The sequence below is a fragment of the Sceloporus undulatus genome, chromosome 1, assembly GCF_019175285.1.
Source record: "Sceloporus undulatus isolate JIND9_A2432 ecotype Alabama chromosome 1, SceUnd_v1.1, whole genome shotgun sequence".
Taxonomy (NCBI): domain Eukaryota; kingdom Metazoa; phylum Chordata; class Lepidosauria; order Squamata; family Phrynosomatidae; genus Sceloporus; species Sceloporus undulatus.
This window is the reverse complement of record NC_056522.1, coordinates 340367652-340433732: the sequence shown is the minus strand read 5'-3', so window position 1 is coordinate 340433732 and position 66081 is coordinate 340367652. Positions and strand designations below refer to the sequence as shown.

The 66081-nt window shown below is 40.1% G+C and overlaps 1 protein-coding gene across 1 annotated transcript; it reads right to left on the bottom strand.

Moving 5' to 3' along the window:
- Positions 1–5439: 5439 nt before the first annotated feature.
- Positions 5440–50337, bottom strand: GPATCH2L (G-patch domain containing 2 like). The gene is given in 10 exon segments (XM_042467001.1): positions 5440–11863; positions 17122–17219; positions 24721–24806; positions 28268–28307; positions 29023–29090; positions 33262–33292; positions 33294–33339; positions 36957–37133; positions 39889–39953; positions 49506–50337. Coding segments are annotated over 10 exon segments (1344 nt in total). The 5' UTR covers positions 50165–50337; the 3' UTR covers positions 5440–11789.
- Positions 50338–66081: the final 15744 nt, after the last annotated feature.

Here is a 66081-nt window from a genome sequence, read left to right as displayed (position 1 = left end):
GATTTTTATTTAGCTTAGTCGGTTTTAATATGTAGTTTTTAATCTTACATTGTTTAATCTTGTTTTAAGGGGGGCATTATGTATATATGGCTGTATTTTAACCTGTTGTAAGCCGCTTTGATTGCCTGGGGTTACGAAAAAACTCCGGTGCTATTTTAAATGGAGCCGCGGCTTTTTCCCCATTAGCGCCTATGGGTTTTCGGCTTACGAAGGCTTTTCGGGTTACGAAAGCGGCCGCGGAACGAATTATTTTCGTAACCCGAGGCACCACTGTAGTTGAAGTTCTTGGACTAGGTACAAGGGTAGCCCCACAGAGAGCACATTACAGAAGTCAAGTTGTGACGTCACCAGCGCACGTACCACAGTTTCCAGGTCCTCCAGTTCCAGGAAAGGCTGCAGCAGGTGTATCAACTGAAGCTGATAGCAAGCACTCCTGACCATCACATTTATCTGATTTGACATCTGAAACAACGAGTCCAGGAGCACTCCAAGCTGTGAACACAGTCCTTTAGGGGGAATGTGACCCTGTCCAGGGCCGGTTGACCTATCTCAACTGGATTAGGGGTCCCAAAAGCGAGTACCTACATCTTATCTGGATTCAGTTTCAGTTTTGCAATGCATCATTTTTCTTTGCTTGTCCCTTACATCTTGTTACTTTTCCCTAAATTTTACTACAGACTTATTCATGGGTCACATCAAAATCCATAATTTTGGCCCCCAAACCTGCCCTTGATGTATACATGAGGTTAACGTATAGCCAAGAATACATGTTAAATCTGTTGCTGTTCCCTTGATCCATGGGAGGTGGCTAAGAAATACCATTATTGTTGTTGTTGTTATGTATTGCTGAACTAAAAAAAAACAAAAAACCTCCATTGGAAAATTCAGAGAAGCACCAATGTCAAAACACTGTGTTTTGTATCATGTTTATTTCTGAAGTTTGAAATGAGACACATTTGTATGACAACTTCTAGAGGACCACATATTCCCACACTGCTGCTACGTGTTCAGAAGCATTCTGTGTAGTATGAAGAAAACAACCATCACTTTATTCTCAGCTGACCAACATCTTTTGGAGGCAGACTGACCAATCTCTCTTTAAAAAGTGCAATAATTTCATGAATAGTTTATCAATTTCCCCTTTCCTCAGATTATGTATCCCCTCCTCAGCAGGGACAGTTGCTGTTAAAACTTTAGCAAGCTTCTTTCTCTTAGTGTTGTGGATATTCACAGTACTGTTAAGACCTTAGTAAATTTTAGCACTGCATGGACTTGTAGGTCTTCAGCTCAGACTTGCAGCTGCATCTCTCCAGATCCAGTTTGAGCATGGCTCTCAAAGTGACAAATGACGACTCCGGGATATTTTGCAAAATGAACAAATAGTGGTATTGCTCTTGTTTAAAAGCATTGTACTGGGTACTTTGTAAAGTTCAATATCTGTAAGCCTCTTCTTTTCTCTCTTGACAAGGAAATGTTCACTACAACAAATGTTCCTGAAACGCTGTCTTAGGGTCCCCACATTCTCAGCAGCACTAATTTGCTCTCAGCGGCTTGATCCCCAAGTCCCAGAACTTTCAATGAAAGCTAAAAATTTGCTTCAATATAGCTTTTGGCCAATCAGTCTGTAAACATGTTTTGTAAGTTGGAGCATCCATTTGTAGGGGAACAGCTCTGTCCCCCTGACAGTAAGTCCCCATCTGTTCCACTAAATGAAGAAACATGACAAGCTTTTTACTCAAAGGCTCTACAGGAAGTTGCATTGATTATTCCAAGTTAATGCTTCTCCCATCTATAACAGGGAAAGGGAAGAGCAAGTAGGCAGACTAGGTGGTATCCGGCACCAAAGGAGAAAATCCATGTGCTTATGTCTATGTTTGCACCTCCAGGCAGGACTAGCCCTCTGCAAAGCTTCAAGAAAAATTGTAATCAATCAATTTGTGTTAGTCTTCAGCTTCAAGGCTTTGTATGCAGACATTTAACTACTATTTCCTTTTTAAAGCATTTCATCTCATAATGCCTCTAATGGTATGTTGGAAGAACAGTAGGATAATACACGCACACATACATACACACATACATACACACATACATACTACAGGATAGCTATAATCTCAGATTATTTAGCCAACAGGATGGTTGAAGCTTGGGGGAGGGTATATCCTACCAGAGTCACCTGATGGTGGTGGCAAAAGTGGTGTAATCTGTACCAGAAGGATAGGAGCCACTCAACATTTTTTAATTTCCCACAATGTGTCACAAGGATGACATATCATGGACCAGCACAGGGAGGTGGGTTTCGTGATGTTAGCCCAAGAATGATTCTCCAAGAATGTTGATGCCTACCTCTTCTGCTACATTAACAATCCTGATGGCAGGAGATGATCAGAAAATTTATTCTAATGTTGTCTGTTCACATGTCTCCATTTATTTGTATGGGCATGGGAGTGAAGTTGTAACCATCCCATGCAGCAATTTAATGCCTATTTACCCAGGATGGGTCATTGAAATTTAGCTAACTCCAGTATTCATCTGCTTGCTTGCACATTTTCTATATAGTATCTAAGATGCATGGTTGGTGTTAAATGGTTCAAGGACAAAGAGACAAAGCATGACTGTTTTAAGCCATCTTCGGAATGGAAAAATGTGAGATGGATGTGTGGATAAAATGGGGCCTGGAAGTGTATCTTGAGCATAATTCACCAGTGCTTCTTAGTTGCAATGGTCTTTAATCTCTCTATGAAGTCACTGGTAACAGCCATCAAGTGATTTGAAACCAAGTGTATTATCAGTTTGCAGACGACAGCCAGCTTTATTTGCTGTATCATATCTTAATCAGATGTGGCTCTACACATTCTGGACCAGTGCCTGGATGCAATGAGGGATTGAATCCTGAGACAGAAGCCTGATTTTTTTTTTAAAAGGGGGGTTTCTGTGTTAGCAAAATGGGTAATTAGCTCTACTGAATAGGATTGCACTCCCTCCAGAATAACAAGTTCACATCTTAGGAGTTCTCTTGGCTCCGCCATTTTAACTGAAGACACTGGTGACTTCAGAGGCAGTGTGTTTTATCAGTTTCAAGTGGGGTGTGTGTTTGTGTGTATGGGTGGGTAGATGTGCCTTCAAGTCACCTTTTGACTTACGGCAACCCCATGAATTTCATATAGCACATGGTATCCATTGGCAGTCTCCCATTCAAGAACTAATCAGAGCTAACTCTGCATAGCTTCCAAGAACAGACACGATCTGGTGCCTTCAGAGTATTTAGGTTCAGTACACGCAAAAGGCACAATATCCCATCTGATCTTGGAAGCGAAGCGGGGTCAGCTCTGGTTAGTTCTTGAATAGGAGACTGCCAGTGAATACCATGTGTGACAGGCTATATTTCAGAGGAAGGAACTGGCAAAACCACCTCAGAGTATTTCTTGCCTAAGAAAACCCTATTAAATTCATGGAATTACCAAAGGTAGACAGACATCTTGAAGACACATATATACACACAAACAACTTTCTTGGAGATAGCTTGGCTAAAGTGGCCCATACTCTGGTAATCTCAAGACTGAACTACTGCAACACATACCATGGGGGGCTGCTCTTAAGGTTACTCTAGAAGATGTAGCTGGTACAGTATATTTTGGTGAGGCTTGAGTGGGGCAACTACCATCAGCACATAATACCATTGTTGAAGGAATTGCCTATGTTTAAAGCTTTAGGGCCTGGTTAGCTGGGAATTTGCACCTTCTACCTTATAGTTCCATGTAATCCTCAAAAGCTTCTAGAGGATGTTCTAGAAATACCCCATGATTCCCATGTCCATTCTTAAATTGTTCAGAGCAAGGCCGAAGCATGATGGCACCAGCTATGTGCAATATCCTTCTTTAAGAATTCAATATGCTCTAACAAATTGTGGTTTTGGACATATGGTGAAAACATGCCTATTTTTGCAAGCTTTCCCTACTATTTCAAATAGTCCAACTATTTTCAGCACATTTTAGTGTAAACATTGTATGTTGTGTTTACAGTATTTTAAAACAAAACTATTGTAAACTGCTTGAAATCTCCAGATCTAAGCAGTTTACAAATATTTGTAATATTTGATAGTACCCAAATAGCCTGAGTTTGTGGAATCCTGTTGGTGTCCTATGCATGCACAAGTTCCCTCATGGAAGTGGCTAGATGTTTGTCTGATGCAGAATGTTCACTTTCAATTCAAAGTTGCAGAAGTGAAGGATAAGTTGCAAAAGGGGTGACAGCAATGGTACTCCCAACACATCTGGAGGGCATCAGGTTGGCAAAGGCTAAGCCTTTCAAGCTCCAAGATAAAAAAAAAATAATCTCAGGAGGGATACCTTGAGCCAATCTTCAATTACAGTACCTATGGTAGATTAATGCCAAAAGGCAGGACCTAAATAAACCCTGTCTTTTCTAATGTCTAGGCCAGATAACATCAAACATTCAGCTGCTTAACAGATACCATTCTGGAGGAAATACCAGTGTCCTTCATTTTTAGAGTACATGATGCAAAGAAATTTTCAACCACATGAAGTCCCAGTTCAGATGTAAGTCATGTACAAGCACACTCCTTTCTGCCTCACATCTTAATCCAAGCACAATGTGCTTTATCAGACTAGTTCCCCCTGATTTCAGAAGTGACCAACTGTGGTTTGACCTGGTTTAATATCCTAGCGTACAAGAATCATTCTCAAGACAGTTTCCGAATCTCACGGGAAAGCTACCAACTCCACGAAACACGAAAATACCAGTCTAGGCATAAGAGGAAAGAAGAGCAATACAAATTTTCTCAGAATCATTACTATCTAAACAAGGACAATGTCTAAATCACACCTGCTCTAGATTTTATCATGTGTTCCATTCTATAGAACCCCAATTTGATTCAGAGCATATATAGGGAAAGTTGGGATACAAATCAAATAGTTATACTTTTTTTTTAAAAAAAAAAACCTCACCCTTTCCTCTTTCCATAATATCCTTGTTTCAAGTCATGTAGGATGGACTGCCCAATCTCCCAGGGTTGTTGAAGAATCAAAAGTACTATGAGCAATAACTTGCATACACTTTATGAACATCTGAATACTGAAAGCTAGCATAAACAGTTGGGGGAAAACCAAGAGCCAGTATTGTCAGCCATTTAGTTCTCATTGACAAGCATATAATGAGTTTTCGCCTCAAGCATATTGTAAAAGTGCTTCATATCCAGATAGAGGATTTTGTGTTGAACCAGGCATGCTAAGAAATGGTGTGCTCAGGATCTACTAACAGACTATACAAGTTTCTACTCCAATTGCTGCTAATCCATACGAGCTTCTGTAGTGCCAAATAGCTGTATTAGAGATGTCCCTTTTGATAATATATATGTTAACATGTTCAGATTTAGCACTATCATTACAAAGACAAAATACCATCAAATAATACAAATCCATGTCATGGTTAACAGAAAAGCTTTATTTAAAAATACTCAACAAGCTGCTATCTAAAAAGTATATTCTAAAATAAAATTCCAGAAGCACAACACAGCATGTATCACTAGACCCAAAGGGAACTTGCAAAGGCCTTGAGAATCAAAGACTTGCTGAGTGTCAAATTCACCTGCAAATGACTTCTGTGAAGAGACAAGAAGCCTTGCACTGTTTCCCATGAGTAAAACTCCAGTGGAAGTGCTTGTTGCATTACAGAACTGGCCAGGGGATATTTCAACATTCAAACATAGGAAATGCCCCAGCTCCAAACAGTTGTCGTTTACTAAGCTTCCACGCAATTTAGTCTTGAGAGCAATAATTAAAAGTGAAGACATTTAGAATAAACTTTCACACAGACAACCATTTCTGAGTGTGGTTGTGTATCACAGGCCAAGACGTACATGCGTGTGTGTGTGTGTGTGTGTGAGAGAGAGAGAGAGAGAGAGAGAGAGAGAGAGAGAGAGCATGTGTGCATGCTATCTCTCCACACAGAAAATTAATGTATCGGTCAGAAATATTCTAGCTTGGCCTCTCCAACATTCACAAATGCTTATTTTCTACGTGGAAGAAAACTGTACCACATCTGTGAGAAACAGACTTCAGTGCAAGCACTTCTGTTAAGCTCATTATTAAGAAACCAGAATAGCCCCAAAGCTGTGGCAATCTCCAACTGTGATGTGACTACTGAGAAATTACATATAAAGTAAATATTGGACAAAATACCATAACAAAACACATCAGAATCACAAAGCTAAATGTGGTACCTGCAAATTGATATGCCACTTTGGGCATTTTGGCACTATGTCTCAATTTATCTGAGAAAAGATAATGTAAGAATTCTATGTAAAAGACAGAAGAGAAAAACTTAATTAGTCATCATGTTTCAAAAACAAGTGCTCAAGCAAAGGCTACCCCTCCCCCAGTTTTCCACTTAAGAAAATTCATTTTCAAGTGTGAGTTTTTCTTCTTACAGGATTTCAGCAATCAATTGTTATTAACCAGTTGTCCTTCCTCAGCAGGATGATTTTCCTTACAAAATGATACTATGCATGTGAAAAGATGGGATGAGGCAGGAAGTAGATTCTATGTGAGAACATCAATATGGAACCTGTTAGGGTGTGCTGCACAAACACTATGTATATTTTATCATCGTACAGTAGACAAAATCATCAGCACAGACTGGTCCTTCCCCATTTCCACTATATAGAAGCAACTGGAGCACCAGCAAGGAATAATGTGTGTGGCAAGAGTCCTGATTTTATTACAGAGTAGAGTGTCTACTTACTCCATTTCCTTCACTTCAGGTTCAGATCTAAAGTGCTATAAATCAAACACATGTGAACAAACTCACATGAAGAACCAGTACCCATTAAATTGCTTGCTGCACACAAAAGGAGAAGGTAGCTATTAGAACTATATAGTGAATACTGTGTACAGTAAAATATTTAATGGGTACTGGTTCTCCATGTGGATTCATTGACATGTCCTTGGCAAATATGAGTGGTGGCAGCAAAAGACAACTATGCTATGAAGGCCAGTGTACGAACCAGTGAGTGTTAAGTTGCACATGAAGTTTTGAGCAGCCTGTCCACATCAGATGCAAAAAGCTACTAAGAGTCAGCCTGATGTTCAGAATTTTCTTCCAATCTCTTTTGGCACTTACAAGGAAAGGTCTACTACAGAAAAGGGTGGACCTACTTGACAGGAGATGAGCCATTCTGAGACTAAATCAGAAAAGTAACAAAAAGCAAGAAATTAAAAACCTAAGGAAGAGCCAGTGTGATGGAGTGGTTTGAGCACTGAGGTATGGAGAGCAGGCTTGAATTGCTGCTTGGCCATGAAAACCCACTGGGTGACCTTCGGCAAGTCACAGTCTCTCAACCTCAGAGGGAAGCAATGGCAAACCCCTTCCAAAGAAACTTGGCAAGAAAATCCTGGGACAGGTTTGCCTTAGGATTCTCCTGAGTCAGAAATGACTTGAAGGCAAACAACACACACACAGCACTGCCAGATCAAACTAGACAATCCTGGTACTCACAGTGGCCAAGATGATGCTTTTGGGGAGCATATGAACAAGACATGAAGCCAGCAGCCCTCTTTCAGCAACTGAGATTCAATTATTTTTTTTCCTCTGAACCTAAGGTTGGAAATAACCATTGTGACTAGTAAACATTGACTGTTGAGTCTCACACTGCTTCACAAATTTGTCTTTAAATTCTAAATATGTAGTCATAAACAAGTCTCCTTGCAGACAATTCCATCAATTACGCACTCTATGACAAAGTACTTCCTTTTCTTGGTCCTTTCTCTATCTCACTGGATAACAAAAAATTCAAAACTACATGAGTAGAACACTTCTCCCTGTCCAATTTCTCCACTTTACACATAATTTTATCATAGAACTGAAATACATTAAAAGCCCTCATCAAGTCAGATGTATCTGAGCATAGTTTCTACCTTTCAACTGTGCAGTCCTCACCAATGCACATCAAAATGTGTATCAAATATTTACAATATAATATTTATCCATGTCCCACCAAAGGGGCTAGAACGATGCATATTTTGATGTGATAGAACCATGCATTGACAGGTGGTAGTTAACCATTCACAGTTAGAACTACACAGTGGCCTCAAAGCTCCCTAGCCCTACTAACTGGGCCAGTAAATTGTCATATAAATCTTTTTGACACAAGATAAGCAAGCAGCCTGAGTTCAATTTCTTTTTCATCAGGATACTTGGTTTAAAAAGAAAGAGAAAAGCTTAGATCAATCTTCAAAGTTATGATTTGGAGGACTGAAGAACATTATATCTGAATTGTAGCACAGCGTGAGACAAAAAACTAAAGTCCACACCAGTTTGTCACATTTCTGTTTATATACAGGGACCTATGAATTCCACAACAGTGCGATCACAAGTATTTTTTGAAGAATTTGGCAACTGTCTGAGCACTGGTCACATCGCTACTTCAGTTCCTTCTACTTTGCTGCTTACCACCTCCATTGCCTTTTTGTCCAAACTACGGTAGTCATAATAAAATAAATCTGAAGAGTTTTCACTACTTCTATTATGTATTCCAGTCACAGAATGGTGGCTATTCTGCTAAAAGAATGTGTGTCTTTAAATCAGTCTGAAATTTATTGTGTGGCATTCACAGGGCCCTGTTTACATGGGTCACATGCTAAACAATTCCTCCAATCTGAGTATCTGACCTGTTAAGTATACTAGTTAGTGGCTGTGCATATCCAAAAGTATTTTACAGTCAGCCTTCCTTTTTCGGGGGGGATCCATTCTGGCCCCCCGCACAAAAATGGAGTTTCGCATATATTCAAGCCCCATTGGGGTGTGCAGGTGCGTGCCACAGACACACGCCCAATTCATTCTCCCTCCATTTGTCCCTCGCGCATAACTGAGGGATGCAAGTCCAAAGACCATGAGAATGGGGGGAGGACTGTACATTACATTAAAAATACAAATTAACAAATTTGGGCCTATTTCTGGATTCCTTCAAGCAATCAATTATTTTACAACTACTTTATGAGGAAGTATATTAAGAATTTGAGAACATACTGAACAAAACATGGAGCAAGAGAAACTGCAACTCACTACCATTTACCAAGCTCAGTTATTAAGAGTATTAAATATAAAACGCATCATGAAATATGCTCCTACAATTATCAGTTCTGTATCCTGGAAATAAACATTGTAAAAAAAAACCCAGGAAGAGCTTCACAAGATCTGCAGGACACAGGCTAATACCCATAATGCAGCATGAGTTGATTTGGGTGGTAAAATGGGTGGCACTCACTGATTATCATTATATTTATTTAATTGTTAAAAGCAATGCAGTTATGATGGTGGCTTTCTTCAAAGACCTTCAATTCCTCACCAATTATTCAAAGAAATAGCAATAGCGAATACATTTATATTCTGCTTATCAGTGCACTTAAGCACTCTCTAAGCGGTTTTACAAAGTGTAAGCGAATTGCCTCCAAAAAGCTGGATACTCATTTTAGCGACTTCGGAAGGATGCCAGGCTGAGTCAACCCTGGAGCCTGAGTGGGTTGTTGCAGTACAGGCAGCAACCACTACACCACCAGTACTCCTCACAAATCCTTGCAATGTTCATCCTTTGTATAGATCAACAACAACTTTTCCCACCTAGGCAATTTTAAGGTGTGTAAGGAGAACAGTCTGCTTATGAAGATCCGAGTCTGTTCCTGGAATACATAATTATCGCTAATAGTTATGAAAAAGGAAAGGGGTCACTAACAAAACTGTAGTAGTAAGGCATGTATGAGTTGCTCTAATAAACCCATATCATCACATGGGTAATCATGTCCAGGGTCACCTTCTGAATATTTTTGCATACAGTTAATAAATTTTCCTATGCCATCATGCTATACACAATTTCATGAGATAAGGCAAAAAGATCAAAGCATTATACAAGCAGATGAAACACATTAATCATCTTTCTATATCTAAAGAGCAGCACTTTGCTTCCAATAGCTGAATTCCATATGCAAAGGAGCAAGGCGTGATTCCATTCACACTGGCCATGTACCATAAAGTGCCACACAGACAGTGGGATGCAATCAAAGATACAATTCTAGATATACATCTGGGTGCATCTTGTAAAAATGAAATGTCAAGGGAGACTTCAAATAGGTAATTTCTAAAAAGCACTAAAAGCTGTACTATAAAAAGTGCTAAAATACACAGTGAGTTAGCAGTTGTCCAAACTCCAAAAATATGATCCTGGTACCTATGAATTTGGACTATTTTGTAACCGTGTTTACATATACTGAAGAATGGGGAGGGAGGGACATGTTGTAGAGACAAAGCTCCACTCCAAACATACACTATATATGTGTATGTATGTATGTGTATACTCTCTCTCTCTCTCTCTCTCTACACACACACACTCTTCCTCTCTCTCTCTCTACACACACACACACACACACACACACACACACACGTGCATATACAGAGGGAAGGAGATGAACACTGAAGAACCTTTCCCTGTACACTTGTTAAGAAAGGAAATGTTTGGATTTCTTTAATAATTTGAATGCAACATTAAGCTTGAGCAGTCACAGGCATTACGATGCCAATGGACTGGAATGGACAGATGTGTGTGGGGGGGGGGGGATAGAGCTGGAAAAAATCCTTTTGAGTTTGTGCATGTTCAAGTCTCTCATTCTCTCCAATACATATATAACATGGACCTATGACACATGTTTTTAAAAATGCAGATGTATCTACAAATGCAAGGTCTAAGGCTCCTAGAGTAAGTGGATGCACCTGCAAAAAGACTATTATGAAATGACATTATATTTAAAAAGCTGTGAGAATATCAACATAGGACCTAGCTTAATGTCTTGGATGGATTTCTACTCCAGCTTTCAAAACAGTAGTAAGGCTAGTACCCTTTTTCATCGCCATTTGCATTCAGGTTTATACAGTGCAAAAGCTTCCTAACAGAACACATCTAATCTGTGCATTTATGGCTCCATTGGCTTGTGTAGTAAGACATAGGAAAACTAGGTAACAGAGAAGCTGCCTTAGTTTAGGATCAATACTAGAGTACATTCATAGTACAAGATGAAAAAACATGGAAAAAGAATGCTACATTAAAAAACAGCCTAGAAAGGAATATATCTGCCCAAAATGTTGACAAACAAATAGCTTTGGAATTGTTCCTAATGTAAAAATCAAGACACCTAGTTCATATAAAGCTTACACTCTGCTACCTTCCACTATAATCAGGAATACATACTAGCCTGTTTTCAGCAGTTATTCTCACCAAGGAGAGAGGCTCTGCCTCTCGAATACATTGCAATTAGAACTCCTCCTGTTGAACACAGGGCTCTACAACAACGGGTATTTTTGAAAAACAAAGAGTTTTACAACATAGACAGGCATTTGCAATAGCCAATAATATTTGCACATGTACAGCCAGCAGCTCCAGGGTCTGAAAATAAGAGTGCATAACAAATACTTGGACAGCAACAGCAGAAACATTATTAAGTATGGAAACCCCAACACAGATTATACATTTTTACATGGAGTTACAGACACAATTAAGTGTGGAATAAAACAGATCACATGCTATCACTGGAGAGTTAATGCCAGACAAGGTGCCTGATGAACATCCTGACAGTCTGCAGTCCAACGTAACAGCCCAATTAGCTGTGAAGAGGAAAAGCTGCCTTCTTTTGGTGCAGTCAAGGACCATATGTGGTGGCATTTTTTTAAAGCTGCCTCAGGTAGTAGTGATGGGGCTTCTTCTTGACAAATGGATTCTAAACATCCAGTCAGTTGTGGTGCCTCTGAGTGTGTGTCGCTGGTGGGCTAGTTTCTGATGTATCTCTGTGGATGGATAAAGCAGCTAGAACACCACGGCAGTAGGGGAAGAAATAAACAACAAAGTCATGTCAAAAGGGGATACATAATTATGATTTTGCATATCAAAATGTGTGCCTAGTCAATCCTTCCGAACATTATAGCATGTTTCATTCATTTCCTCCCAGTTTATGGGGCTCCTAAAGGGCAGGGATAGCAAGAAACTTCCAAAGCCCTCTTTCTTTCATCAGCTTAATTTTTTAAGTGATATCCAGAAAATCACATTTTCTGCTGACGGATGCCCTGCTTCTATATTGCTGGGAAGACTTTGTCCAGTCAAACACCGAAACACGTGGACATCATTCAAACTCTCCTTTTTACCCTGATCGCAAAGTATAAGAGGGAAAAAATCCAATACTGTAGTTGAAATCATTCTCTAGTTAACTCTAGATTAACTTCTGAAAATCTCATAAAATGTTTTATGCTAGTCAACTAGTAGCAGTTCCAGCTTTGTATACGAATATTTTAATTCAAAGATTTCTAAACCACCTTATCCCCTCTCTATATACAGAGCTAATTAAAACAATACAATAATTGAGTCAAAAGCTCCAAATATTACATTGGAAGCAACAAAAACAATAAAACAGAGACACCAGGTTGTAATCTTGTGCACAAAATTAAAATTGGAATTCTGAGTTCATATAAATAAAATTTTGTGACCTGGCATAAGGAAACATGCATCTAACTCCTTCTTTTTTGTATTTCATTCTGCTATAAAGCTTCCAAGTTTCAAAGAATATTCATCCTGCCTGCACTTTTTTGCAGCAAGGAAGAAGAAGAAATCACACTGGTTCCTTCTAAAAAAGTAAATTATTTTTAAGTACAGATATAGGAACACTCTAAACCTTATATGTATTTTGTGTATATAGCAAAAGAATGCTTCTACCAAAAGGGTAATCTACACCTCATGGGGGAAACTGAAACATGTATTCCAGACTGCCAGTGAGTCAGCCCAAACATACTACTCAGTATCTACCTCTGTGCCACACAAAAGAAGCAAGGGGAGAAACAACAACAGGGTTTCTTCAACCTACTGAGAATATGGCTGAAAGAAATCTGGCAGGTTCAGGATATATTACCTGGCAGGCTGCTTATACTAACAGCTCCTCCTCTCAAAACCATAGACTTAGAGCATGAGAGAACACAAGGGCAACTCCATCAATGTGCAAATGATGCTCAATACCTTAAAAGGTAAGAGGCACTCTATGTGCCATTCCTTTCTTTAAAAAGATACACAGAAATTGGGTGTTCAGGAAGATGGAGAGAGTAGGTGTATCCCAAACTTAGTCCAGAATCAGATTCTTTGTGCTTGCTTACTCACTAGAGAATATTCTGGGTCTTGACTAGTGCTCAGTAACAAGCTGGGATTTCTTTCCAGCTCTTCCAATTCACGCCTATGGATGGAAATTCTGACCCAGTCAGATAAGAGGTAACTTCCACTCATATGTTTCAGAAGTATATGGAAATGAAAAAAGACTCAAGTGGAAACACCCAGCTCTGCCACTGAGTCCTGTGATGGCAGAAAAGCAGGATATAATGTCCCTATGGCAATAAGGTATATGGAGTCATTCCGGTTTCTCCAGCTACTGCAGAGACACTAGTTCACAAAGACAGCACCTCGATGTTGAGTCTAGGCACAGCCACACTCATTACCTATAAACAGTCATATGACTCACGTGTGGGCAACAGACCATGAACTGCAAGTACAAAGCCTGAGAATGGTAATTCAGAGTTTTCCATAGCAAGGGGATGTGAATTTTTGCATATATACCGTGGTACCCCGGGTTACGAAAATAATTCGTTCCGCCGCTGCATTCGTAACCCGAAATGCTTCGTAAGCCGAAAAAGCCATAGGCGCTAATGGGGAAAAGCCACGATTTCGTGCGAAATAGCGCCGAAAAGCACCAAAAAAATTTTTCGTAACCCGAAAAAACCTTCGTAACCCGGAACAGTTTTTTCCTATTGATTTTTTTCGTAACCCGGAAATTTCGTAAGGCGGCGCATTCGTATCCCGGGGTACCACTGTACTACTAAATATCTCATTAGGCTTCTTAAATAAGAACTTCAATGGCTGCTTTAGTTCCAACCACTGAATGCACATTTATATCTTCAGGGGTCTGACTGTTATCATCTAGAATTCAGTCAAATTCCACAAAACTTTTTGAAGGTGGGGAGGGGGAGGGATCCACAGCTGAAGAAGATTTGTTGCTGCATGTTTAAGAAAGAAGCTAAATTCATCACAATGACAGGGGAGAGTGTTGGCAGAGATTTGAGCTATTTATTCTTTTAGGAAAATCCTATAAAGAATGACACGAGGAAGCCTCTATCTGCAGTCTTGTTCATCACATCGGTGAGGAGTCCGATAACAGATGTATGCAGGAGTGTGATTTAGTGCCGGGAGCTGGCCCCTGATGTGTATTAATACAGCGGCAAAGCAGAACGAGCCTCTCTTCATCACTCATCTCTATAAAAGAGGTGGAATCTGAGATGGCCCGATGTTAGGCAGAGCAAGCCCATTTGTTCTGCTGACTGATGGAGCCAGCTCAGGCTGTGTCCTTCACCTCTGTGGGGCACTCAGGTTGCATAGAAGGAGTTTACTGAAGCAGGACCTGGTCAACAAGTGAAATTAGAACAATTGGGCTTAGCCAGTGTTGCCTGCTAGGGGCATCAACACTTATACAAACTCTCTAATCTAAAGTTCTGGGATGAATTCTGATTCATCTCAATCTTTCACTGAAGAGACAAAAATCTGTCATGTGTAGTTAAATCTACAATGAAAAAAAAGTGAGGTCCACAAAGTAATCAAGCAAGGAAATAGCCAAGTCAGTGATGACTGAAAGCACATTGGTGGAAGAAGATGAAAGAAAGCCCAATGATCAGGCATGTATATGTCCCTTACAATAATAATAATAATCTATTTTGCTTTAATAGCCACACAAGCACTCACTCCTCCCACCACCACTTCCTCTTTCTCACTCTGTCTCTCTCTCTTTTATTTTGTTTCCTTTTCCTTTTTTTTTTTTAAAGAGAAGCCAGTGTAGGTTCAGAATTCAGAACAGATTCATCTTCAGGTTTCCAGGTACACCTTTTGCCTTACCCACTTGTGATCTCGTAACAGTCACGAGCACTCTTCTCTAGCGATCAGGTTAAGTGCAACTCCTTGAGCCTGCTACTTGATGGACAAGTATATTCCTAGAATATACTGCCTCAAATCCATTAATTGTTTCCTACTGTTTTGTTTTCTTTTTCTTTTACCATGTGTTGTTACTATTTAAGCCAATTTGTGTCTGCTTTGGACAGAAAAGCACAATAAAAATCTAATTTAATCCATTTGTCAGGTTGCTTGGAGGGAATATTTCTGGGCCTTTAAATTGAGTCCAGCTTAATGTGACTTGGAAATTGCCACATCCCTAGACACTGGAAAGGGAAAATAGGGTCTCATTATGCTGAGATCTGGAACATGAAGGAGTAGGACACACCACTTTGACCTTCTTCAAAGCCCACAGCAACACAAGCACCCAGTTCATTGGCTTTCAGGAAAAGGAGCAGAAAGGCCAGTGGCAATCGTGGTTTTGAGTTTACTAAGTAGGCAGCAATAAGTTTGGGGACCCCTGTATCAAAGGAACTGGAATCACTGGTGGTTGCTGAAGACAGATAGGCACCATGAGAATGTTCCTTCCAGGAGAAAAAAGGTTGCACGCACACTGCAGAAATAATGCAGTTTGACACCACTTTAACTGGCTTGGCTCAATGCTATGGAATTCTGGTAACTGTAGTTTTGTGAGATATTTAGCCTTTTCTGACACAGAGCTCTAGTGCCACAACAAACTATGAATCTGAGAGTTACACAGCACTGAGCCATGGAAGTTAAACTGGATTATTTCCACAGTTCAAATGCAGCAAAAAAAAAAGATAAAGCTGCCAATATAGCATTGATGCTGCCATAGCTACAAGAAGCTGGTTCTTTGGAATCTTTGGTCTTACTGCTGTCTTCCTTACTAGTGGACAAAAAGTTACCTCAGTTCCTTCCAAAACATTCACAAAGACATTTATAGATATACATATTTATGTTAAAAGGAAGGATTTTCTGCTACATTGGGACAATCTAGATTGCCTCGGCATGTTCCTTTTATAACCAGGAAAATCACATTTTGCCACTATAGAGGAAAATACAGCCAGAGAACAAGGAAGCCCTCTCTGCCCTCAAGGCACAATATAATTCCCCTCAATGAGTAAGATGCTCTTTGCCTAAAGGTATTTTTATTCCCTGATGTGTCTGAGACTGACACAAAAAGGAAGCCAAAATCCAGCTCCTACTTCAATTTATACAAAAAGGTTTCTAAAGGGCCCGCTGCTGGTGGCTGGACTGGACAAATTTCTGTGTTCAAACACACATGGTACTAAGGCAAACTAAATTCTTTGCCAAGAAAAGACACATTTTGCAAAATAGTGATGATTGATGATGATGATGAAAATTAAACCAAGTTTGCAGAAGTTTACAGTGGGCCCTCCACATGTGTTGGTGTTAGAGGCGCATGACCCTCATGTAAAGGGGGGGGGGGGAACGCAAATTTAAAAACACAGTTTTTTAAACCTAAGAGAACACCTCTCTAGGAATCTCAAGGTCCTCCAGCACAACTCTATGGGTAACATCTGGCAGAAGCAACCACAGAATTGCACTGGCGGACCTATACATGTCTAGAGAAGTTTTTTTTTTCCCTAGGAATCTCTAGGTCCTCCAGTGTCAGTCAACAGGCAAATTCTGGAATAATTACATTGGAAGACCTAGAGGTTCCTATAGAGAACATATTAATCAAATGCGCAAACATCAAAGCCACAAATGTGGAGGGCCAACCATATTTCTTTTGCAAAAGGATTATACCCCAGCTGGCCATTGTAGGCAAGAAGAATGGTTTCAGTGGGAACCAAAAAAAATAGATACCATGCCACCTGGGACTTTGCTGGATCTCAATTATTCACCAGATGTTCCTTCCACATTTTCAAACCTACTCTCATCATGAAAAAAGCAGTAACTTGAGTTGCTGCTTCCAATACTATCTTGGCATTTTTACACTGTAAATGAAGATTTCACATAAATCTTCTACCTTTGGAGTATTTTGGACTGGAAACCCTGAAGACATTTCTGAACATCCAGATCTTCTCCTACATCTCATACACCTACTCCTTCAAAACTGCATACCACAAAATCATTAATCATTTTATACTATAGTTTAGCCACATTACCTGAGGTTGGACTAGAAAGGGAGGCTGTTGCCATTATTGGCTTTCGCTTCCTCTTGATCTCCCTTGAGAATGGAGGCCCCAGATGTATATTAGTCTGCCTAAACAAGGGATAAACCATACTGATTAGAAAAAACAAAACAAGGTAGAAAATACCATCCTGGTGGCTCCTTTATAAAACAACTTTTTAAAAAATTGTGGTTAAATTCAGTTCCCCCCCCCAACACACACGAGAAATCCTCCAAAGAACAGTGAAGCAGGGCAGTTTATGTACTACACAGACACCACCAACACAACCATGTTGGGGGGGGGGGTAGTTTTAGAATATCTTCAATTAGCCTAAATGACAGCAATGAGTTAAATGGCATTTTTAAAGCCCATGGATAGTTCTAGTTATCAGTGCACACACAACCCTATAAACTTGTTCAAATGGAAACTAGTTAGCCTAAACTTTGGGTCAATAATGTTTTTTGCAGCATTGGGATTGGGGTAATGATGAAGGAGGGCTGGAGTACCACTGACTTTCAATGCTGGATTGCAGTAGTGTTTCTGCACTAAACAGTGCAATAAAGCATGATCTGGAAAAGAATGGGATAATACTAGGTGATCCTGCAGTAGCTCTGTGTGCTTTTGTATAATAGCCAAGGAAAACACCTGCTTCCTGAATCACTTACTGCGCATAACTGAAAAACTGAAAGAAAGTAGGAAAGTCAATTAGCTTGATTCACTAGCTATCCTGGCAGGTTGAAAAAGCATAAATTTATAAGTTTCACACCAAAATGGAAATCATAAGTTGAGGCTATCGAAAGAAAAAAACACCCGAGGATAGAATTTGGAAGAAGCTTCCAAGAGGCCTCTAAAAGATCCAAAATGTTTTTGCTTACTTATGCAAGTTTACCTGACTTAGTTGTTTCTTTTACATGTGTATAGTGCTAGTTTTGAATCAATTGTTTGATGAAACATGAAATGTTCTTCTTTTCTGTGGTGTAGAAAACTATATCTATCTCAAGTGTCCGTGGACGGCATTTTTCCCAATGATGGTGCGTTTAGGTGGCTGCGCCAGCATTAGTGACAGCGCTAGTTGCCCGGTGATGGTGCATATACACAGCTGCACCGCTGTTAAGTCTCACTGTTCCCAATGGTGGTGCAGCCACATGCACGTGCCATCATGGGACATGGGCTGTCCCTAATGACGACGTGGCCACGTGCATGCACCACCACTAGGGACAACGCAATCTTGAGCATCTGCATATGTTGGTATCCATCGGGATGGTGGTGGCGCAGAACAGATCTCCCACAGATAGCAAGGTCCAACTGTATTGTTTTGCCCTGATCCTGGGTGACTAAACAATAAACAATAAAGAAGTCATATACAGATTAAAAAGTCATGATTTAAAACTGACTGGATAGTTGTGCTGGAAGAGATATGGCTTTAATGCAGTCAATTTTTCAACTGCCATATCTCATCCAGAAGGTCCTTCTGAAGTCTGGGGGCAACAAATGAAAAATTCCTTCAGGAAACTGTTGCCAGTCTAGTCCTAACTGGTTGGAGTGTACAGGACAGATTGTATGAGAGAAGGCAATCCTATAGGTACCACTAGTACCACTAGGGAGCCCTGGTGGCACAGTGGTTAAATACCTGTACTGCAGCTATTCACAGCCATAAGGTTGTGAATTCGTTCCCTGGGCTTCAAGTGTCAAACTCAGCCTGGCATCCTTCCGTAGGTCACTAAAATGCCTGCTGGGGACAATTACCTAATACATTGTAAACTGCTTAGGGAGTACAATACTTACGTGCACTAATAAGTAGTACAGAAATGTACTTGCTATTGCTATATTACACTATTGAGCCTTGACATTAAAAAGTCCTAGAGATGTGAATATTGACTGAAAGGGAGAAAATGTAAACGGAATGTATTTACTTGCCTTCCCAACACTATGCTGGAACATCAGTGTATTTGGGTCAGCAATACAGCAAAGAAGGTTGGTGAAGAAATTAAGCCTTCTTTCTTTCAAATGCATGTGATGCAAACAAGATGGAATGAAAGATGTCAAGGAACTCTCTGCACTAAAGAGACACTTCTAAGAATTCATGTTTAATTGCAATTGACCTTCAGAGTGGCAGTCATACAAAGCACTCTCTTCACAACAGAGAGGGACCTCAATTGAAAAACAGACTCCTTTGTTATTGTAATATCAAACTTAGGAATTTCATAAGCAACTGAGAGTTTTCAAAGAACCTGAGATATCAGTCGCTCACTGCAAGCCCACACACTACTGATACAATTGAAAGTTCTTCCTTTACCCCAAATTCTGAAAGCAAGTACATGCATTGTGCTAATGAAAAGTGCTACAGAAGGGAGAGCAATTGTTAATCTGTTGTCTTCCAAACAAATTGTTCAGATATCTTCATGTAAAAAGAAATGCTCAGTACAAAACACTTACTATTAATGGTATTGGTACTAAGGCTGAATTCAGCTCAGTTGTTTCTGTTATATTTACAGTATCCTCTGCAAACATGGATTGCATTAAAGGTGCTTTTTCCAAACCTTGAGGTACCACCTGGGGCTATTTTTGATGCCTTCAAAAGGGTCAAAATTATTAGTAAGAACAGAGATCCTCCTCCTCTTTGAAAAGACACCAGCCAGCTGAGCACCTAAGTCTGATCTGCACATCACAGGTAAAAATCACTACAAGTAGTAAGTAGCTCATCAGCCCCACCAAACACGGCATCTTTGCATGCAAGAATTAAATCATTTCAAAGTACAGAAAAGTATCTATGTATTAAAAGAACCATTTCAAAACTTTGCCTATGTGTGTACTAAAAAGACAGGCATCCAGAGTGGCCTATTCAGAACATAACCCTAAGAAGACAAATTATCTTCTTTAATGTCCTTTCACCTGAAGCCAGTATCAGCCATACTTCTTAACACAATATGCAATGGAAGTAATGTCACACTAATTCACATCTACCCATAGGCAACTCTCACCTGAAGCCTCTGATTTTTTTGTTTGCTATTATTCTATTATTAATTTTGCTTTCTATGACTTTGTTTGCTCTTCCCATTATACTAAATGCCACACTGCAACCAAAAGATATCCTTGTGATTTATTCCATCTGCTTTCCCAGAACAGAACCATTTACTCTGTGGTATTAGCATATCAAAGAAAGGAATATTATGTGCAGACAGTGGATTATTATTATTATTATTATTATTATTATTATTATTATTATTATTATTATTATTTTGGGGAAACTCTAGCTAGTGCTACCCTTTAGTCTTCACTTACCAATACACAACAATATAGACTGGCAAAAGATCCTATTGCCTTAAAACATCATCATCATTGTTATCATTATTACTTCTGTTTTCCTGCCTCTCCTCAGAGCTTGGGGCAGGGTACAACATGTTAAAATACAGCACTATAAAATCATCAATACATTCATAAGAGTTCATATACAAATTAAAAAGTCATGATTTAAAACTGACTGGATAGAATTGACATGAGCTAACATATGCAGCTGCCTATGGGTATTGCTTCATTGGCTGATGCTACACTATGATTCATCCACATCTGCACTGCATCCAGTGATCAGGTCAAATATTCATATTTGTCTTCACATACCTTGGATCTGAGAGATTTCATGTTAAACTCAAATCTTACCACACAGATGGACCAGGACAAAGTAAGAATCCTGACAGAAACATGGCTCTTCTTGGGAAACCTTGGCCTATTTTTGAGAAACAGAATACTGTTACCTCAAATGGCCAGCTAATCAACAATGTCCCAGGCAACCCCAAGGAAAAACAGCCAATATACAAGACCATGAAAGGGAAGTAAGATGCCATTCACAATATGGAGGTAGAAAAATGGTTCTGAGTTCTCACTGCCAAGTTCTTCATGCTTTCCTCTAAAGAGAAAGCCTTGTCAAAACAGAAGCCATGACAGACATGGCATGATTAGTAAATGCTTTGTGCTCTTAAAGAGCAGCAATTACAGACATGTGAAAAGAAAGGAAGCAGTCCCCAAGATGCTCTTCTTCACATGCCTCCCGAGAGGCGGCAGGCCATTAAAATTCCATGATGAAGAATCAAAAACAGCCTGGGAACAGCCAGGAGGCAATACAGCAAATTAATACACCAACCATCCCCAGGGAGGAAGGTGGGGGGGAGCGCAGAAAACACTCTTCGCTTTGCAAAATAAAATTATACTACTAATGATAAGAGAGTCACCAGGTACGTACACACACACACACACACACCTTCTAATGATGGGTGTGGAATTCCCAGTGCTACTTCTGACACTTTCAGAGAAGTCTCAACACATCAGAGACAAAAAGCAAGAAAGAGGGTCTTGGTATATTGCAATTTATACAGTCTTTTAACTGTATCTTCCAAGGATGTCTCTGCACAGGGCCTTCTCCTTGACACTGAAGAGCCCCTCCTTGCACACCCATGGCTTCATATTCAGTAATCTGGCTTGCGGCTCTGTTTAAATGAAGCAATGGGTTACAAGACAGCCACTATGCTACCAAAATGAATGTACCAGAAACCACCAGGGAGATAAAGAAAATATGAAAAGCAGGTTAAAAAAAACTGAATTTGCCTGATAACAATCTTTTCAGTTGAGTAACACATCCAAAAATGGCTTTCCAAGACAAACAAGGCTTGCAAGAACTGTCAGTTTGAATAGGAAAGAAATGAAATGTCCACTGAAATGCCAGGGTTGCCCAACTACAGCCCAGGGCACAACATTTGTTGAAGGCTATTTTATCTTTCCTCCTAGTACATCCTAAAGCAGAACACCGTCTGAGAATTCTACATTCACAAAAGGTGATCTTACTAGCGTGTTCCATTCATGGGTTCATAAGGTCTAATCGTGGGACACAGTAGATTTTACAACAAATGTTTACCTCAAAATTAACTTGCAATTAAAAGAAATTGGGACCCACACAAAATTACTGATTTGCCTATTTTGACATAGATGTGTCAACCACACAGAGCTTAGAAAAATACATATTTCCATCTACTAATGTTTTGAAATTATCATGCACAGGCCTGAGACACTACCAGCAATCAAATGTATTACAAGGCTATCTAGATCCTAACTATTTGCCTTCATTCTCTTCTTTTAACCAAGAATGCATCACAAATTAAGTCCCTGTCATAAAGCAAGTTTCTTCACATACAATTCACCTTGAACAATACATTGCAGGGCAAGAGTATATGTCAGAAGACAGGAACAAATATAAACCTAGTATTCAAAGAACTGACTGTTCAAAGGATATGAGCCATGCCATAAGTTAGACCAGAAGACAACTTTCTTCCAGTTCAGTGTTACTGACTAGTATAATTCGAAAGAAAATTACCCTTTCAACTACAATTATGGCAATTATATTCTGAACAGGAAAGCAAAGTGACCACTTAATTCAGTTAAAACAATCTTTATCCTTCAGATATTCTCTGAATATCTCATCTCCAGTCATGGCATTCTCCCAAAACTGTAGAATTATCCAGCCCTAAAGATGTTGTGAGTGAAACTTCCAGAAGTCCTAGCCAGACTAATCAATGGTAAGGAATCCTCCAAGCTGCAATCCAACAACATTGGGAAGACAGCATGATTCCCCTGCTATAAATCACAAGTCCCAACTCAAACAGATTCATAGAATTTATCACATTTCTACTGATTCGGTTGGTGCAATTTATGGGCCTCACAACTAGATTTAGGCCTAAGAGTAAAAATGATTTTGGGGTCAGGTAGACAGGCATCACAGAGTGACCAGAGGCTGCTCTACCCGCGATTGCTTGGTGATCATGGCAACCTCACAGTCCGCTCTTAAAAAGCAGGCCACTGCTGTGGTCCCAAATGGACTGCCAGCAAGGAGTACTTTTTCTGAACTCCTTTTTCTGGTGACCCCAGAGCAGCTTCTGGCCAATCTGGGGGCATGCATTGTCTGCACACTACACCCCTGAAGCAGCTAAAAGCTGCTCTTTTTGCCCATGCATTTCGGGCCTAAGATTCAGAGGAAAACCCCTTTGCGATCTCACACATCTCTCACTAAGGCACAGTATCCTGTTCTGTTGAATTAAAATCATTGGTTCACACAGCAAAATATCTGAACAGGCTATTTTGAAATTTTGCATTTTCTAATTTTTGTCAGACAGCAATCCTCAGATCTACATTTAATAACATACAGAGCCATTCTTACACCTCAAGTCTTCTTCAACATTCCTGTATAGTTATTCCCTGAGTTGTATTTCCACTTGTGATGTGCAAAACAACCCACCCTTATTCTTTGGGATCTAATGATTTTATCATTTGTACACATACATGGTTCTAACTGCTTCATCTTGTTTTCATTTGTTAACTAGCTTATGTATCTATCTTTAGAATTTTTTTGTTTACATTTTTAAAATTGATTTTATTGCACAACAGGCTGAGATCTTTGGATATTGGGGGGGGCATAAGTATATTTAATATATACATACATACTCAGACTTCTACTACCCAAAGTCATTGGACCTCATTTACCACCATGAAGGCTTTCTATACTCCCATCCCTTTCTCAACTGTATATAGATTAAAGGCCTCTTTGAAGAGACACTTGTTTCAGTGTGCTTTCTCAGCATCTGGAGGGAAGGAGGAGATTCCAGATCAGTCACACAGCTCAGTGACAGTCTGCTTGGTGGTTCTTCAGGCAAGAAGCTTCTGTGTAAATCTACACAGGCTGCGCACTCAGCACATTCCAACATTTTCTTCTCCAACTGAGGAACAGTTTTTTTTTTAAAAAAACTATAACTGTGAGTCATGGGGGGGGAGTTATTCTGGGCCACAAGACAATCCATAAATTTACAAGTGAAAAAAGATTAGTACCTTGGTGTAAGAAAATATGCTTTGCCCTACCCACCAACAAGAAGTTAGAGATGATGAAACAAACTCTATGTGGAGAGGAAAGAAGGATAATACACACACAGTTATTCAAAGTTAAAGAAACAGAACTGCCGCCACTTCTACAAAACTGCAGAAGTTTGTGGAATAGCTGCTAGTTTCCAATGTACAGAGATTATGGAAAATTAAGCAGGACAAATATGTTACGAATGATGTCTTCTTGGACACTCCAAGCAGGGAGTAGCCATTCCACAGCAAAATAATAATAATAATAATAATAATAATAATAATAATAATACTGCCTACAAGATAACTTTTATGCCCTGTGTCTAGTAAACATTGACACTAAACAGATGCCAAACAGTAAACATATAGCAAAACTCTTCTCATTAATATCTTCCGCTGCACAGTAAAGACCTTTTTTTAAAGTCTTTAAAATTGTTTTTTAAATCTATTTTTAAAGACATGTTCTTATTCTAATGTGTGTTTTAATACTCTGTTTTGCTCTGCTGCTTCTTTGTTTTGGAGTTGCTGTTTACCTTAAGTTGCTTGATTTTTTAAAAGTTTACAGTTATTAACTGCCTTGAGGAAAGGCAAGTAAAAATGTTTTAAATAAAACTGTACGAGCTACCTATTTTCTGACAGACATATCTCCTATCCTGGCAGATATTAATATCATTTCCCACAACAAAAGCAGAGCATAATAGTTACCTGGCTGTGCAATGCACTGGAGAGCACCTTCGGTGGGAAGCGTCAGCAACAACATCCATGGAGTACAGGGGGGACAACGGATTGAACTAGAAATGCAAGACAAGTTTGGTTAACAGTATATCATGTGACATTATCTGAATAAAAATGACTGAATTATCCTCACCTAGTTATTCAGAGTACCTGGATCTGGGGATGTTTAGCATGAAGAAGAGAAAGTTAAACGGCGATATGATAGCCCTGTTTAAATACTTGAAGGGGTGTCATATTGAGGAGGGAGCTAACTTGTTTTCTGCTGCTCCAGAGACTAGGACCCGGAGCAATGGATGCAAGCAACAGGAAGAGAGATTCCACCTCAACATTAGGAAGAATTTCCTGACAGTAAGGGCTGTTCGACAGTGGAACAAACTGCCTTGGAGTGTAGTGGAGTCTTCTTCCTTAGAGGTCTTTAAACAGAAGCTGGATGGCCATTTGTCAGGGATGTTTGATTTAGATTTCCTGCATGGCAGGGGGTTGGACTGGATGGCCCTTGCGGTCTCTTCCAACTCTATGATTCTATGGATTCTTTTAGAGCACAACTCACAGCAAGGAAGTCTCTGATAACAGATCATATTGTTCTGTCCTCTTAAGCAGATAGGTCAACACAACTAGGAGCCAGAGCTTAGAAAAATAACTTTTGGAACTATATCTCCCAGACACCACTCTGAGAGTTATAATCCAAAAACTAACTTTTCTAAACTCTGCTAGGAACACACCTCACTTCACCAAGTCTTTGAGTAAACGCTGTTCTCTCTTTTCCCAGCGATTAAATTACCTCTAGAGAATAAACCTATTCTCATTTATACAGTGTTATTTATATATCATGGCCACAGCCAACCTTTGCCATAAAATCTTTACCATCAAAATATGCCACTTGAGAACTACTTGCATAGAACTTTAGCATCACAGAAAAACAGCATTTGCAAAACAAAATTACAGAACCTGCTTTTAACAGGGATGAGATGGAAGTCATCCCTTTTTTCAACAGATCAATATTTCCCCAAATTTTGTTACCACAATATTATATGTTTACTTCACCACAAAATTAAGCTTCTTATATGCAGAAACTTTATTACAACTACATTTTATTCTAAAACACAATTCATCACCACTTTCAGATCTGAGAAAAGCTATGAGCTATTAAAACACTGAGTACGGTATGTGACGGAATCCTTCTGGGACTGGGCCACACAGATTAAATGCTTGTAAACTCCTGCACATTAAAATCTTGGTGGATGGGCTAATCTAACATGTCAGTGAGACAATTAGCCTCCTAAGGCTTTTCCCTGATGTGGAACTTTGCCTGTGTAGGTGAAGATTTCTACCCAGCAGGTGGTGTTTAAACATATATATCTTCATATATTTGTATTGGTTCAGTTGCAGAAGTGTTGTATCATGCACCCTGCTGAATATTTAGAACAGTTCACTCTTCAATATCCTTAGCAAAGGATATTGACAAGATGCATAATTTCTAGCAATGCAATGGTCATATTTCACCCTTTACTTTCAACACAATTTTGATATAACTCAAATAGGTGAAATAACTCTGTACTGTAACACACATCATAAAGATTTTCTTTAAAGAGCATATTTTCTCTTACTAAAATGTGGAAGGCCACTTCTCCAGTCACTAAAGATTCATTTCCATAAAACACAAAGAACTAAGACTACAATACGAAGAATTACTCCTGAAATGTTCAAAACTTAAAGGAATGAAAATTACAAAATTACAATTCCCTTTCAACTGGATTAACATGTTTTTTGTTTCAAAGTATAATATTATAGGCATTTAGAAGAGAGAAGATTCCCCTGGACCCACAGAAGGAACTGTTTCTTTCATTTTACTAGACATTCATGCCCACCACTTATAAGAGGAAATATTTGAATAGTCTGTCAAACAAGACAAGTTTCAGAATTTTTATGGCCAGGTATGGGAAAAATCAATTTGTGAAACAAAATGGCATTTGAAGTGCCAACACTGTCAGTGAAACAAGAAAGTGACACTTAATGAGGAGGAATACAGCCACAGTGTCTTTGACTTTAAAAGGTGACGTGTTTTTCCACTTAAAGAGAAACAGAAGCCTCATTTCATTGTCTGGCAACATCAGTATTTATTAACTAAACCACTTTACATGCCTAAGAGTTGGTTCATTAACCTCTTTCACTGGTGTAACTTAGTAGAGGGTGCAACTGCAGTACTGTATTCAAATATAAATGCTCATGACTCCCTTTCTCTTTACACAGACAATCAGGCACACAGAAGCATGCTCACTCAAGAATCCAGGAATATCAGGTCTCTTTGCCTTAAAAACATGTCCAAGATCTTAGAGGCATGACTGAATACCACAGTTACAGCAGCTATAAAATGTAGCAACACATTTGTTCAAGAAGAAAGTTTTATTTATTTAAGCATTTGGCTGTATATACTCATGTATAAGTCTAGAAATTTTAGTTAAAAAATTGATCCAAAAAACCTGAGTCGACTTATCCACGGGTCAATATAGGTACTGTAAGTATTGTACTTTAACTCTTATTTTTAAAAAAGGAACCATCCCCTGTGAAAGGCAAAATTGTAATCTGTCCTGGAATCACTGCCCCTCCTCTATTCTCGCATCCAGCTAGCCTTTATTTTGAGCACAGTTATGCCTGCTAGAATTTTGTAAGTTCTTTGGCATTGTTTTCCTTTGCATCATCCTTTAGATCCTTTGTTACGCTATCACTATATAATGATGTAAAATGGAAAAAAGAAGAAAGAAGTCTTGTAACAAATTTGCTTACAGCAGCGAAATTAATCATAGCAAGAAGTTGGAAAACAAAAATAAATGTGGAACTGGAGGATTGGTATAAAGAAGTCTGGCAAATAGCGATTAATGATAAATTAACATGTAAATTGAAAGTGATAAAAGGATTATGGAAAAGAAATTATTTTGATGAAATATGGGGAAAAAAATTGAAAAAGTATTAGGAAAAGAAGATGGAAAATTACCTTCACGAGATGAATTAAAATTTTGGTTTTGGTTGGATTATATGGATGAGAATGGCTCCAGGGAAGGGATGTATGTTTTTAGTATAAAATAAGTAAAGTGTTAAAGCATATTTGGATATGAAGAAACTAACATTTTGTATTGTAAAACTTAAAAATATTAATTAAAAAAAGATCCTTTGTTACATGCCCTTAGATTTTATCCTCGACTTACCACGGATCATATCAAAATCCATAATTTTGGCTGTAAAACATGCTCTCGACTTATACATGAGGTCGACTTATAGTCAAGTATATACGGTAACGAGAAAGTAAGATTGCAAAGTAGTTAAAGGGCTTAACTGCAAAACACGGCTGAAATCCTGAGGTGCTGTTTGGCAGACAGAACTAATGTGGTCTCCTGGAGCTACCTTACTTCTTGTACACAGGCTGCAATGTGGCAGAAACGGAAAGCCAAGGTTCTGTTCTTTTTAGAGGGACAGAGGTCCAGTGAAAATATATAAAGACAGCAAAGTAGATCCCGCTTACCTGGTTGCGATCTCTCATTCCCATTGATGGCAACCAGAAACTAGAAAGATGGCAGAAGACAAGAAATTGGAGGAAGCATGAGACAAGAGTTGGAAAAAACAAACAAACAAAACAAGGAAAAGTAGGTGCAAGGAGAAGAAAAAAGATTAGACTTCCTTGTAACACAAGTGTGCTAAAGACAGATTTGAGACAAGGGGAATTAATGACTAAGGGAAAATTAATGACTAAGGGAAAATTAATTCAACAAATCACACTACATAGTCTTTAAAAGCTAACAGGATGCCACCAGATTAAGAAAACATTTGGTCTACCCACCAACATTCATGGTGAAGAATTTCTATCCAATTTGAGCGGTTCTTTGAGAAACAGAGCATTTATTAACCCACCCCTTTAAAAAAAATCTGGCTACTACTTCTGATATTGTCATGATGGAGCAACTATAACAGTCCCCTAGTTCTGAACTTCTTTTATTAATCAGTGGTAGACTTTTATGCATTTGGTAAATGCACATTATGAAAGAACAAGGGAGATAATTCAACTTGTAGAGAGCAGCTATTTTCAGGACCATTAGAAGAGGACAGGAAATACAGCAGGAAAAACATCTTATCCCTTCTTGAGGTAATGATGCTCTAATAAACTGCAAAGATTCCCTACCAATAGTTCTATAAGAAAAACAAGGGCTACTCTCATTCTATACCATGAGATTCCAACTCCTAAGAATACTGGACCTTTGTCAGTAAGACACATATGCTTACTCTTTTTGGCAGGAATCACCAATGATGTGGCTAATCCTCTCAGTGCCCATAGCACTCATGATGGTCTCCTGAAACACAAAGTGACAACAGGGGGAATACTGAGTCTGGTACCAAATCCATTTGGTTATATCTGGAATAGTCCCAACTGAAAATAAATAGAGGACAGGGTGGAAAGCTAGCTTTAAGAGAAAAAAGCATCACGGGTATGAGGAAATGACATACATCATGGCCTATGAGGGAGTTGACCAGGCAGGCCCAGCTCCATCAGGGCTAGCCTGGAAGAAGAGACTCCTCCCTCCATAACTGTCATCTTCCAGCCCACAAGGGAGTTGACCAGGCAGGCCCAGCTCCACCGGGGCTAGCCTGAAGAAGACAAGCCTTCCCTCCAGTCCATCTGCCTTGGTCCAGGCCTCAGAGGGAGACAAGAATGGTGGACCTGATCTCCATTCCCTTCTCCTTTTGTGTCGTGTCTTTTAGATTGTAAGCCCGAGGGCAGGGAACCGTCTATTATCCCCTCTGTGGTAAGCTGCCCGGATTCCCAGTAACTGGGTGGCATATAAATAAATCCTATTATTATTATTATTATTATTATTATTATTATTATTATTATTATTATCCACACAGAATAATGTAAGTTCTGAAGTCCTTCTACATCCAGTCAGGATCTGATACTGAAATATATCTGATGAGGATGTTCAAGAGTTTACCTCTCATCTCAGGATCTTTTAAACTGAACCTTCTATTCTCCACTTGAAATATGACTAGGGCCAACCCAAATTTAGACAAAGAAGTGTTCCACTATTACAAGTACAGTAGTCTAATCATCAGACACTGTATATCCCCTTCAGAACCAGCCAGCACAATGTTTGTGGAATTGATGTTTACATACTGCCAAAATATCATTAACTTCAGATCAATTAGTAAGAAAATGTGACTACAACAGCCCTGTAAGAAGTTAAGCATCATGTTGACTATAAGAAAACAGAATATACATTCATGCTCCCTAGAGAGCTTTCACTTCTTCTTTTTGGTTCCTATGATGGCGTTCTCTAACCTGTTTATCAGTTCCAGTATGATCAACAAGGCCCAAACTCAATACACATTTAACATTATTTACTTATTTATTTAAATTATAACATAATAGGCAGTCCCTGACAAAAACCTTTACATGAACATCAGAAGCCTTAGCTTGCAATGCTACATATTCATACCTAAGAGTAAATACTACCATTCTACGGGGCTTACTTCTGAGCTGAGATATATAGGATTGCACTGTTAATGCAAATTATCCAAAAGTAAGAAGGTTTTTATTTCCTCTTGCTTTATGGAGATTTTGCTAAAAAGCTATATTATCTCTGCAGGTATGTCTAACTTACTACTTCTATGGATGTTCACATCCTTTAACTTCCTATGCCAAAAGAGAAAAGACAATCATTGCTCACTATTGAGAAGAAGGGAGGGTTCCAATCTAAGCTGATCAAAATTATACCAAATTCAATGTTACCTGTTAAGCAGTTCTCGGGGGCAGGGGTAGATCCAGCTATTCTCCTTTTGTTCCAAGCTTACATGAAATCTAGTTATTCTGTTACAGTGAAATACAACTGAAATGCTTTGGATAGTCTAAAAATTATATGCTTTATTATATTCCACCCTACATCTCAATTTATTCATTTTAATCATACCTCTTACTACCCTTGCCTATCTAGACATGTCTTTGTGATTTATTTAGATTTGTAACCAAGAACTTTGGTCTTGTTGTCTAGCCTATAGCATCCAAGGCAGGATAGTGTATGAGTAGGAACACATTTCATGTTTGTTTGATTTACAGTGGACCCTTGTTATACGCTGGGGTTTGGTTCCAAGATCCGCCGTGGATAACAAAATCGGTGTATGCGCAAGTCCCATTAAATATAATGACATAGCAAAATGGTGTCCCTTACAAAAAATGGAAAATCAAGGTTTGATATTTGAAATTTATATTTTTTTTTAACATTTTCAAACCGTGGATGTTTGAATCCGTGTATAAGAAATCTGTGTATAAGAAGGGCCGACTGTACTTATATTTCTTTCTCTTTCATCCATTTAAGCAAGACATGAACATTTAAGACCCCACTTTGCTCTTTAAAAGTTTTTGCTCAAAACAACAAATAACTTGACTCCTATCCACTCAGAGCTAACATACGTTCAGAACCAAATGCCTTGTTGGAAAATATGTCAGAATTCCTCCACTTACAATCCTTTCATTTAACAGCAAGTGAGGTAGTGTTAATTTTACTTTCCCCAACTGCAGGTGTAAGAAAGATAGTCATTCATTCATAATCGCCTCCACTTTTAGAAGAAAACTAGTAAACAAGCATTTCAAGTACTTCTGGTATAACTATGCTAATTTGGGCAATTTCCGAAAAGATAGGTCTTTCACATGAATAAACAACAACAAAAATACTTCTGGAAGAATAGTGACGTCATTAGAAAATAAAACCACTTCTATCAATTCAGAATATTGCATTGTAGTGTTACTGTTGCACAGACATGTTGAGCTCTGTGCATAAGGCTATTTGCCACACAGAACAAACTCCCCCAAGACCAGGATTGGAATCTGTTCAACAACAACACTGCTGGTCTTGTGCTCAGGAAACCTGAATACCATCACATGCAAGATCTGCAGGAAAGCAATGGCATGGATGAGAGATGGGCTATTTGTTACAGCAGAGAAATTATTAACTTAAATCGCCATAATATTTAAATTTACGGTTTATTACTGTGTAAATTACATGCCGTACTTTGGGTAATTAGCAGCTCGCTGGCGGGGAGCTTTGAATGAAACTCATTATTTATTATTACAATTTAGAAGAGGATGGGGGTGGGGGAGCAGTGACCTCCACTGCAAATGACATAGATCCCTTTAAGGTGATGAAGATGAATTAAACAAGTAAATATTATTCTTCTCATTTTGGTTCATTAGAGGCACCTCCAAAAAGCTTACAGCCCTAGGCTCTTACCAGTGGCTTGACGGTCTGTGCCCAAGACAGTCTTCGCCATAACAGAAGCTGTATTTCATAACTCTTTAACTTACCCAGTTAAGTAGAGAGAATAGGTACACAGAAGCTATCAAACACAAAAACCAAGAAGAAGAAAAAACAAAGTAGTAAAGCACTTTCTATACAACGGCTTCCAAATTGGAGGGGTTATAAACTATCAATGAAACTTTCAACAGATAGATATCTTTTCTCCAGGTGGAAGTTGTTATCCCACTGCAAAACATCAAGATACTTTCAGGGACAATGAAAGCTTGTGGCTCACTGCCTCAAAATATAGAGCTGCAACTCACACAGGACCTGGGATCTCTTTTCCTTCAGAAAGTCCCTATGAGCAAAAGGGATAGATAGTCTGGTTTCCTACCAAATATCTTCATCCCTTTCCTGCCTAAGACTGGAAAGCCAGGATTGCAGGACACCGGCTTTAGCAGAAAGAGACGCCAGAAAAGAGTGACAAGAAACATTATGATGTGTAACTCAAAACCAAAAGCCGCACTAAACAACCACACAACACAACAACAAATGTATTACTACATTAATGATTCAATAGGTTATTTATTGATTGATTTCTAGGATTTATATCCCGTCTTTCTCCCACAATGGGATTTGTTGGTTTGACAAACGCTTATTTCCTCCATCCCAGATATATAAATTAATTTATTAATTAATTTATTGTATTAATTTATATCCTGTTTCTCACTTGAGACTCAATTTAAGCCAGTTCCAACCCCCCACTCCCCCAAAAGAACATACAATTAAAAACATATAAAAAGAGAGCATTAAAATAGAATTAAACTATTTGCGATATTTAAAAAATTCACACTTCAGTAAAAAAAATGAAATGTACCTTCTTTATTCACTTTTGGATGTCCCTGTTTCCTCCACTGTACCAAAAGCATTGGAATTTCCTCCCTTTCTCGTGCATTTGATATTCAGACAAACTCTCATACTCAGCATGATTTTTTACCATTTCAACTGCATGGCGCGTTGGACTGGATGGCCCTGTGGTCTCTTCCAACTCTAGGATTCTATGGATTCTAACTGAACCTTGTTGCTTTAGAAATAGCTTTACCATGTCTACTTACAAATAGATCAAAGACCTTTTACAATACACAAGTTAAAGTGGTCCTCATTAGGAGCAGGTTTTTCTTGAAGTTATAAACCAATCACCAAAAACAAATTCCCAATCTTTGAAAAGCAATACCTTGCTAACCAGCCTTCTACGACCCTCCTGAGGCAACGAGTAGAACACTGGGTAGGCGGTTCAAACGAGTATGAAATCCTGAGAAAGAAAGAATAGGATACTGAAGACCAAAGCTTAGCCAAAACCATGAAATACAGTCAGCTAGAATGCAGCACAATACCTAGGCTATATTCTGATTACCAGGTTTACTTCTGAAATTTTGTGTGAGCTCAGGGAGGTGTTTAAACCCTCTAGCATGCTTACAGTACAAGAAATGAATTATATTTGTCTATATAAAAATGGCCAAAGATTATGGGCAGCTACAAAACAGGTAGCATATGGGATACAGCACTCTGTGCTGTATCCCATTGCTACCTTGTTTGTAGCTGGCCCATAATCTTTGGCCATTTTTATATAGACAAACAGTGAAATACAAAAATAACTTCCCAACTATTTTACCTTTGAATTAAAGTAATTACCCTGTCTCCCAAAAATAAGACACTGTCTTATATATTTTTTTCTCAAGAAGACACACTATGGTTTATTTTCAGGGGATGTCTTATTTTTATTACCATATTTTCTGGTGTATAAGACGAATTTCTAACCCTGGAAAATCTCTCAAATGTTGGGGGGCGTCTTATACGCCGGGTGCAGAAACTTCCGAGCTAGACTGGTCACCGCTTGGTGGGGGGAGCTCAAAAACAGCCGCAGAGCTCCGCTCTGGACCCACAACAAACTCCAACTCCCAGAATCCATAGCAAAGAGCCAGACCTAAAGTTAACGCGTTGCCAAACTTCGTTATTTCTCCAGTGTGGATGCAGCCACAGTTCTCCTCCCTCCTCCTCTTTCTCCCCTGGATCCCATCCTCCATTTCATGCTCCTCAGCTTCACAGCAGCAGCGGAGAGCATGCAAAGCTTGCAGCTGCACCATTTTGCAAGAAAGCAAAGGCAAAGCAATGCAAGGCAATGGGAAAGCGGAGCCAAGCCTCTCCAAATGGGACGTGCAGGCCGGGGCTGGAGGGGAGCCTCTTTTTTTACCCTGCCAAGTCCTGAAGGGGGGTAAAAAAAAAAAGGCCTGGCTTTTTTTTTTAAGATCCTCTCTGGCCCTTCTCTCTCACTCACTATGAAGGAAAGCCAAGAGATAGGGAAGAGGGGAAAGGAGGGGGAAAGGGTGGATCTTTTATTTTTAAACCCCAGAGTGGGTTTTGTGGTGCTGCAAGGACCCACCTCAATGGCGCAAAATAATAATGAGGATTTGCACTAGAAAGGGAGGCTGCATCCACACTGGAGAAATAACCCAGTTTGGTACCGCTTTAACTGCCCTGGCTCAAGGCTAGGAATTCTGGTAGTTGGAGTTGTTGTGGGGTCCGCTCTGGGCCCACACAAAACTCCCACTCCCAGAATTCCACAGCCTTGAGCCAGAAAAGAGTTAAAGCGGTGCCAAACCAGGTTATTTCTCCAGTGTGCATGCAGCCTCCTTTCCTCCCTTTTAGTGCAAAATCCTCATTATTATTTGCGTGTCCCTGTTGTGCTCTTGGACATCTCTGCGGCCTTCGATACCATCGACCATGGTATCTTCTGATCGCCTGGGGGAGTTGCATCGGGGGCACTGCCCTGCAGTGGTTCCGTTCCTCCTCTCCGGTAGTTCCAGATGGTGGGGGTGGGGGACTGTCGCTCCGATAAGAGGGCCCTACATCTGAGGTCCCTCAGGGAGCGATTTTGTCCCCTATGCTATTCAATTTACATGAAGCCGCGGGAGGATCATCCGGAGACATGGGACGCGGTGTTATCAGTACGCTGATGACACCCAAATAGTCTTCTCTGTGTCTTCGACTGATGCAGTGCTAGGGAGGGCATCTCTCCGCTCAATGCCTGTCTGGAGTCGGTAATGGGCTGGATGGGGAAAACAGACTCAGCCTGAAATCCAGAGAAAACGGAAGTACTTGTGATAGGTCCCCCGGTCCCGGGAAGGAAATTTGTCCATCTGTCCTGAATGGGGTCACGCTTCCCGTGAAGGACACAGTTCGCAGTCTGGGGGTGCTTCTGGACTCATCGCTTCACCTGACTCCTCAGGTGGATGCAACAGTCAGAGGTGCCTGTTATCAGCTTCGGCTGATATGCCAGTTGCGACCCTACCTGGCCAGGGGGGCCTTGAAACAGTGGTACATGCACTGGTAACCTCTCGACTCGATTTCTGTAATGCGCTCTACATGGGACACCCTTGTACCAAACTCGGAAGCTACAGTTGGTTCAGAATATGGCAGCAAGGCTGGTCACCAGTAGCTCAGGGCCAGCCCACATACACCTATATTGAAAGATCTGCATGGCGCCAATTCGCTTCGGGCGCAATACAAGGTGTTGGTTTTTACCTATAAAGTCCTAAATGGCTTGGGCCCAGAGTACTTGGAGGACAGCCTCTCCCATATAATCTACCCCGCACTCTCAGGTCAGGTGGGAGACAACTTTTGAGAATTCCCAATGTGAGATATGCGGTGTTGCGCATAGGGCTTTCTCTGCTTCGGCCCCGCAGACTTGGAACTCTCTCCCTGACGAGCTCCGCTCAGCCCCCTCCCTGGAGTCTTTTAGGAAAAACCTCAAGACTTTACCTCTTTCGCCAAGCTTTCCCCCACGTGTCCTAATGCCATCCTTCTCCTTGTGTATTGTGTGTATTGTATGGTTGGAACTGCTTCCACGTGTTTTTACTGGTTTTTAATTATTAGGTTGAATGATGGATTTTATATTTGTATTGTATGTTTTAATATGGGGGGACTCTGATTGTGTAATTTTGTATTTTTATTATTCTGTAAACCGCCGTGATCGAAGGAATGGCGGTATATAAATAAAATCTCATTCATTCATTCATTCATTCATTCATTATTTCTCCAGTGTGGATGCAGCCCAAGTGTGCTGAAAGGGAAAAGACACCTCTCTCTGAGGCATCTCTTAGCTTAACATGCGTTGGAAGAGGGGTAGTCCTTATATGGCAAATATATGTCAAACTCTAACTTTTAACTGGAAAGTGGGGGTCGTCTTATACACCCAGTCGTCTTATACACCGGAAAATACGGTAAGTATGGTACAACAATCTATATTTATTCAAAATAGTTACGTCGTCTTCTTCTGGAACTTCTCATAACTCTCCAAGAATCATTAGCCCAATATTTTCACTCCTTCCCTCCCCGTTCCATGCCATGCCTATCACTTAGTTTATTTTCGGGTATGGCTTATATTGCGCAATGCTTAGAAATCCTGCTACGGCTTATTTTATGGGTAGTCTTATTTACGGGGAAACAGGTATAATTTTGTTTTCCCTCTAATCATTCATCTCTCAACTCATATATGTTAGATGATGGTGTCTTACACTCAGCAAAGTTATATAAAAACCTACTTCTTCGAGAGGACTACCCTGACTATTTTGCCCCAGATGCTCTCCTCCCCCCCCCCCCCCTGTCTGTCAGCCATTGTCAAGCTGGCACGAATTTTATTGTTTTTATTGTACTGTGCTGTTTTTAAATTATGTTTATTGTTTTATTGTTGTATGCCTTTTGCTGTACACCGCCTGATTCTAAAGGGGATAAATAAATAATTTTATTATTATTATTATTATTATATTATATTATTAATGATGAACTCACCCATGTAGATTCATCAAAATTCACACATCTATTAATGTCTGGAGCTATTAATGTTTGCAACAATCCCTAAAATACCCTTACCTCTAGTAGCAGGCCGAGAGGGCAGAAGGAATGTTGGATCTGAGATTTTTTCAAGGTTGGAATCCATGTGTTCCATATCAGACTGACGATCAGTTCCCCATTTGGGCAGGAGGTTAGGGACTGTGAACCCTGAGACACATTCTCCCTCATAGAACCAGTCACTTTGCTCATCATCACCTAAGAGCAAACAAATAAACCAAAACGTTCAAACATCCCAATACCCTGGACTACCATTCTGCTACAAACTCAATATCCTTTTTAAGAAGAATATTCTTAATCTGATGTACCATGCTTACTCACATAGTTAGGATGAAGAGACAACCTTCTATTACATGTATTACATCATGCTTAAACATAATAGTTTTAGTGTTTCAAGGTGATCTTGTCCTTTATGTTTGAGGGCATAAACACACTGTCAAACTGTGAAGTTGTCTACAGTAAGAAATATTTTTAGAAACTGCACTGCATCACAATGTAATTAAAACAAGCGGACCAAAAAAACAAAAAACAAACCAGCAACCTTAAAATGTCCTTAACTAACAACTACACACACACAATCCTTAAAGCAAATCACACTTAATACAATGTTAAAGAGTCATTTCAGACAATTTGTAAATATTTTCCCCTTACTACTACGAAATGGACTGAGAACAGCCTTGTTGCAGAACAATAATTGTTATTCTTTTTTTAAGCTACATGACTATGACACAACAATATACACATTTCAAAAGGCAAGGAATTAATTGAAAAGTAAAAATTTTATGAAATGGTAGAACAACGTGCGTGTGTGTGCGTGTGTGTGTGTGTGTGTGTGTTGAGTGCCTTCAAGTCATTTCCGACTTACGGTGATCCTATGGCAACCTTATCATGGAATTTTCTTGACAATATTTGTTGAGAGGAGGCTTGCCATTGCTTTTCCCTGAGGCTAAGAGCATGGGACTTACCCAAGAAAGATTTTCAGACTAGCACTTACCGTGGAGTGAGCACTCGTAAATTGCTGCTAAAACACTGAGGAAGTGTGTGTGTTTGAAAGCCTGGCTGCTTCCTAAACATCAGGGAACTGTTGGCTCCTCTCCAGCATCCCTGAATTGTTCAGGGGGAGGCAATTTCCTCTGAACGGAAACTTTGCGTTCAGAGGAAATTGCCTCTCCCCGAACAATTCAGGGATGCTGGAGGGGAGCTAACGATTCTCTGGTTTTTAGGAAGTGCACCAGGCTTTCACACACACACGCTTCCTCAACTTTTGAGCAGAGATTTACCAGCGCTTAAGTGCCGGTCTGAAAATTTCCAAGGTCACCCAGCAGTTATCATGGTCGAGCAGGAATCGAACCCTGGTCTCTAGAGTTGTAGTCCACCAACACTCAAACCACTACACAATGCTGACTCTAGCAGGGGATATAGTATCCTTGCATGTGTTACTGTGTGTGAAATAGTGGTTTTTTAGCATTGTCAGTGCTTTCTAATACAGCAGGAAGGAGAATTAAGCAGCAGAAAGGGAGAAACCCTTTTCACTGCTGGATGAGAATTTTTCAACAGCACTGTTTGGAAATTCACAAATTTCTTCCTAACAGTATGAGCTTCAGATTTTTAAAATTCAAATAAGGAAGAAAATATAACTAATAGGATTTGTCTGTTCAGGGAGAAAGTCTAGAATGCTTAGCTCTTAAAAGACTGTGTTTGAAACACTGCATATTTAACCTCATTTATGGTGTTAAGTTAGAACTACCACGTGTTTTTTTTCCTGACTGGCACCTCCCCTTTAACAATTACATGGAGGAAAGCACGATGTGATTCTCTGCATCTAGCAGCTCTTCCACACTGTAGAAATAAAGCAGTTTCACACCACTCTCATGGCTCTATCCTGTGGAATCCTGGGATTTGTAGGTTGGTGAGGCATTCAGCCTGGTCTGTAAGAGAGGTCTGGTGCCTCACCAAACTATAACTCCCAGGATCCCACAGAATAGTCATGGCAGTTAAAGTGGTGTATAACTGCTTTATTTCTGCAGTGTGGATAAACACTAGGAAAAGAACTATTGAATTTAGCCAGTACAGATAGATGGGAATTCAACACATTGTTTGTAAGAACTTAACAGTGTTTATAAATTTCTTCTTAACTAGGATGGAAAGAATCTGAGATTTCAAAAACATCTGAATCAGCAAAATGGATTCTTTTCTTCCCAATAAGAGAAATCTAAGCCATTACATACACTGATGCAGAGGGTACATTTTCTAAGCCACAGAATTTGACAGATCTAGTTCAAGTACATACAAACCGTAAAATCTAGTTCCATAATGATCAAGTTTCAAAGACGCAAAACAGATGCACTATATGACTGCAATATTTCATCTCTTTAGTCTGAACAAAATGTTTATCTCATTAACTCCTCCCTTGAGTTCTATATATTTTAACACCTTTCAGTCCTTTGATTTTTAAAAAACACATGCATCTCCCTCCCTTTCTCTGGCAACAGCGACCATTAATCACAGCTATTTTTGCCTATAATTCCAAATGCAAACTAAAGAACAGAAACACACACCTATTTTTATCTTTTGGTCCCACCACCCATACAGGCACATTTGGTAAGGACAAAACAGGCAGGTTTCATAGTTGTTGTTCCAAGGCTGTGGAATTCCATGCTGCAATAAGCACAAGTGGAACTCTTTCTGCTCTCTTTCCACTAGCAGACAAAGACATTTTTGTTTACTCAGACCTTTGAGTGTTAACTATATGATATAGGTCTTTAAACTGGGCTATGCTTTATTTTATTCATTTTAAAACAGTTTTACATTAATGTCTTTAATATGTTTAATAGCTTTTTAACTTTTGTGTTCCCATTTTTTATCTGTACTGTATTTTGTTTTAACTTATGAGTTGTGTTTAGTCCCACACTGGAAGTAAGGTGAGATATAAAATAAATTCATACACACATACCTTGGCGGCCTTCATCATTGGTGAAAAGACCAGTGTCACTGCTGCTGCACACACTGCTAGTTTCACTGGAAAGAGAATACAGCAAATTAAACACATGAATATTTGAAATGTAAACTTCACCAAAGCCCAACACTTCAAGGAGGGTTCCAATGCAGCACAAAACCATAATAGCTTAAGTCATCTCTACAGTTTGGATGCCAAAAGACACTAAAATGTGCAGCACTGGAGTGACCTATGAAGTCAGATGAACATCGCATATGGCAGAGATGAGCAGAAGAACTGTTGATTGATCTCTGAATAATCAGCAGTAGATTGCCAATGATTTCCAATGCCTAAGTGGTTAAAAATAACAGGAACAAAATTACTATCATAGCCTAACTCAACTTACTGCTTAAATGAAGACACCTTGGAATAAGGAGTGTTTTTTTGTCAGCAAGGTCTGTGAGCCACATCTGTAGAATTCAAAAACCAATTCCTAGCAACAGATTCCAACTGGTGGATCTTGGGTTCTATTAATATTATAAGAATTCTGCAACCCAAAAGCCTGTTCATCCTGACACAAAGTGATGAAAAATTCAGTAATAAAGACATGAAATAAGTCTAAATGAAGGATTAAATTATTCAATACCAAATCTAAATGTAACGTTTAATGGTAGAATTAGAACACTTGTAAAGAAGAAACACTTCCACTGAAGAGACAAAAAGTCACATTTACATACAAGAAATACACACTCAGGAAGCACAACACTTTTCAGAATGCCACCTGTTTATGCAATATTTATTATTTTATTTATTTTATTTAGCAGTTACCTGCTGCCCTTCAGTTTAAAAGTTCAGAAAAAGTGGCCAGAATCCTGTTGGGGACTTTGCCTTTACAAATTGATTTTCATCTATGGGAATTACAACTGAGCAGTTTCAAAACATGTCACTCCAGTAAGGGGCTGCTGTTACATGGGGGAAAAGGCAAAGTGAAAGATGCACACTGGGACACCAATTAGGTAAAGCCCAATGTACATCAAGACACCCTTGCTGGTATCCTGTTACACATCATCAAAATTCACTACCAGTGTTTCTTAACACCTTTGCTACATAGCTAAGTACTATATATAGAGTTAGTTAATGCAGGCTGTGTGTGATAGAGTATTTGACCAGTTTTCATAAAGAAATAAATGAAGTTTTATGACATAACATTAGAACTTGTTGTTGTTGTTGTTGTTGTTATCTGCCCTTGAGTCGATGATGACCCATAATAACCCTGTGGATGAGACATCTCCAAGACACTCTAGCCTCCACTGCTCAGCCTAGTTCCTGCAAAACCTTAGTAGAGTTCATCTATCTAGAATGCGACCTTCCTTTTTTTCTGCTTTCCCCCATTTTTCCTAGCATTATTGTTTTTTCCAATGAGGCATGCCTTCTTATATGTCCAATGTACAACAGCCTCAGTTTTGACATCTTGGCTTCCAGGGACACTTCTGCTTTGATCTGCTCTAGGACCCACTTGTTTGTCTTTAGAACTGCAAACAGTAAAAAAATGTGGGAGAATTTTTTAAATGAAGAATTAACAAAACCAGGTATGATAACATTAGTAGGCCTGGGCAAATAAAGAGGTCTTTGTTTAACACCAGAAAAATATTCAGACCTGATGCCTGAAATTCCTGTTTGGGGTGGGCATTCTATAAGCATGATGTGGCTACTGAAAATCCTTTCCAGTTTCTGTCTACTTCAGAATGTGATCAGAGAAGGGAGGGGGTGAGAACCAGACCATGGCCTCTGGCAAAGATAAGATTTAGTTTCATGAAAGAGAAGATGGTCCTCTAGAGCATAAGCTACTTAAGGATTAAGTGATCACCAGCACCTTGTATTGTGTCCAGATCTGGGAGGGCTGATTTGCTGTCCTTAGCCACTTCCAATTACCAACTACAGTCTACAATAGTAGTTTCCAGTTACAAAAGACATGGTGAGGACAAAGTGTCTCCGCATTCTTTGGCACTGTACAACTGTAGAAATATGAGCAAATGGAATGCCTTTACAGAAAAAATAATTATAGTGAATCATATATTCTCCTGAAGTAGTTCAAGCAATCTGTTAGAAGATAATTAGAGTATAAAGAAAATGAGCACAACTGATTGGGTGTTTGCAAGGAGAAATAAATGATGACATGAGACAAATTTCATGAGCAGAGGCAACATTACAGAATTTCTCAACCTTGCAGTCATTTCTTTCCTCTTACTGATGAAACCATGTTCTAACCAACAGCCTGATATTAAATCAGTTAACTAGAATAAAGAGACACCACTGACATAATCTGATGGATTATTTTTTTTAAAATATATTTTCACTTGAGGAGGTAAGGGAGAATTGAACTTTAGGCAGGATGATAATGAATTCATACCAGTGAATTTGATTATTTTTCAATTGACTTCCCTGTCTTTAATTTTTACTTGGATACAAGTTATGTTTAGTTTCCAAACAGCATTTTTCTGGATATTTTATAGCTATTTTGAAGAAGTCAAGTAAACAATTGACAGCATGCCACATAACATTTCCTAGTAGACAATTTTTCTTTCTTTCACATTCATAAAGTAATTTTGCAAAACAGATCTAAAATGCTGTAATGATAAGGAGTGTCTTTGTTTCTTGTTAATAAAATGAAAGACTATAGTGGGAAAGAACCACAACCAAATGTAATAAACACAGGGTATAATCCCTGATCACAATATCACACATGGTAATTAGTGAATAAAAGCAAGTATCAATGCAATTATTACCCCTTCCCCAACTAGAAGCGACCTACTGACTCAATGGGAACTTGTCAACAATCAACAACAAAAATGAACACTTTTGTCAGTTCCACCAATTCAATGGCTTACTCTAATTAGAACAACAACTGATTTAGGCTACATTTAGGCCAATTCTGTGGGGTGAATTTCTCTTCTACTTTTATGCCACATATGACTATTACAGGTTTATGTGATCAAATTGCCCCAGCACCACAACCAGTTGCTAAGATAGTAATTTCTGTGTCCTTATTTGTAAGGCTGCCACTTAGCCACAATGATACTGGATATCTTAAGTGGCTATGTCTCTACATAACCTACCTCAGAGGATTTTTGAGGAGATACATCACACTCTGAACAATGTAAATGAAGTTTGGGATAGAGATAGAACTAAATATAAGACAAATTATAATAATTGACTTTTTAATACCTAAATAAAATTTAAATATAACAAAATCCAAAAATCAGCAATACCTTTAGTGGCCAACCAAAATGCATGAAATGCAACATGCAAGTTTATGAAGCTTCGCTGGATTTTTCATCAGGCAAAAATGTTTAAAATTATACAGAAGAAGAAAAGTGATGTTGTTAAGCCAAGCCTACAATTTGTCTCAGATGTTATGTATGTTGTTAATTAAGATGGTCTAGATGGGATATCAATGCAGGCAGAGGCCGCTTCTCTTCTTGGATATGTGGGTACAAGGGACAAAGGGCAATAAAAAGGTAATAAAATTTGAGCCAGAATGGTGTAGCAGTTTGAGCACTGGACTACAAATCTGGAGACTAGGGTTCAAATCTCTACTTCACCATGGAAACCCACTGTGTGTGACCTTAAGAAAGTCACACTCTTTCAATCTTAGAGGGAAGCAAAAGGCAAACTCTTCTCTGAAGAAATTTTGCCAAGAAAATCCCATGATGAGGTTGTCATATGCTGGAAATGACTTGAAGGCACACAAGAACAAGAACTACTACTACTACTAAAATTTCAGCTCCATTAGGAACAGAAACGTAAATCTGCTTGAAGTCCAGGCTGCCCTGACCAGTGCAAAGTTTAAAAGTGACTGAGTCATAATTCTCTTTTGTTTATAAGAAAACTTTGAGGGGACAAAACCCTCTGTGAAGCAGTTAAGAGCGTAATTTGAACAACAGAAAATACCAGCTTTCCAAAAACAAGTTTTTTTGTTTTGTTCTGCAGCTTTACAAAAAGATGACATATCTAATCTGCTGCTGCAATAAAAGGGGAGGGTACACAGAGCTTTGCATATGACGTTTTCTTCCCCCATCATTCTGGACTGTGTAACTGGCTGTCCAAAAGAAAACAATGTGTCTCTACACTCATATCAAAAACTGTCAAGGTAAAGATGATACAGGTATCTAGTATTAGACCTCTTAACTTCACTTTGGGACAGGATGGTGACACGATGGGTAACACCTGCTAACCAAGTGGCTTACTTATCATTAAAAGTTATTTTAGAAATATTAGTCGATTGGTCAATGCCAGACTATCTGGCACTTTTTTCTACTGGAATATAAAACTATCTCTCTACCTAATATCAGGTCTGTATAGGCATACTGCAGTATATGTTACAGTCTGCTCAATACATCTGGGTTCGATAAAAGTACAAGTTGAACTTATCACAAACTCTAGTAAAAGCAGTGGGCTCTGTAATTTGTATTAATTCCTCTAGGCTGTCTTTTGTAGTTTTCATTGAGAAGGTGCTACAAGTCCCATTACAAAATCTACTTTTGCAGCTACATTGGGCCCTTCTTATACGTGGGGGATCTGTTCTGGAACCACCCCCCAGTGTATAGGAAAAAAACGCATACGGTGAAAGCCTATTTATTCTTATGGTGGCACGCTCATGGTGTGGCCACCATTTTGTCCTATGGGGCTTGCCGTACATGTAAGCTCAAAGCCGCGTACAGCAAGCTCGTGTATGGCGCCGCACACTATATCACCATCTCAATTCTAAATTTGGTGCAGCCATGAAAAACATCAGCACATGATTACATGGACACTGATAGAATCTTCTAGACAAGGTCTTCTTATTTTAGCTAGCTATCAGAGTATATAATGTCTATCATCTCCTCCTCCATAGATATTTATAATGTCTGGCTTTTGAAGTACCATCAACTCTCCAAATCCCCAAGATAAAACAGTGGAATAAATCTAAATGAATAAACTGCATTGCTCTTATAGGTCTGCAGAACTAGTCAGTCAAGTCTTCCAATCACAACTCCAGCCTAAAGATACATGCAAAGGAACCCCAATTCTTGCACACTGCACATATACATGGGAAAGCACAACAGCATTTAGTACAGACCAAGCAGTCCAGTAAGCACTGATTAATGACCTCCAGTTACAATGGAGGCTACTTACCTTAACCACAAAATAATGAATGATATTGATCCAACAAGCTACTGCTATAGAGAGTTATTGATCACCCAATCTTTGGCTAAAATGGCCCTCATTTAGCAGCCACAGTGTTGCAAACACCTGGAGCAAAGCATACTTATAATTAAATAGTTTGAAAGAGTTAAAGTGAGAGGTGATGGACAGATCCTAGCTCTCCTCCATTTAGTCCTGCTCTTGAGCTATTGTTTGTGTCAGGAAAGGTATTGATTTTCTATAAAAATAAGAAAACAAGAGGCACCAAGGGGCTACAGAAGGTCAGGCTGGACTGAAGGAGGAGGGGAACCTAAACACTCTGTCTCTGTCACTTGCCTTCTAGGAACAGAAATTTTTTTTCTTTCTTTCCTGGGTGGCAACCTCTAACACATCAGATCAGCCAGACTCTCAAATGCCACTTCAGGCTATACTAAATACATTCCCATCAAAAGGAGAAGGAAGTGAGCTACAAAGAAGGAAACCAGTGGACAGTCCAACAGCCTAGTATAAAACAAACTATGAAACACATCTACTAACAGGAACATTCAGCATGATATTTTAGTTGGAATGTAGCACTACAAGAAAAAGTCAATTAGGATGGCTCTAGTGTCACAATGAACTACAATTCCCAGGATTCCCTAGCACTGAGCCAGGGCAATTAAGGCAATCTCGAACTGGATTATTTCTGCAGTGTTTTGGACCTAGGTGTACCAAGAGGAGGTTATATCATAAGCAGCTAAATCAAACCAAAGAAGCTGGATCAAATTGTTTGACTCTAGTAATAAAGATTCATTTTTACTTTTTCTATGAACTTTAATTTTCCATAATTGTACTTATGTCTCTTCAAAAATATAGGAGCTTTACAAAATACATCATAAGTAGAGCTATTTTAGATGGCACAAAGTTTGGAGCTTCCTAGAAAATAATTCATAGCAGACACCTTAGGACTCACTTCTAAGTAAACATGCACAGTATACATATGCAAGACCCCATTCATATTCACCCTGAAGATAACATATGTAACACTAGACTGTAATCCAAAACATACAAGGTTTTACTTCTACAATTTTAACTAGCCACTCATTTTTAACAGCATGCCGACTAATCCTTCTACGTTAATATTGAGGTGATAACTCACCACAAATATGAAGGACACTTGCATATCAAAGGCTAGATCCGAGCTTCCAGCGAATGGAACTCATATCACAGTAGTGCCTGCTGAAAGAAGGGATGGAAGCAATATTTGCCTTTAGCTCAGTCTTTCTATACCTCCCTGTGTGCCCTGAAAAGCTCACAAAAAGGGTATGAGAGGCAAAATGGGGAAAATATAAGGAGACCTTACATTTGTTAAGGACAATCTAAATCCAACCTTAAAGCAGAAACTATTTCTCTCCTGATCTGTGCCACTTAAACTTCACATATTTCTTCAATGTAATTGGTTAACTGAAACTGCCACCTCTCTACCATTTAACCATGGCATCAACATTGCACTAAAAAGGCAACAGAATCAGTAACATTTAAAATTAGCAGACTTCTGGCATCCAACTTATGCATTTAATACTTTACATCTTTTCATAGGCCAGATGCATGGTGTACAGGGAGAAATGTTAGCCATCAGTCAGAAGGAAGGAAAATGCAAGAAAAAGACTACAATAATTATGTTAAAATATAAAATGTAAAAATTCACAAAACTAAGTTGGTAACACAAATATCCTGGCACTGGTAACTTCACATCTATAGTGGGATGAAAGAAAGCTATCTTGATTCAGAACGTGTTGAGAACTGTAGTTTAGCACTAAAGTCTACTCTCTTGAAATGAACATTAGAAAAAGGAAGCAAGGTACTAGATAATAACACTGGAACAGTAATTTTGTTTTGACACAGCTTTCACATTTTTAAACTCATACCTCTAAGGTTTTCAGTTAAAGAGGGAAAAGCAAATGAATAAGAGGATAACAATTAAGACCTTTACAGATTCCAGATGCAACTCTTGTAAAAATTTTAATTTTATATTGTTATTGTAGCTGAACTAATTATTAAATACATTTGTTCAAAGTTTTTATACCCTAATACCCAACTACTGGTGATGATGCTTGGCAAAGGAGAAGGCAGCAGGAAAACAGAAAAAACCCAATACAGATGGATAAACCTTGGGCCAAAACAGGCTGCAGAAATAATCCAGTTTGAGACCACTTTAACTGCCCTGGCTCAATGCTAGAGAATTCTGGGAACTGTAGTTTGTGAGATATTTAGCTTTCTCTGTTAGACAGCTCTGGTGCCACAACAAACTACAGTTCCCAAAATTCTCTAGTGCTAAACCAGGGCAGTTAAAGTGTTCTCAAGATGGATTATTTCGGCAGTCTATTTTGGCCCCCAGTCAAGGAAGCCATGGGCTCTGATTTGCAGGACCTCACGAGAGCTATGGATAACACAATGACATGAAGGTCTTGTGGTGGAAATTCCTTTTTGAAATATAAAAGCTATAGAAAGATGGAGTCACCTTTGTTAGCCAGAGAAATGGTTTTTGAAATAAAGGCTTGGAGTTACTAGAGCAAAGGAATAGTGAGTGCATCTTGACCTAGATGGAAGCTGGCACCAGTAAGAAAGACATAACATAAACTACTGAGATATGGATACATAGTAGACATTTAGAAGCAAGGTTAGAAGGGAAAGCCACTGAATTCCTACAGGAGGGGTAAATAGTGATGATGCAGTTTTAATGTATGCATGTATTTCTGTTCTGATTGTAAGAATTCTATATGTTTAAATTGTAATTAGCCAATCAGGTGTATTGAAGAAGCCTCTTTGTCTTGAATAATATAAAAAGAGCCATTTTGTCTTGTTCGGGGTTCTCAGCTTTTTGGAACTTGAATTCCACTGAGTTCAATGTTTTCCTTTGTCGACAAATGGAAATAAACTTATGGATTTTCAATTATTAGGTCCTCTTGCTGATCCTTTGCTCTGCAAATCCTAGAAATCTAAGTTTCCTGAAATTTCTGTTACAGTCTCTTATTCATAGGGTCACCATAAACTGAAGTTTAACAACAGAAATTTGACTATTGAAATACTTGTCACAATGACAGAAGGATTAATACTCTCATCGGTTTATATGACTTGCTTTGTTATGGAGAAAGAACTGTGTTAGGGCCAAAATACTCTGTAGCAAAAAGGTATCTTGTCCAGGTATTTCATCATTAAGCCACAATACATGTAAACCCAACCCAAACACTCAGCAAACTGCTGAATTAGGCAACAAGTTATAATTCAGCACTGATAAATGTATTAAGTTCAGGAACAAATAGAAAGTTAACAAAGTGTTTATACCAAGAGATGCACTTGCTCCTCAGATATCTAGCAGAAGTAGCAACCTAGGCACTGCTGTTGAGAAAATACACACTGCTGACCATAACTCAGTGGCAAAGCACATGCTTTTCATGCTGCAGGACCCAAGTTCAATCTCCAGCATTTCTACATAAGGTTGGAACACATTTCTCCCTGAGTTTCTGACAATCACCATAGGAAATACTGAGTTAGATGGATCAGTGATCTCACTCCATATAAAACAGTATTGTATGTTCAAAGATGCAGTTTGAAATAGTATAATGTTTCAAACATTGTATACTGAAAAGTAGTTTGAACACACTATACTATCTTTAATACTTCCAAATGAACTGAAAGTCCCCTTTTGACATTTTCAAAACATAAGAGCCACTTGTAAGGTGGAGCTCAGGGGAAATTTGATGGTCACTGGTAAGCAAGGGGTGAAGCAGATGGCCGGAAGTGGGCCACTGCTTGCAGTCACAAGTCATGCTGGTCAGGAGTCAGTTTAAGCTGACTCCTTTTTTTATCTGGTCCTTTGGACTGGAGGGCGGTGTTGGAGCAGTTTCCAGCCGCTTTGGGGGCAACAATGCTTAGCCATAAATTCCAATACCAAGAACACATTATATTTGTTTTAACAATTCATCTCAAATAATAGAGAGGAAGTCACATAGCAATCCTTCTATTCAGTTTTGTCAAACGTTCTCCCTTTGTAGGATTCATTCCACATGTTATATGAAACACTTTCCCACAGTTAAGCTTTTCTGCAGGAAATCTGTCCATGCACACAAGCTGGCAACTGGAAGTGTTACAGAAAAAAGTGGGAAGGGTCACTCTCTTTCACACCCTTTTCAGGAAAAAAAATGTTCTTACATGACAGTGTGATGGATGCACTGTGATGGACAACAACAAGCAAGCCAGACTGATCAAGCTTGTTGTAGCTGTTCCTGGTCATACCTATCTGGCAAAACAGATTTTCTGCAAAGGGTCGTCAACAATGGATACAGTTATCTTCCAAGAACAATAGTTCATGTCATACGAGTAAAAGCAGAACCAAAAGAACAGACAAAACTAGTTAGAGGAGAAACTAGCTACTTCTAAACCAATGAAAAGGAAAGGTGGAGATATCTCACCATTCAGACATGTTTTCATCAGAGCCCTGCTTCTGTTCATCTGCTTCACACTCCATCCTCTCATTCCGCCCTCCCTTGTTGAGGAAGGCCCTAGTCTCTGCTGAGTCACACAATCCGCGGGTGGATGAAGTCCAAGGAGCATTTTCCTTCCAACGGGACAAGCGTTGCTTCTTAGCAGACTTGAACCTGCAACCCTTTTCATAACTCCATTCTGATACTCTGAGTTTCTGCTGAAGACTAGCAGCTACCTCTGACGTCATACGCTTAACTTTTCGGCGGCGCCTCAATGGTCGGCAAGGTGCATTCTCAGTGAATGAGTCTGACTCATGCCATGAGTGCGGCTTACTCTTGACAGTGGCACTGAGTGCTGGATGACATTTGGATCCTGCCATGTCATCCGAGTCACTGAAGTTGGCAGTCAGCACCTCCCGACAGTCCTCCACTACTTCATCTAGACTGGATTCAGAGGCACCACTGTAGCAACAAGCATGCTCAGCTTGGTGTGTGAGGTCTGAGCGCCGCTTGCGTCCCCGCCTCTTGCGAAGCTGTCGACGCTGCTGTCTTGGGCTGAGAGTCATTTCTTCCCACAATTCATCCAGCTTGTTTTGCTCAGATGTCTGCTCAAGGGCTGAGGCCAAATCATGTACCAACTCATCCATGGGCAAAATCTATCAACAGAATTATATAAAGAATTAACCCACAGCCATTATGTTAGCAGATCAAATCCATATCACCTATCTTCAAACTATCCAGTCTAACTACTGAACTCTTTTGGAAAACTATCACAAATTCTGATTGTCATTTTTCTAGAGATATACTTCATCTGTACACCTAAGTGGTCTTTTTTGCATGCTCCATGGCCACTTTCCTGCTTATGAGGACCTGAAGAAATAAGACTACAACTAATGAAAACTCATTTGAAAAGGAAATTTTGTTTTGCCAGTTTAGAGTAAATAGGAAGTGTCATGGAACTACTGTGAATTCTCTAATTAGTTTAAGCTACACAGGATCCCTCAACAAACTCTAGGGTGACAATTGTGTGAGTAGTTGCAAAACCCACCACAATTTAATATCCAATCACTATGTTTCATTTTCTCAGGAAGTCTATATATAGATGTGAAGACATGGGAGAAAAATCTCCCTCAGCCTGTGGGGAGGACAGAAAAAGGGGTCCTTGCCCCAGGCCTTCAGCTCTCCATCCACACAATAATTTCCAGATTGCAGTTCCTGCCTCTCAACGTAACTACCTTAATGGATTGTTGGGGGAAATAAGAAGAGGGAGAGAGATAAGAATGTGCATCATTCTGAATTTCTTGGAGGCAAAATGCATCAAATGGTAATATTTAAATGGCCTGGCATCCCCAAAGCCTTTAAAATAATTTTGGACACCAGATATTAAATGTAAGGGGTCATACGTGTAGCATGTACATGCTACAAGAGAAAAGAGGGACTAGCCAAACTTATAATGAAAGGATCAATTTGGTAAAACTATATATACAATGGGCCCATCCTTATACAGCGGATTTGCCGCACGGATTGAGCTCCCACGGATGCAAACCCATGTCTCCCCAATGACGCGAGCCACCATTGGCCACCAAAGTCCCTCCCCTCCCCACCCCTCTTTCCCTCCCTTCTTCTTTCCTTCCTTCCCTCCCGGCCTCCCTCCCTCATTCCTTCCCTTTCTGCTCATCTCCTCCTCACCGCCACCACGGAACCTCATCTTTGCCACTACCGCTGCCTTCAGCCTCCTCGCCGCCACAGGAATGGCCAGTGGTGGTGTTGGAGGCCAGAGGGCCTCCAGGCCGCCACTCAGCCCTCCGGGCGGTGAGGAGGACGAGGCTGGGCCTCCAGCACTGCCACTGGCCTCCTCACTACCTCTGCAGAAGGGCCGGGTGGCAGCCTGGAGGCCTTTTGGCCTCCCACACCACCACCAGGCCTTTTCCGTGGCGGCCTGCAGCAGCGGCAAGGAGGACAAGGCAGCAAAGCAAGAGGTCAGGTGGCAGTGCTGGAGGCCTTGAAGCTCTGGTGCTGCTGCTCCTCCTCCTCACCACTCTTGCGGGAGGGCGGTGGGCAGTGCTGGGGCTCTTGGCTTGGAGTCAGTGAGGAGGCGGAGCAGCAACGCCAGCCCAGAGGCCTTCAAGGCCTCCAGCACCAAGCCCCCTCCTCTCACCACTGCCATCCGACTCTTCATGGCGGTGGCAAGGAGGCCGAGGCAGTGAGGAGGAACGGGTGGCAGGTGCTGGGGCCAAGCCTTGTCCTTCTCGCCACTGCCACCACCACTGCAGATGGGCTGGGTGGCAGTGAGGATGAGGCTTGGCCAAAGCAGCGAGGGCAAGCAGCAGCGTGAGGACAAGTTCCATGCACAGTAGTGAGGAGGAGGTAAGCATGGGGGGAAGGAATTAGGGAGGGACGGAAAGAAGGAAGGAGGGAGGAGGGAGAGAGGAGGGGAGAGGAACTTTTGTCCCCAATGGTGGCACTCATGCACTGCACTGACATTGGGGAAATGGGACTCTTGAGCATACCGGATTTTGGTATGCGCAGGGGGACCAGAACAGACACATATATCAAGGGCCTACTGTATATTAGGTTTGCACATTTTCTGTTCAACCATAAATCGCCTAAGAACAGACAACTTTCTGTTTCTTCTAGTCGCTCATGGCACCAGGATGGCAGGGCATCCCTTTTACTGTTTCTCCTTTACAAAAAATCTGACACAGTTCACTCCAGCTGTTTTGTTGTCTTGTTGTTGCTATGTGCCTTCAAGTTGTTTCTGATTTATGGCAATGTATCATGGAGGTTTCTGGCAAATTTGTTCAGGAGGAGTTGCCGCAGATGGCTGAGAGCATGCGCACTTGCCCAAGGTCACCAGTGAGTTTCATGGACAAGCTGGGAATTGTTAACCCTGGTCTCCGAGTCACAGTCCAACACTTAAACCACTATGCCATGGTGACTAAACACTTAAACTACTATGCTGCCCCCAGCTCCCACCACTTACTTTAGGAAGTGTGTAGCCAGCCACGAGTCATGCTTGAATTTCAACCCCTGCTTTCTTTATCAGGCAGCCTACAACCCCATAGCCCTAATACCTCTCAGATAGACTGTGAATGGAGGACAATGGCAATAAGGGTCCTGCTCCCCTATTCCAGAGCCAGGCACCCATATTTGTGCCAATGGCTACAGAGATCTCCTCTTCCTGGACTTCACCAAGGACCAGCACTGGTCAAGCGACACCACTTTGGCAGCCTCGGCAGAGACACATATGTGCTGGACAAGATGACAATCTGTCCCTAGGTAAAGTTACCAGAGGGTCCTCCTTATCAAGGCATGCCCTATATTTCAGCCTTCTGTCCAGGGAATTTCAAAATGTCATCCATTTTGAGCCTAATTAAGAAGCATGGAATTTACATTATATGAGTGTTTTAGCTTTTTAACTATTTGCAGTGGCCCAGCCCTACATTGCGGTGAGGACATCTGGTCACCCTGATCGAAGTATCAGGCAATGGGATCTTGTAGCGCTTTGGGGACCAAAGAGAGCAGCTGGTAGCAATAACTTCCAGACTTTGCGCAGCATTTGCATCTGAGGAAGTAGAGTCGACTTCAAGTCTACCAACTTCTTTCAGTTGGTCTAAAAGATGGTGATGCAATATCCTTTGCAGGCTGATTTTCCCGACTAACTGGCTGTGTCTTTGAATCCTGCCGTCTGTATAGAGTTCTACTTTCCTTGGCAATGACTGGTGCTGATGGGAGTTGTGGGCCCAAACCTCTGGAAAAGTAAAAGATTCCCCCTCCCCAAACAAACATTAAAAAAAAATACAACATATTTTTCTATTATGGCTCATTGTCTTTACCTAAAGGAACCATGCGGCATAGCAGTTTGATATGTTTGGACTATGACTCTCGAGACCCGGTTTGAATCCCTGTTTGGCTATGAAAACCACTGGTGAACTTGGCAAGTCCCACACTTTAGCCTCGTGGGAAAGCAGCCAACCCTCTTTGGAACAAACCTTGCCAGGAAACCCCTAAACAGCTTTGCCCCCTCCGGGTCACCATAGCTGGAATGAAGGCACCAACAAAAACAGTAGACAGCTAGTGTGGTGTAGCAGTCTGAATTTTGAATCTGTGACTTGGGAGCCCAGGGTTCAATTCTCAGCCCCCACCCTAAAAACCACTCTCTCAGCCTCAGAGGACAGCAATGGCACACCTCCTCTGAACACATCTTGCCAAGAAAACTCCCATGATGGCTTCTCCTAAGGTCCACCTAAGTTGGATGGAAACCCACTGTGGGCAATGTGACACTCTCTCAGCCTCAGGGGTTGTTATAAACCCCCTCTGAGGGGAAACCTGAATCACAGAGTTGGAAGAGACTGGCCTCCGATTTAAAGACCTCCAAGGAGGGAGACTCCACCAATTCCACTGAGGGAGTGTCTTCCACTGTCAAACAAACGCCTTACTGTCAGGAAGTTCTTCTAAAGTCGCGAGGTGGAGTCTCTCTCTCTTCTGTAACTGCATCCATTGCTCTGTTCCTATTCTCTGGAGCAGCAAAAAACAAGTTGCTTCTCCTCATATAACATCCCTTCAAATATTTAAACAGGGCTATCATTCACCTCTTAATCTTCTCTTCTCCAGGCTAACATCCCCAGCTCCTAATTATTCCTCATCAGGGCAAGGTTTCCAGACCTTTCACCATTTTAGTCACCCTCCTTTGGCCACGCTTCCAGTTTCTCAACTCTTTTTTAAATTGTGGTGCCCAGAACTTGGACACCATATTCCAGGCTGGGGCCTGCCAGAGCCAGAATACAGTGGCAACTACTACTTCTTTGATCTAGACACTACTTTTATTGATGCAGCCTAGATCGCATTGGCCCTTTTTAGCTGCCGATTCAAACCGGCACGGAAACCCCATGACAGCGTCCCATCATGAGTCGGTGTTATTGGGCAGGCACCCAAAACACACACATCCACTGAGATGAGAGAGAGAGACACAGTTTCCGGCAGTGCTTTCCCTTCCTCCCCCTCTCCTCCTCCGGGAAGGCCACCGCCCTCTCTTCCCAAGGCCAGCCCGGAGGGCCTTGAGCTGTCAAGGGGAGGAAAGGCGGCCTGGGGCCTCCTCTCTCCCTACCCGGCGCTCACCCGGGTCCCCGCGCATCGCTCAGGCTATCCAGCCGCCCGCCTAGGCCTCTCGGGCAGCGAAACTCCACCCTAGTCGCTTCCCAAACGGCACTTCCGGTTGGGAGGGAGAGGGGAGGGGAGCGAGGCCTCCTCTTCCGGCCCCGCGGACGTCACGGGTCGCCTGGGGGCGGGGCTTGTTCCCTGCGAGGGAGGAGGGGAGGCGCGCTGAGGGGGACGACGCCGAGGTCGCTCCTCGGCGAGCCTTCATCATAACAATGGTGGAATGTCGCGTTGATTTGTTCTTTGTTGTTGCTGCTGTTCCTGTGTGCCTTTAATTCGTAATAGTAATAATAACAGTAATACTAATAATAGAAAACTGCCGCACTTATAGTTCTGTTGTTGTTATTCAAGCATGCAAGAGAAGGAAGCTGAGAGATATTATTATTATTATTATTTATATTATATTATTATATTATTATTATTGAAGGCACACAGGAAACAACAACCAAGCTAACGGTTCTATATACAGTCAACATACAGACAATCCCCGTTAAGCACACATCAGCGAAAACACACAATTTGAAAAGAGAAAATAATCCATAACGTAATGAAGCCAATCCACACTGAAAATCCATTAGTTAAAACTTACATTAAAATCTCTCTCTCTCATTCAATAATAAAATATAGCAGACAACCATTAACATAACATTTGGTTCTATATTACTAGTATCTATACATGTGTGGTATTGGGAGAAAGAGACGAAGTATGTTGCCTCTCAGCCCAAAAAGGCTCCATGCCGGATTATTTATCAGAAGAAACAGCCTGCAGTCCTGGCAGGACTTACTTGAGGGCATATATACCTATAGACACCAGCTCCAGTCAGACTTTATTATACGGTTGCATCACACTACAGAATGATGCAGTTGACTTGCTTCACCTGCCAGGCTCCATACTATGGGGAATAACAAGAAGTTATTGGAAATACAGGAAATTGTTGGTTTATTGATTACATAGTCTTTCTGATGGGATTGCATTGAAAGGGAGAATCCGGACTTGTTAACTCTCAGGGCATAGCTACAGTGATAGCTGTTCATAATAGCATGCTTTCCTGTAGTGATTAATCTTCACGTCGAGGCTTCTATCAAGCTGTTCAAACATGTCATAGAACAGCTCATAAGTATCTCTTGCCTGGCCGCTGAATAACTGCAACATGCTTTCCAGGCAGCTGGGTTCATGAGGAGCCTGTGGGTCCTTTACTTAGCTGCGTTGGAACAACCTTGAGCAATCCTAGGCATTCACGCTCTATCAGCTACATAGTATAAAGGTACCGCTTTAGGGAGGGTTTGAACACAACCACATCTTACCACTAGTACATAGCAACCATAGAATTACACCAATGATGATTTTACTACCATGAACACGACCATGACTCTCCATTTGCAATGCCTGCCATGCCCTTTCTAGGTTTACAAGAGCCTTTCTTTAGGTGGCTAGTGGTTTTGTCCCAGGTTTAGGGGAAAAGTGTACTTCTCCAACCTGGTTGTTTATGCCTCAAAATCTAAAAACAGTCCAGGATTCTGATTTTGTTTACACTGTACATTTCCATATCCTTCGTTTAACCATTGTAGAAGCATCACATTTTACCTAGCAATCATGTCAGAGACCTATCCTTCTGTCCCTAAGCTTCAGTTACCCACATGACTGCTGGTTGTATACAACTGTCTTACACATTTTAAAAAACAGCAGGGGTTCCTCTGACTTCCTGCTTTGCGCAAGTTGTTTTTTCCCTCCCCTATGAAGTTCTGACAGTTTTGTTACTGATTCACCTTAAGATTTGAGCTTTGACAAATCCTTTGGTTGGAGCCTCTATTCCTTCTTGACAGATGATTGTGGAAGCTGCAGCCCTAGTAGTCATAAATTAGGCAATACATTTCTATTTTGTTGTGACTCAAAATATAAATTCCTCTATTAGAAATGGTTGGGGACATCAGAACACCTTGCACTTGCTTTACATAAGCATAAGTACAGTTTGGTTTGAAACGGACCGAATACAAAAAGTCCAGCCTTTATATAGAATTAAAGAGTGCATAATTGAAGTTCTTTCAGAGGAGGCAATGGCAAGCCATCTCTGAGTATTCCTCTGTGTCATGGGATAGCCATCAGTCAACAGTGACTTGAAGCACACACACACACATCTGCAAGACAAATGCTCGTCAGTCAACATCAGCCATTGTTTGCCTACCATATTCCAGGTGGTCTCGCCTTTTTAAAAAAAGCCATTATGAATTGTAATGCATTTACATGTTAATTAATCTCTTTTAAACACACAGAGACTTTTACAAAATAGCAATATCTTCTGAAATGGTTTAAGTTGTGTAACATTTCTGGTGCTTCCCGAAGGTGGGAAGATCTAACATGCAGTCCATAGAATCATAGAGTTGGAAGAGACCCCTAGGCCATCCCAGTCCAACCCCCCTGCCATGCAGGAAACTCCAAATACAAGCATCCCTGACAGATGGCATCCAGCCTCTGTTTAAAGACCTCCAAAGAAGGAGACACCACCACACTCCAAGGGAGTGTTCCACTGTCAGCTTTTGTTTCGAATCTGATAGTATTCTTTATTTCGTGAGTTCAGCTCTGGCCTGGAACATGTACCTTGGACTGAGTGCAAAGTGCTTTCAGAACCACTCTACATGATTTCAGCAATCTTCCCTGATGAAGGATCCGTGTGCTCCTGAAGCTAGTGCAATGCATTTCTGAATGGTTGGACTAAAAGGCATCACCACAGTAGGTATTTAATTTGGTCTTAAAAGTTTACACTCCTCCACCCAACCAACTGTGCCCGATCCAAAGAGGACAACACAAGGATGTTCACCTTCCCTTTTGTTAATCACTGCGACGTTTGTTGTATGAGAAACCAAGATATAGAGATGATAAAAGGACTGTACAGGAAAGGTTACAGTTATAAATGAAACGCATTCACAGATGATCTGCGATAATACTGATTGCTCTTTGGCTAACATCGATACGTTGCGGAAATAATAGAAGAATTGTAGAGTTCAGGTTTTTTAATATTTAAAAAACAGATTAACAAAAAAAATTGAGGAAAGAGGAAAAGACAAAATTGATACATCAAGCATGGTTCAGCATAGAGAAGAAATTATAGGTATTACACCAGATAAAAATGCCTTATTTCATTATTGATAAACTATGCAAAGAATGTAAACCAAGTCAAGCAAAACCTTCAGGGATGGAGCAAACTTACAGTTATCTCTTTGGGATGAATATCAGCTATCACAGATGAGTGTGCTGCCAAAAAAGCCATTTCTTTTTCAGACCCTTCCATTATTGTTGAATGTCAAGCCTTTTAAATTGGCAGAAGGATTTGTCGAAATACACTCTGGCAAAAGTAGAAACCAAGGAACAGATTTAAGGCACCTCAGGATGATTGGCAGAAGGCAGTTTGGAATTACCAGACTTAATTTTTTACTTTCAGATTGTCCTTAGTCTTGCTTAAAGACTGGATTATGTGAAAAAATGAGACAATGTTAAATGTTGGCCTGTTACAGACCGGCCAAAATAAAGCGGCTCAAGTCACTTGGAGGTATGGTATTTCAATGATGCATGCGTCTCTAGAGTCCAAAGCCACACCAACCCACGCTCCAGTCCTCAGGACTGGAGTGGCCGCTTTGTGTGGCTTTGGACTCTCATACATCATTGAAATACCATACCTCCAAAGTGACTCGAAGCAGCTTTATTTAGGCCTGTCTGTAACAGGCCGTAGAAGAACAAAACTGGAGGCATGGTTGGCACAGATACCTCCACTAGTGGGACTGAACTAAAGTTAATGCAGACAAAATTCAACAACAGTTATGTTTAAAAAGCCATTTTGAGGACCTGGTCTAAAAACAAACCCGGATTATGCCCGAAAGTACCATTATGGATATCTCCATAAGAAGCCTTTTATAAAATTGCAGGGGGTGGTGGAAAGGAAGGGTGGGTGGATTACCAGGATTTGTTGAAATTGGGAAATCATCAATATAGATTTAAATCTAATAAGGAGCTAGTGTCTGAAGACCTTATTTTCCAATGGTACCATTACAAACAATTGGTGGAAAGATATAAATAAAAATTATTTGAGTTTGAACAAGGGAAATCAGAATTTGAATTACAGATATGTCCAAATGGTGAGACTCTTTTAAATCACGAGAACGTATAAATTGTTGTTTAAAATGGAGTTAGAAGAGGAACAGATAAAAGGGTATATGTTTAAATGGGCCAAAATTGAACTGGAAAGATGGAAAAGGTTGTGGCAGAAAGTGTTTTATCTTAAGAAGAACTGTTATAAAATTATGCTTAAGGGTCATTTAACCCCAGACAAATTGACTAAAATGTATAAAAGGGGGTGAAAATAGATGCTGAAAATGTGAATTTTGCTCTGGAAACGTCACTCTCTTATGTGGTGCACATGAAAAAAAAAGGCTAATTGGAATACTGGATGAAAAGAATATAGGAAATTAATTCACAATGTGATCCAAAAGGTTCTTAAGACAATGTGAACCTTAAGCTTGAACTCTTTTTACTTTGGATAACAGATGAGCAAATTAAGAAACAATAAGAAAAGATGTTTCAATGATCATAGCAAGAAGGATACCGTATTCCCAGAAATGGAAAAGTATGGAGATTCCTTCAGCAGAGGAATGGATAATAAAGATGTTTAATTTGGTAGAGATGGATAAATTGACCACCCTACATTTATAAAAGAGTGGGAACCTTTCTTTCAATTTATATGTGAAAGAAGAGAAAAGATTATGCTTGTTGGATTTGAGATTTGATTTGTGAACTGATGGTTTATTCTTCCACATTAAGGGTAGAAGTACATACGACACTGGACAAGCTAAGTGGAAAGACACCTGGGTGCTACATTGACACCAATGTTAGGAAAGTGGGAAATCAAGTCCATGCTTAATGTTCCTTAAAATGTTTGGGGTATGTTTATTGTGGAATTGGTTTTGGGAAGATACTGTATATACTCATGTATAAGTCTAGAAATTTTAGTCAAAATATTGACCCCGAAAACCTCTGTCGACTTATCCACAGGTCAATATAAGTACTATAAACACCTTCATTTCATTTATATACCGCTTCAAACTGAACTAACAGTGTCTAAGCGGTTTACAAGTGTAAGCTATACTTTAATACTTATTTTAAAAAGTAACCATACCCTGACCAAAGGAAAGACCATAATCTGTCCTGGAAGCACTAACCTCCCTCTATTATCTCAGCCATCCAGCCTTTAGTATGAGTGCTTAATGTCTGCTAAAATTTTGAATGTTCTTTGGCATTGTTTTCCTTTACATCCTTTGTTACATGGCCCTAAATTTTACCCTCGACTTACCCATGGGTCATAACAAAATCCCTAATTTTGGTCCCAAAACCTGCCCTCAACTTATACACCAGGCCGACTTATAGTCAAGTATATGCAGTATATTTGTTTCTGTGTTATATATGTGTATCCCAGCTGGGATGTTTATTATTATTTTTATATCAGTGCAATAAAAAATAATAAAAGTGTTACACTGCTCCTCTCTTTCACAGTCCTCTTTCCACACAGAGCACATTTTTCATTTCCTGCCCATATTTCTAGCCACATTTTCCCCTTTGTATTCACTGATAATTGCAGCTTCCCCCCTCAGTTCTTCCCTTGCTCCTCATTCGTAAATGTCTTTGATCTGTTCCCTCCAGATCATCAGCAAAGACTCTGAATACAGCTGAGGCTTGTGCCCACCTCTGCACTGTTGCCCACAATTCAACCCTTTGCTGTTTACCATTCTCTTTTGTTTATGATCCTTCTGTTAGCTTTTGATCCAGGTGACAGTGACATGCCAATATCAATTCATTTTTCTGAGCAGCATTTTTATGGGGCACTGTTATCAAATGCTTTGCTAGACTCCAGATAAATTACATACCTGATATTCAATTCAGCCACTAATTTTATGGGTCCAGTTAGAGAAAGTAGTCAGGTCAGCCTAACATGATCTGCTGTGTATAAATCCATGCTGGTGGTTATTGCTTAAATGTCTGCTAATCACTTATTCTCTTAATACATGTTTCATTTGTTTGCTAGGATTTGCCCTAAAATGTTAGTATGTATGTATTTAGTTCAAGAATGTTGAATAAGCATACAGAAGGGTCTAGTAAACACATAGTGAAGCCTTGCATAGGAATCAACACTAACATAGCAGAGGGTAGCAATGATTAAAGAACTAAAAACATGGAGGAAAGTGCATAAGATTTAATTCTTCAGTCATTTCCCCCTGCCCCAGCCTTTCTTAAATTTAGATAATGCTTCAGATATAATGAAAGAAGATACATCAGGAAGCTCCCTCATAAACACAAAATTATGTTTGAAAATGAAGTTTGGGTTCAAGACACAAACTCAGATAGTCTCAGTTCGAGCACTCTGCATTTAGAAAATACAGTATGTATGCCAGTATTGCAAAGACACTATTATGTTATTAATATATGACTGTGAAATTGATCAGTAACATCATATACAGTAACATCATTTATTCATGCATTCAAATAGCATTGTCCTAATGTTCTGGTCCTGAAAAGACTTCTAAACTTATATAAATCAGCAAACATATCTAATGCTTTAGTTATTCTTCCCCCAAGCCTAATACTTATCATGTCTGCAAATAATCAAACAAGGTGGGATGTATCAGTGATACATTAGCACTTTGCAGACCATGGCGTTAAGTTTGCAGAGAGAAACTAGGAGACAATGTGTGTAAAGTAATCAGGCTATTTAAATCAATTGTGATGAAAATTCCCTTTGTAATTATTCATATTTAGGGTAAGCAGATCTGTCCCCATAGAATAGGAATCTCACTTGACACTTCTGAACACCTGGTGACTTCTTCATTTTCAATCTGTCATTTTACAAGTCCAGAACGGCATCTTTTATCACTTCAGTGATTCAGACATACAACCAGAAACAAAAGTAATACTGTATTTAGATGCTCTTGTAACTTCTGAATCAGTAGGTTGTCTGATCTTCCTGTCTTTCCTGTAACACTTTTAGTCACCTAAGGATTTTATTCATTCTCTAGCTGATTTTCTGCATCTCATATTCAGTTTACCTTTACCCAGTGTAATGTTTAGCCTGGAGAAGAGAAGGTTAAGAGGTGATATGATAGCCCTGTTTAAATATTTGAAGGGATGTCATGTTGAGGAGGGAGCAAACTTGTTTTCTGCTGCTCCAGAGAACAGGACCCTGAACAATGGATGCAAGCTGCAGGAAAATAGATTCCATCTCAACATTAGGAAGAACTTCCTGACAGTAAGGGCTGTTCAACAGTGGAACAAACTCCCACATAGTGTAGTGAAGTCTCCTTCCTTGGAGGTCTTTAAACAGAGGCTGGATGGTCATCTGTTGGGGATGCTTTGATATGGATTTCCTGCATGGCAGGGGGTTGGACTGGATGGTCCTTGTGGTCTCTTCTAACTCTACGATTCTATGATTCTCTGATAAGTCTCTTAGAAATGGGACTCTTGACAAGGAAAGCATTGCTGGCAGTAACACAAGATAAATCCTTTCCAGTGACAGGGACATGATGCTCTTTCATACTACATACTTAGAGTACTATGACTCCACTTTAACTGCCATGGCAACATGCTATGGAATTTTTCAGTCTGTAGTTTAATGAAGTACTAGAACTCTCAGGCTGAGAATGCTATGACATTGCTTCTTAAACTTCAAATCCCAGGATTTCATTGGTTGGAACCATGGCAGTCAGAAATGGAATAATAATGCTACTATTGTGTGGTGTGAAGTTGCCCCATGCTGTGGAACATTCTCCCTTGTTGACTTTATTTTTTACAGCAAACAGTAAAAATATTTTTATTTCATTGGGCTTTTAAATGGTTTTAACTGTAGATGAGTAATACTGATGGCTACTTTTAGGTTTTTTTTAATTGTTTTGATTATGTTAGGATTGTGTTTTATTGCAGCAGTACTGGTGTCATATGATCTGGATATTATAGTGGTTGAAGTATGCATACAAGCTTTGTCTGTGAACAAAGAAAGTAGTCCAATAGATTTGCCAATATACATATTGTGTGATGCCTGCTATCTGAGCACCAAGCAACCATGTTACAATGCTGTCAACTAACCATCACATAACTATCTAGTTTCTCATAACTGGGTGTCTGGGTTCCTTTCACCTGTTTCTGGATGTGTGACATCTTTTTGATGAAACAGTTCATAGCAATGTGCCTTGATAAAAAGAGGCAGAAGGGCAATGTCTCTGCTACTGTTATCTCCAAGGGCTCAGAATAAATAATAGCAATAAATTATATATGTCTATACATCCAGCTAATTTCAGTTCCAGCATTCAAGTTGCAGTAGATCATCAGGTCAAATCAGGTCAGTAAATCAGAGCAGTAAATCGAGTTAAAATAAACCTGATTAAGGCTTTAAAGCTTGGAATTCACTTGAAAACTAAGTACCATTCTAGTTCCAAGTACACACCACAAGTGTGCAATTTCTACAAAGTAACTCTTGGCTTCATTGTTTCTCAAAGGTATCTCCTTATCTTTTAATTACAGTCGGCCCTTCTTATACACTGATTTTTTTTATACACGGATTCAAGCATACACTGTTTGAAAATGTTCCCCAAAAAAGTATAAATTTCAAATATCAAACCGTGATTTTCCATTTTTTATAAGGGACACCATTTTGGTATGTCATTATATTTAATGGGATTTTGTTATACACGGGGGATCTTGGAACCAAACCCCAGCGTATAACAAGGGCCCACTGTATTTTATACAAATCTGAATATCACAAGCTGCTAGCCTGTGGTAACAAACACACACCCCTCCTACCCTTGTGGTCACTTCAACACCTAGAAGAATATGAAGCAGCAGCATAATCCAACAGTTGAACCAAGTGATATTAATGTCCCAACATATAGCTAGGCCACAACCCCATAATTATAAAAGCAAGAGAAAAGATTAGTCACATCAAAGAAGTTTACATTGCAATAATAATGTAATCACTTTGAGTTGTCCTTGACTAAGAAAACCATCTGAAATTAATGGGGTTGCCATAAATCAACAGGTGACCTGGACACAGACACACACAGCTATATATGTGGGAGTGCTTAAGTGCACTGATAGGCAGTATAGAAATGTACTTGCTATTGCTATATATATATTTAACAAATTGCTTCTACTCTGACCACTTTACATTGGCATAATCATAGCAGATCCCAGATTCTCTGTCAGCTAAAGTCAGGACCCTGGAGAGCTCTTAGAGCACTCCCCAAGTATAGCTGTATAACGATATTGTTTCAGTAAAGAACTGGAATCATCTGAAAAGTGCTGGCAAGGCTTGAAAATCAGATGGTTGGGCCTTCCTGGAACAGCTGTTTGCAATCCCTAAAGGACACTAGGATTCTGCAACCATACGCCATTGCATGACTATGAAGCAAGAGCCTGAGAATGATGGAAAAAACACATTAAACTAACAGGGGGTACTAAAGTTTCTGCCCTGAGTGGGGTGGCCTGTGATTGATCTGACTGGCTCCTCCTCAGGACCATGCCAGGATTCAAGTGCAAGAGAAATGGGACAACTGGAAGGGAAGCAGCAGAAGAAGGCTGTAGCTCTAAGGATGTGATTATCGGCTTCCCAAGACACATCTGATTGACTAGTATGGGAAACTCTTTGCTGGACTAAAGAGAGCTCATATGATCCAAAGTAGCTACTCTTATATTCTTAAACCTATGCAATGGGGATGTTGTATCATCGTTGAAACTAGCTGTGTAGCATAAGGTTTCATAGACTTGGTCTACTTCCTCAGATGCATGGAGTGAAATGATTCCCTTCTTAAACCTGGTTTCACATTATACTTTCAGAAAGACTAGTTTTCCTCATGTGAATTCCAGAATCCTCCATGACACGATGGAATGATTGCTATGATTTAAGTAAAATTGCAGCTCATTCCACATAATTGGAAAAGACAGTGACCAGGTGTCCTGTGTGCCTGCTCAGTGTACCACCCAGATAGATGTGGATGGGCAGCTTCATAATCCCTGCTATCTTTCAAATGGATCACACCCTCAAATGAAGGTTTGTTCTCTTAGAGTTGCTCAAATGGAGGACTGTCCTCCATAAAAGAGGACATGTGGCCAACTCTATCCTTTGAGCCAGAAGAGCAACTTGTGCCAAATAATTTATTCTTAGTTTCTTCAGTGGAAAGATATTTCGCTTTTCTTTTCTCTCTCCCTATCCTGATAGTCTTATTCGTATCCATGAAATGCAAGAATGCCAAGTTCTCAGTACTGTTAATTGACAAGCCACAACACAAAAACCTGGTCAGGTAATGTAAATAAACTTGAACTGACTTCCTTGACTTGACAAGCCACAACTGTACAGGATTTTGTATGCTTACTATTGGTTTGTGGCAGAAGCCACTCTGTGTCCATGTTCCATTCTAGCCCTCTTGAGACAGAATGCATTGCTAAAACTGAGACATTTGGGGATAAGCCTTGTTGGCCACCACTCATCTTTCACTCAGCTAAGCTCTCCTGTGAAAGGCCCAACCATGATGAGCAAGGCAGGCGGGGGCCAATGCGCTATTTTGCTCTTCCTCAATGGATGTGCCACAAGAACCCCTGATGCTTCTCAACTAAACCTTTCAGGGGTTAAAGCGAAAGATAGAAGGGACAAGAGACAAAGGGAGGAATAAAGTAAAAAAAAATGTGCCATGAAGCTTCTTGCAGCAAAATGCAGAGAAAGTCATTTCCAACTTCTTTCATCTCGGAGATGAAGCCACTAAATAAAAGGGCAGTGCAGAACACAAGGGCTTTTAATCTGTCTCATCTTCTTCATAATAACTGCAAATTTTCCCTGGGCTCCTGGGAGTGAGCCTCTTTCCTCTGTCTTTGCCTTATCTCCCCCCTCCATATTTCACAGCCGGCTCAGCTCCCTTCACTCGGCTGCCCCCGGCCTAGTCTCTGCAAGGCCTATGGGAGCCGCCAGCTCCTAGGGCCTCATTGTTCCTGGCTTGGGAGGAAGCTCAGAGAGGGAATTGAAGGCAAGTCAAAGGGAAACGGCATCATTGCTGCTTCATTAATGGGAGCCTTTCAGCAGCAAACATATCAGAGAGAGGTCTTTTCAGAGGCAGTAATTAGCAATTTGGAGCCTTCCCCCCTCAGGAGATGCAGCTGTGATCTAACGAGCGGGAGCTGCACTCGCCTCCTTTTACACTTCGTATTTATTGTTTTTCATTTTCTCCATCTTCCTCCCATTGTCCAGACTCCTCCTCGCTACCAGATAAGGCCCTTTTATTAATCGCTCCCTTTTAATTCTTCATTAATGATAATAACTTTCTCTGGCGCACGGAGAGGAGTTAATCTTTCCTGGGTATTGAGAAGGACAGAGCTGAAAGAGAGAAT